Below are 60,948 nucleotides of genomic sequence, written 5' to 3' on the forward strand. Positions count from 1 at the left end.
AAATATTCAAATATTCTGAAACTCGTGCATGACTAGGACTGACATATTTACGTTTAGTTTTCTAGCAGTTTTATTCTTGCTAGTAAAGGTAATTCGTTAGAAACCCCTAAGTGCAGTTTCTCCTCTGTGTCTTGTTTAACTTTTCGTATTATCGAAATTCACAGATTTGACCAAGGAACCGGAGCACGGCCGTCTTCGCCAGGATTCCGGCCATCCCAATAATCTGGCTCTCGGCCCCTAGTCTCAGGCACAGAGGTCGAAGAGACGGGCTTTCCCTGCACCGCCCTGTTTAGATGCAGCCTCTTCGTCCCGGCAGCCCTCCGGGATTCCCAGTGTCCACCGGAGCGAGGGGAGGTGGGGGGCTGCAGCCCAGAACTCAGCTTCGCGGACCTCCCCAAACTCCCGCCTCTCCAGGATTAAGGGAGTAAATCCCAGACGCCAAAGACCAGGTCAAGGACAAGTTCTCCCCCGCCCTACTCCCCCCTCCTGGGCGGGGATTCACCTCCCTTCCCGGATGAAAGGTACTAAAGAGCCGGCGGGGGGCCGCGGCGGGCCCTAGGCCCTTGATGTTCCGGTTGAACAGGTGCTGGTGAAAAGGAGGCGGACCCAGCGGAAGAGTCTGCCAGGGGACATTGCGCCGAAGGGGGGGCGGGCTCCTCCACCCCCAGTCCCCCTGCCCGTCTTCCACCCCCTCTCTGTTTGCCCCTCCCCCGCAGGAAGCGTTCCCGGCTGCGAGGACTTTGAAGTGCCGTTGAAGCCCCCAGGACTGCCTTCTCCTCAACGCCACCCGACCTCCCGCTGGGGGGTGGAGGGCGGGTGACCTTTAGTGTCCACGGGCGTCGCCCCGCTTGGGAAGTTTTTGGGAGTCAGATCTCACCCCCTCTTGTCCACACCGGTCTTAGGAAGAAGGCTTTGGGCCGACGCCCCTCACTTCTCCCCCAGACTCAATTACGGGGACTTGAGTCCTCTGGAGTGCTGCGTGTGAGTTACGTTGGGTGTCTGTGTGCGTGCCTAGAGGTCAAGTGTAACTGGTGCTCGTGAGCGCCCCGTGGTTGCCGGTCTCTAACTTTCGTGGGTCTCTAAGCGCGCCCGCGGGGCTAGAGCGGAGGTTCGCGTCTCTGGGAGGGTCAGTGGTGTGACTGAGGCTGGCAGTGAGCTCGTGTCCGTGGGTGCCTCGGTGTGTTTCTGGGGCTCCGAGTCTCTGTGCGGGTGTGTGTGTCGGTGAACCCGACAGGAAGCTCCCCGAGGGCAGGAATATGTTTTGCTCTCTACTGGATTTCGATCCCTGCAGCTGACACCGGGCGTTTAATAAATATCTTTTGAATGAATAAATGTCCGCGTGCGAGAGGGTCTACCCTCCAGAGTGTCCTCCGAGGAAAAGGCCCGAGAGCGCCCATCCAAAAAGACCCCCAGACACAGTAGTGGGGGGGCGAACGGCCCGCGTCTCTCCCGTTCCTCCTAGCGCCCCTAACCCAGGTGTCCATACCCAAGTTTCCCTGGGGCTGAAGAACCCACCAAGAGACGAAGATTTGGGCGCAGGGGGCTGGAGACTCGGGAACCCCGGACCCGAGACGGGAGGGCGGGCAGAGGGAGGGCTCGGGAGCGACGACCCAGAGCCGTAAAACGAAAAAGAAAGCAGGCAAAGCGGCACGGAGCGAAAGAGCGAAAAGCTCCCTACCAAGCCAGGCTTTGTTCCCTGAACCTAAGACTTTACACGGCGCCGGGCGCGCCGGGAGCGAGCGAGCGGAGGCGCGCGGCCATGGCTGCCGCGGCCGGGCAGGGGGGGCGGGGGGGCGGCGCGTGAGCGGGCGGCGCGGGGCGGCGCGGGGCGGGCGGGCGCCCGCGATGTGCCACTCGGCGCCTCCCCCGCCGGGCCCGGGCTGCGCGGCGGCGGGGCGGCCCTAGGAGCCGGGCGAGCGGCGCGGAGGGGGCGAGCCCAGCGCGCGAGTCTCATTGTTGTGGGGGGGGGCCCGTCGGGGCATGAGGGCGAGAGCACGGCGGGGGGGGCGGCCAGACAGAGCGAGCGAGGAGGAGGAGGAGGAGGACGCGGAGGAGGAGGAAGGAGGAGGCAAAGAAAAGAAGCGGCGGCGGCGGAGGAAGAGGAGGAGGGGGCGAGGAGGCGCGCGGCCCCCCCGCTCCCTCCCTCCCCCCTGACCCCCGACCCCCGCCGGCCGGCCCCCAGCCCCAGCCCCGGAGGGAGCTCATGGGAGTATGAAGGAGATGGTAGGAGGCTGCTGCGTATGTTCGGACGAGAGGGGCTGGGCCGAGAACCCGCTGGTCTACTGCGATGGGCACGCGTGCAGCGTGGCCGTCCACCAAGGTACGGGGGTGGCCCGCGGGGGGCGGCGGGACCCCGGGGGCGGCGTGCGCGGGGCGCCCCCGGCCGCGCCCTCCGGAGACCTCCCGGGGTCGCGCGCCCCTCCCCCACCCCACCTGAAGGGAAGGGAGGCGTGGGGAGGTTCCCCCCGCCCGGTCCTGGAAGACCGGGTCAGGCATTGTTTTCTTGCCTATTGTTCCAGTTCCGCGCCCCCCACCCCAAGTTGAGGGAGTTTGGGGAGAGTCTAGGAAGCAATGAGTGAACTCCCCGAGCCCCACAGCGCCGGTGTCGGGGCTGCCCGGGAAATGTTTACCTGCGAGGTGTCCCCTCCCTCCCGCGCCGGGTTATTTTGGTCCCAGCTCCGGGAGGAAGAGGTCAAGGGGGGGCGTCATCCCCCCTCGCTTCCGGATACTGGGAGGAGCGGACTTGGCAAGGGAAGAGAAGGGTCCCAGGGGAGAAGGGACTCCTAAAATCCGCCAGGGAAGAGCTGAGGTTGGGAGAGAGGTTGTGCAGGGGGCCGGAATCGAGAAGAGGGAGGCTTGGAGTTTCCCCCAGCAGCACATGGTTCGGGAGTTAACTCCTTGAGGAATCTTGCCGAGGGCGCAGGCTGGCATCTCCCGCCTGCCTAGCACAGGCAGCCGGGCCCCCTCTTCCTGGGACAACCCTGAATGTTGTGGCCGGGGGCTCTTCCCGCCACGCTCCTCTCGGTTCCCAGCACTGCACCTGCCCTCGGCCTTGACTTTTCACCTGATTCTGTGATACTCAGAGGTAGAAATGAGGTCCCTAGACCCCCTACTTCTCCACCTCGTCCCTCACTGGCCCTTTAAGAAATCCCCCCGCCCACAACAACAAAACGTGTTTCACGGTCGTGACTGTTGTCCCCTCTGGTTTTCTCTATTCTTAATTCTGATGGCTGGTCCGCTTGGAAGCAAGTCCAGAAAGGGCGTGGGGGGAGGATCTTCTGGAAGTTTAAGGTCAAAGACTCAGACTTCCCGCCCTGTTTGGAGTAGTTGCTTGTGTGGCTGAAGGCTGGTGGTGTGTGGTCAGGCAGGACTGCTGTTGAGTGTGTGACCCCCAGACTGGGGTGCAGCCCCCACTGCTGGAACTGGCTCTAGTCCTTTGCAGTCACTGCCTTCCCCCAGTTACCCTGGGAAAAAGCCACTGGCTGACAGCTTTGCTCAGAGACTGCCCTCCCCACCCTCAGCTTGCTATGGCATCGTTCAGGTGCCAACGGGACCCTGGTTCTGCCGGAAATGTGAATCTCAGGAGCGAGCAGCCAGGGTGGTGAGTTCCACACTATCCCCTTCCACTCCCTGGGCCCCTCCCACACACCTGAGCGGCTAGGGTTGAGCTCGGGGACTCTGAGGCTGAGGCTGGGTGGGACTTAGCTCTGCCGCACAGACTTCCTGTTTCCTGCACACCTATCTCCAGCCCCATCTCTGCCTCACACTCATCCCTCCCTCTGCCCCACCTCAGGCATGGGGCTTTGGTTTTTTTCTGTTTCAACTGTTTTATTATGGGAAGTTTCTTACTCGTTGAAAAATAGTGGGAAAACTAATGAATCTCACGTCCCTTCCTCATCTTCAACAGTCCAACTCACAGCCAATTCTGTTTCCACTGTAGCCCCACTGATCCCCCTAGAGCTTAGCATTTCAGGCTGGGACCCCTTGAATGTATTCAGGGAGGGCCCAGCTCAGCAGATCCCCCAACCCCTGTGCACCCTTGCATTGGCAGAGGTGTGAGCTGTGCCCACACAAAGATGGGGCATTGAAGAGGACTGATAATGGAGGTGAGGCGGGCTCATCTGCTGAGGTCAGCAAGGGCTCCTGAGCAGGGTCTGGGAAGGCAGGAGTGGACTGGGTTGGGGGCTCGTTGGTCCCGGGCTCGTGCTGGAATCTGATGGGAAGGCTGTGGAGGAGGGGACAGTCTGCAGTGTGGGGTCATGAGGGGTGGGGTCTCCAGCTTGCCATCCAGAGCTGAGGCCACCCCCACACTGCCCCAGGCTGGGCACATGTGGTGTGTGCCCTCTACATCCCTGAGGTGCAGTTTGCCAACGTGCTTACCATGGAGCCCATCGTGCTGCAGTACGTGCCTCATGATCGCTTCAACAAGGTCAGCGGCCCCCCACCTTGTCGCCTATGGGTTCCCTCCCATCTATGGGTTCCTCCAGCGCTTCCTTCATCTAGTGTAATTTGATTCTGTCCAACCAGCACTGTCAGGAAACTTGGGAGGTGGGTTGGTACCTACTAGTGAACCACCCTTCTGTGGACAGACACACTCGTGCCCTGGCACTCAGGTGAAATAATAGGCTCCCCTGCAGTAGTTCTGCCAGAGGGTAGACCTTCACAGGTAGTTCATTCATTTGTTCGCTGGCACACTCTGTTCTGTGCTGATCAGACACAGAAGACAGGTGTGGTGCCCGCTCAGTGGAACACAAGTTCTTGGATGCGAAGATTGTAAATATCAGTAAAGAAGCAAATAAAGTAAACACAATTTGTGATAAGTGCTGTGGGGAAAATAAGACACTAAAATAAAGACCTGGTGGGGGCTTACTTTAAACCAGATGGTCAAGGAAGGAGACCTTTAGGCTGAGACCTGGGGCATGAGAAGGAGCCAGCCTCAGGATGGTGAGGGCCCCCAGGTTCCAGGCAGAAGAAAGCTTAGCCAGAGGCGCAGAGGCGACACAAGCTCCCCAGTGAGCAAGACAGACACCAGCCTTGGCCTTTCAGAGCTCACCATCCACGGACTGTGCCATCCAGCATAGTAGCCGCTGGCTACAGGTGGCTACATAAATTAATCAAAATTAAATACAGGCTGGGCGAGGTGGCCCATGCCTGTAATTCCAGCACTTTGGGAGGCTGAGGTGGGTGGATCACCTGAGGTCAGGAGTTTGGGAACAGCCTGGCCAACATGATGAGACCCTGTCTCTAGAAAAATGCAAAAATTAGCTGGCCATGGTGGTGGGCACCTGTAGTCCCAGCTACTCAGGAGGTTGAGGCAGGAGAATCCCTTGAACCCGGGAGGTGTAGGAGGTCGCAGTAAGCTGAGATGGTACCACTGCACTCCAGCTTGGGCAACAGAGGGAGACTGTCTCAAAACAAAACAAAACAAAACACAATTTAGAATCTAGTTCCTCAGTCACACTAGCCATAGTTCAAGTGCTAATAGCTCATGTGACTGATAGCAGTTGTCTTGGACAGTGCAGACCGCAGAGTTTTTTCATCATTGCAGAAAGTTCTGTTGGAGCCGGGCGCGGTGGCTCACGCCTGTAATCCCAGCACTTTGGGAGGCCAAGGCGGGTGGATCACCTGAGGTCAGGAGTTCGAGAACAGCCTGGCCAACACAATGAAACCGCATTTCCACTAAAAATACAAAATCAGCCATGCGTGGTGGCAGGCGCCATGCTACTCAGGAGGGTACTCAGCTACTCAGGAGACTGAGACAGGAGAATCGCTTGAACCCCAGAGGCAGAGGTTGCAGTGAGCAAGATTGCACCACTGCACTCCAGCCTGGGCGACAGAGCAAGACTTCATCTCAAAAAAAAAAAAAAAAGTTCTATTGGATAGCACTGAGCTAAGATTGTAGGGAGAAAATGGAATGGGGGGTAGCCTAGGGACCATCAGTAGGACAGGGGCTCCCTGGAGGAGGGGACAATTGTGCCCTGTCCTGCAGACCTGTTACATCTGCGAGGAGCAGGGCCGGGAGAGCAAGGCAGCCTCGGGAGCCTGCATGACCTGTAACCGCCATGGATGTCGACAAGCTTTCCACGTCACCTGGTGAGACCCCCTTCCCACTCCCCCACCTCGATCCCCCCAGGGTTGTCCCGAATGGCCACTGATGGGGCTCATCCTAGCTGCTGTCTCTGTTGGTGGCGGCAGTGCTTTCTTTGGATGGTTTTTGCTTCACCTCAGCAGGGGTCCAGGAGTGGGGGAGGAAGGTGGCTTGTCTGATCTGTGGCCACAACCGTCTCAGGCTGACCTCTCTGGTTAGTGCCCAGATGGCAGGCCTGCTGTGTGAGGAGGAAGTGCTGGAGGTGGACAACGTCAAATACTGCGGCTACTGCAAATACCATTTCAGCAAGATGGTGAGTCCCGCTGTCAGCTTGCGAGGGCTCAGCCAGTCATGGTTAGATGGTTAGATGGTTAGAGGGCATGGGCTCTGGGCCAGGCCAGTGCCTGGTGCTGGGAGGACAGAGGGAAAGAACCCGGTCCCTGCCTGAGAGGAGCTCTTCATTTGATGAGGAATAAAGTACAGCTTCAGGGGTGTGGGTCAGAGCTGGACCGGCAGTCTGTCCCAGAAGACAGAGCTCAGACCCTGCCTGTCGCAGTCTGGGAGGCTTCAAGGAAGGGGTAGCATTTAAGCTGAGTGGAGGTGGAAATCAAAATAAGAGCCAACGTTTGTGTGGGAGGCAACATTTACTATGCCTCTGCCTCAGGATGAAGTTCTTCCCGTGTGATGTTTTGTGTGGTCCCCCCACCAGCCCTAAGAACTAGGTATGCTATATTTTCTCCATTTTACAGATGAGTAAACTAAGGCTCACTAAGGTTATATAACTTAACCTCACAGCGGGTAGATGGGATTTAAAATGGGCAGACTGATTTGAAAACTCCTTGGGAGACTGCCAAACAGAGAAATGAGTCCCAGGCAGAGGGACTGGTGTGGACAGAGAGTCCTGAGAGGAGGAAGGGCAGGGGTAAGTGGCAGGAGAACGGGGTGTTCGGTGGGGAAGAGGCAGGAGATAAGGTAAGAAAGCAGGGCCCAAGCTGGACTTGTCTCCAGGTACACCCCAGGCTTCAGGGGCCCAGGGAGAGGCTGGAAAGGGTGGCACTGTGTTCATAGAGAGACTTTGTCCCAGAAGCTGTGAGGTGTTCTGGAGCAGTTGGCGGCAGCTTGGATCTACCCCCTAGCCACAGGCTTGTAGGACTTGTAAGCAGGAGAGTAACATGATCAGATTTGTTTTTTAGGAAGATTACCCTGGCAGCCGCTGTGAGGCTGGATCAGAAGGGCTGAGGCTGGTGGCTGGGAGACAGCTGCAAGAAGGGGGATGGAGGGGTAAGGCTGGATGCTAGAACCATTTCTAGGGAGACTTGCCTAATCATGGGAGTAGCTGAGAAGCAGGAGTCGGGGTGACATTTAGGATCTAGGCTCTAGACACCGAGTGAATGGAGCTTGAATACCTGGGGGTACCATGAACAAGGGGTGCAGCTGGCTTCTGTAGGGGGAACACATGTCCTGATTTGCTCCAGATAGTCCCAGTTCATACCTGCTGCCCTCATGTAATTATGAATAGTTCCCCTCTTTCATCTTTGAAAGTGTCCAGGTTTGGGTCATAAGTTATATGGTCACCTTGGTTTCAGGGTTTGATGATAACTTAGAATGAGGTAAGTGAGCTTGGTTTGGTTTGCAGGAGGCGCCACGTGGAGACATTCAGATTTGGTGGGTGTCAGACTCCTGGTCAGGGTTTAATGGCAGCCCCAGGCTTATAAGGCAGGGGCTGGAATCCCAGGGTCCACAAGGATAGGTCAGGTGGGCCACGAAAGAGGGGGCCTTGCAGGGTGTGAGGCTCTGCGGGTAGGAGCGGTGTCCAACTCGGGGGAGCTGCCGGTCGACACGGCCTGAAATTAGCCCCTGGATTTGGCAGTTGGGAGGTAGCTGGTGACCTAAGAGGGAGCAGCTCCAGGCCTGGGGAGGGTGAAGCCTTCAGGCTGGGTCTGTCGTGAGAGAATGGGGAGGCAGGCGCTGGAAGGTGAGGCAGCATGAGGGTGGTTTGGGTTGTGTTGACATTTACTTCCCCCTTTCTTCAAGTTCAGGGCAGCATATCCTTAGGGACAGGAGGAACCACTGTGTTTGGTGGAGGGGAGAGGCCAGGAAAAAGGAGAAGGGAGTGATAGCTGAGCCAAGCATCTGGAGGGAGGATTGGATGTGGAGTGCAGGGGAGCAGTGACTCCCCACGAGAGATCCCTGCATGTCCTCTGCTCTGGGGAAGGAGGTGGAAACGGGCCGAGGCTCAGTCAGCCAAGAGGGCACCAGGGAAAGAGTGAAAGACCCGGGCCCAGTCTCACCTCCACCTGGGCTCACGGGGGCCAAGATGCGTCCTTGCCTCTTTTGGGCCTCAGTGGTTGACACTGCACTTCGGACGAGCTGGCTGGGACATGCTAGGACTTTCAGGCTGGAGAACACCCTTCTGCTGAGCAGAGCATCATAGAGGACATGAGGTCCTCTTAGTGATGGACAGGGCACTGGGACTGACCCCCAGGATCAGGATCCTCTAACCTTCTGGAAGCATTCCCTAAGCCCATGCAAGGAGGGTCTGCAATTCCTCTCAAATCTCTCCCCCAGAAGACATCCCGGCACAGCAGCGGGGGAGGCGGAGGAGGCTCTGGAGGAGGAGGAGGAGGTGGCAGCAGCAGCAGCAGCATGGGGGGAGGTGGCAGTGGCTTCATCTCTGGCAGGAGAAGCAGGTCAACCTCACCATCTACACAGCAGGAGAAGCACCCCACCCACCATGAGAGGGGCCAGAAGAAGGTAGAACCGCCCCCCCAACCCTGGTTGTCACTCCCACAGGGGAACTCAGAGACTCACAAACATGGCTCAGGAAGACATCATGACTGGGCATGGTGGCTCACTCCTGTAATTCCAGCACTTTGGGAGGCTGAGGTGGGTGGAACACCTGAGGTCAGGAGTTTGAGACCAGCTTGGCCAACATGGAGAAACCCTGTCTTTATTAAAAATACAAAAAAGATTAGCTGGCATTGTGGTGATCATCTGTAATCCCAGCTACTTGGGAGGCTGAGGCAAGAGAATTGCTTAAACCTGGGAGTTGGAGGTTGCAGTGAGCTGACATTATGCCACTGCACTCCAGCCTGGGGGACAGAGTGGGACTCTGTCTCAAAAAAAAAAAAAAAAAAAGAAGCCATTAGGAGGTGCCCCCAAGGTCTCTGCCCTGCCCTCTTCCTTCCTCTGAGGCCACTGAGGGCAGGAGGGGGCTGATGAAGTGAAACAGGAGAGGGGGGCCTAGAGGGTGAGGTGGGAGCTTGACTTCTCTGTGACTGTGTTAGTGGTTCCTCTGGGTCCTCCCCATGACATCACAGTGTCCCCCAAGCCCCAGACACGTGGCTCTGCACGTTGCACACGTCTCTGTGGTCCAGCCATGTGCCACCTAGTATGTAAGTGCTCATGCCAGCGTTCCCTTGAGCCACACAGCACAGCATGCCCTGCTCTTGTCCCTCTGTGCAGCTGTGTCCCAGGTGGACACCCTTGCAGGTGTGTGCACCCGCGCATGGTGCTCTGTGGCACTGGCGTGATAATGGGACAGGCTATTTTTAGCCAGTGCGGGGGTCGGGGGGAGCCTTTGGCTCTCATTAAAACTTGCCTGAGTTGCTCCTGCCCCACCCATTCCCCATCCTTCCTCGGAGGGAGATAATGCCCACAGAACCCCATCCCTGAGAGGGGCTCAGCTCCTCACACCCACACACCATGTATATCCTCGCCCAGACCACCCCCCAGCACAATATCTGGTCACCTCTCCCTCTCCAGAGTCGAAAGGACAAAGAACGCCTTAAACAGAAGCACAAGAAGCGGCCTGAGTCGCCCCCCAGCATCCTCACCCCGCCTGTGGTCCCCACTGCTGACAAGGTACTGCTGCCCACGCTCAGGAGGGATGGTGTGTGGGTCTGGGGCAGCAGGCGACGGGCAAGAGGTTGGGGAGCTAGAGACCTGGACGCCCTCCCCACAGCTTCAGGTTAATGCCACTCCCCTCCCACCCGACACCCTGTATTCCTTCTTCCAGCCTAGAAGGGGCCACCAATCACTGGCCAACCATGGGATTTGGGGTTTGGGGTGCTGGCTGCCACATGTTCCCATCTGCCTCTGTACAGACAGAGGGCCTTGGCCCTGGGCCATTGTCTGCAGAATGGAGACAGAGCACTCAGGGCTGTTCTCCAAGTTCTAGGGCCCACGTCTCCAGAGTTAGGTAGAGGACATCCCCCACCCCCATCAGGAGGACACCTAAAGCTTGTCACCCAACCCAGATCCCACTCCATGCTGGTTAGAGGGGCTGAAAGTTCCAACCAAGGCGGCATGGGGGTCAGGCCCCTGGACAGTACCCCAAAACTCCCACTCATCCCACCCTTCCCAGCAGGGCATCACATGTCAGGCCTGCCTCCAGAAATGGGCAACATCTGGATGAGCCATGGCAGGGCCTACCCTAGGCCAGGGAATGACTCATCCAAGCTGGAGCAACCCTCCGGCTCCCTGCAGCCTGCCCTCCCCATGGGAAGAGAACCAGGGAGGATGGGGGGAGCTGGAAAAACTGCTTCCTCCTGTCACCATTAGTGCCCATTCACCTCCACCCCACGTCAAACAGTGGGCAGAGCTCTGGGCACCTTAGCAGGAGGCTCAGGTATCAGGTTTCCAGGGTGATGTTGCTGTGGCAACTGCCCCAGTAAACCTCTCCCCTCCCTGCTTCCCTTGGCTCACCTGGAGAGCTTGTCATTCATGGTCTCTGACCTTTCCAGGGGCCTGTAGGCAGGTGGCAAGAAATGGCCAGGGATCTGGGAGTTTCTCCAGTAACTGGATGTGATGTCCCTTGGACATGCCAGAGAACTCTGCCCATCCCCCTCTACTCACCCCAGCAGTTCAGCTACCCTTCCCCCCAGCCCCTCTTTCCCTGCTCTCAGAACCACATCTGGCTCCCTTCAGAACTCCAGCTGTTGAAAAGAACAAAGAGGAAGACAGAGACCAGGACTCCGCCCAGGAGGGGCAGTGCAGGATAGCTGTCGTTTCTGTCCAGTCTCCCTTCAGCATTAGTCTGTTCAGCACCAGTAACTGAATATCTGGTCATCGCTACCAGGAGGAAAAGGGCCATCCCTGGCAACAGCCTGAAGCCCAAACTCACAGCATGCCAGACTATGTTCTACAACCAGGAGATGGAAGGACATGTGGAGATTAGTTCATTAATACTCAAAATAATCTAATGAAGTTGGTAATTTATGAACCCCATTTAATACATGAAGATCATGGGGCACAGAGAGGTTAAATATTTGCCTAAAAGCACACAGCGAGTAAAGTGGTAGAGTTGAGATTCAAATGCAGTCTGGGTGAAGGCTTGTGCTCTTCACCAGCCCACAGCCCTGTCTCTGCACTTGCTGCCATGGAACACCTCATCACTTATTGACTTCAGACCATGTATCTGGCATCACGCTGATTCTCATTCACCACATACTCTTAGTACTCCCCATAAGGACACTGATGCTCATGGAGGTTGAGACATTGCACAGTATAACATGGAGGTGAGGCCAGGTGCAGTGGCTCATTCCTGTAATCCCAGCACTTTGGGAAGCCAAGGCAGGTGGATGACCTGAGGTCAGGAGTTCGAGATCAGCCTGGCCAACATGGTGAAACCCTATCTCTACTAAAAATACAAAAAATTAGCCAGGTGTGATGGCCGGTACCTTTGACCCCGCTACTTGGGAGGCTGAGGCAGGAGAATCGCTAGAACCGGGGAGGTGGAGGTTACAGTGAGCCAAGATTGCACCACTGCACTCCAGCTTGGGCAACGAGAGTGAAACTCTCTCTCAAAAAATAAATATTAAAAAAGTAGGTGGTGAAGGGCAGAGCCCCCCAGGCTCATGCCCTGCCCTGCCCTGCCCGACTCCAGAGCCCATGCTCCTTCAATTGCCACCCTGCTGCTCTCCTTGGTTTCTGGTGCCTCAGACACAGGACAGAATATTTCAGTGCAGAATGGCAGCTGTTGACATGTGGTCATGTGTGCACAGGGCTCTGGAAGCAAGGGGACAGAGTGCCTTGTTGTACCTGAGGTATTTAGGGAGGCTTCAGGGAAGAGGGACTTCTAAGCTGGATTTTAAAGGACGAGAAATTTCCCAGGAAGAGTAAGGATAGGCTCTCCTGGCAGATGCTTAGTGTGTGCAATCTCAGGTCGTCTAGGAAGACCATGGGTGGTCAGAGAATGGGTGGGAGACCAGGAGGCTGAAGTTTGGGGTGGCAGCCGGAGGGCTCCAGGATGGCATCAGAGAAACCCATTCTCCTGTGGGTCCTCTTCTCTGCCCCCCACTGCTAGCATAGGTCCAGCCCTCTCACGCAGCCTAAGTATTCAATGAATTAATGGACCAATGAGTAAATCAGTTGACTCTGGGACTGTTGTCATCTCTCCCTCACCCTCCATCTTCCCACCTGGGGTGAAGGACAGACACCTTTTTGGGTTCAGTGAATTCCCCTCTGCCTCACACCCAGGAGTTCCACAGCTGCCTCCCCATATCCCTGGTCTAGGAGCTCCCAGCCACTCCCTGCCCAGAAGTCCTTCATGTAGCTAGCTGTGGGGTCTCCCAGTTGAGCCAGATCCTTTGCCCTCCTGCTTCACTCCCATGCCAGGATCAGCACGGCCCAGGCAGCTGGTATCGAGCCTTCTCTTTTCCTCTCCTTCAGGTCTCCTCCTCGGCCTCCTCTTCCTCCCACCACGAGGCCAGCACGCAGGAGACCTCTGAGAGCAGCAGGGACTCAAAGGGGAAAAAGTCTTCCAGCCATAGCCTGAGTCATAAGGGGAAGAAACTGAGCAGTGGGAAAGGTGTGAGCAGTTTTACCTCCGCCTCCTCCTCTTCCTCCTCCTCTTCCTCCTCCTCTGGGGGGCCCTTCCAGCCTGCAGGTGAGTGTGGGCATCCGGAAGGAGGCTGGGAGTGCAGTGGGGACAGCCTTCTGTCCTGAGCTTTTCTGGCGAGGGACTTTGCATTATTGGTTTGCATCTCATTTACTTCTACATGGTTCCATGTACATCTACATGTACATATCTACATGTATATTATCCATGTACATATCTACAAGGATAAAGATGGGGGATCCCCACCAAGTCACTCCTCTCCAAACCTGCCCCTCAGTCCTTCCTTCTTGAGCCAGAACTCTCCTCCTCTCCCCATCAGGGGCTGCCCCGCCTACCCCATAACAGTATTCTTATCCCTTGCATTTGTGCTGCAAGGTGCCATTTTGCCAGCACCCTCATTAACATTATCTCCTATAATCCCTACAGTCATCTGGTGAGGCCAGTGGGGTGCGAGTTACTCTCCCCCATTTTATTACAGGTGGGAAAGCTGGAGGGGTCGGGGTACTCATCCCAGGACACAGACAGTGGCAGAACTGGGACAGGAAACCCAAGTGTTCCCATTCCTGGACCAGAGCTCTCTCCCGCCAGTACACGCGGGAGTGGGAGGGAGTGAGAGGACCCGGGTTCCAGCTGTAACCCTGTTTTCTGTCTGTGCAGTCTCGTCCCTGCAGAGCTCCCCTGAATTTTCTGCATTCCCCAAGCTGGAACAGCCAGAGGAGGACAAGTACCCCAAGCCCACAGCCCCCGCCGCTTCAGCCCCGCCTTCTCCCTCAGCCCCGGAGCCCCCCAAGGCTGACCTTTTTGAGCAGAAGGTGGTTTTCTCTGGCTTTGGGCCCATCATGCGCTTCTCCACCACCACCTCCAGCTCAGGCCGGACCCGGGCGCCCTCCCCTGGGGACTATAAGTCTCCACACGTCACGGGGTCTGGGGCCTCAGCAGGCACCCACAAGCGGATGCCCACACTGAGTGCCACCCCTGTGCCTGCTGAGGAGACCCCTGAGACAGGCCTGAAGGAGAAGAAGCACAAAGCCAGCAAGAGGAGCCGCCATGGGCCAGGCCGTCCCAAGGGCAGCCGAAACAAGGAGGGCACTGGGGGCCTGGCTACCCCGTCCTTGCCCAGTGCCCAGCTGGCTGGCTTTACCGCCACTGCTGCCTCACCCTTCTCCGGAGGCTCCCTGGTCAGTTCTGGCCTGGGAGGTCTGGCCTCCCGAACCTTTGGGCCTTCTGGGAGCTTGCCCAGCCTGAGCCTGGAGTCCCCCTTGCTAGGGGCAGGTTAGTGACCCCTGGGGATGGACGGCATTTCAGGGCCCAGCCAGTCTAGTGAGGAACAGAGCTTACACATGCACTTAGAAGGAAATGGGATGGATACCACTCCAAAAGCTAGAGTAAGGAGGTGACAGTCACCTCCAGGACATCCCCCTATGCATGGCTGGAGTGGAAAGGATTGGGGGCAGATTGCCAGCAGGTTTTACCAAGTTTTGGGCAGGAGATTAGAAAAGCTAGGAGTTCCCCAGCCCCAGGCAGGGCAGTTTAACAAGCAGGCACAGCAAACAGATGTCACCCAGGCAAAAAGTGACATCTTTGCAGCAAGAGGGTTAGACTAGGGTGTGTAGTCAGATCCTGGGGAGCACTCTAGCTGGGGAGGGGCTGTCGCAGCCACCTGGCTGAGGAGGAATCAGGGGTGGAGGTAATTGTGTGCTTCCCTCTGTCCTTGTGCCTGCAGGCATCTACACCAGTAATAAGGACCCCATCTCCCACACTGGCGGGATGCTGCGGGCTGTCTGCAGCACCCCCCTCTCCTCCAGCCTGCTAGGGCCCCCAGGGACCTCGGCCCTGCCCCGCCTCAGCCGATCCCCGTTCACCAGCACCCTCCCCAACTCCTCTGCTTCTATCTCCACCACTCAGGTGAGACCTGACTCCTGGGCTCTTCCTTCCCCGGGCAGGTTGGGGACAGACTGGCAGAGGACTCCAGCCTTCCATGGGAATTGGAGCAACTGGGCTTTTGCCACCAGACCTCCTTCTGGGCTCTGGTCCACTCTGCTCCCCAGCACACCTGGCCCCCTGTACCCCAGTACACACAGTTGTGCCTAGATTCAAGACTAACGGCCAGGCTGCATTCTGCCTCCCTCCCTCAGGTGTTTTCTCTGGCTGGCTCTACCTTTAGCCTCCCTTCCACCCACGTCTTTGGAACCCCCATGGGTGCCGTTAACCCCCTCCTCCCCCAAGCCGAGAGCAGCCACACAGGTATGTGAATCTCTGACCCCCCACCTCCCGTTCCCAAAGGTCTAATACCCATCACTTGCATGTGACCCCAAAAAGGATGGGAGAGCTTTCTGGCTGCCCTCTCCCTCTGGCCATTGCCCTCCCCGCAAAAACAAACAGGCTGGGTGAGGTGGCTCATGCCTGTAATCCCAGCACTTTGGGAGGTGGGCGGATCACCTGAGATCAGGAGTTGGAGACCAGCCTGGCCAACATGGTGAAACCCCGTCTGTCTCTACTAAAAATACAAAAATTAGCTGGGCATGGTGGTGGGCGCCTGTAATCCCAGCTACTCAGGAGGCTGAGGCAGTAGAATTGCTTGAACCCGAAAGGCGGAGGTTGCAGTGAGCCGAGATCCCAGCATTGCACTCCAGCCTGGGTGACAAGACTCTGTCTCAAAACAAACAAAACCCTTGCGCAGTGGCTGCCATCTATAATCCCAGCTACTTAGGAGACTAGCCTGGGCAGCATAGGGAGAATCTGTCTCTTAAAAAAAAAAAAAAATCCACACGCAGTAAACCAGAGTACACTTTCACTTTAAAACCCAATGAGAAGGCAGGGCAGGGCAGTTACTGCTCCATCTCACAGAAGAAAAAGGCAGAGATGGAAGACTCGCTCAAGGCAGGGAATGGCAGAGCCAAAACTCAGATTCTGGTCTCCCGACTCCAATCCCAGTGCTTTCACTGGTGTAGTGTAGCCTCCCCGTTGGCCTATTGGTGTGTCCCTGGGATCAGCACTTACGAAGGGCCCAACCTCTCCGGGTATTTAGGAGTTAAAGGGGCGGGACACAAGCGCCCCGCCCTCTCCCTGGAGAGTCAGCCTAGCCCCAGAGAGCTGATTGGTGCAGGGAGACCACCTGTCAGGCTGGGAGGCAGGGCTTATAGCCACGCTCCCGGCTCAGGTAAGCCTTCTTAAAGGGGACAAATAGGATTCCACGTTTTAGAACGGTAGAGTAGGGTGATATATTTGTTAAAACTCAGATCAGGATTCTGTGGCCCAAGGAAGAGTTTTTGCCTCCTAATTAGGGATCTGATTAAAGCAAAAAGTCATACAGAGCTAATTATGATAATAGCTGCAGTGATTAAGGGCTTGCTACATGCCAGCTAAACTCTTCAGCTAAACACATTTATTATCTTCTTTTAATAATAACAGTCACTTGAGAGAGGCTGGTTAGGAAGGAGCCCAGGGTCACACAAGTTGGTGTCAGGTTTAAGTTTAATCCAGGTCTGTCTTGACCATAAATTTCTATAACTCCGAAGATCCCAGGAAAGGAATTGGGTGGCGGATCTGAAAGAAGCCAGTGGAGCCTTCAGCCTAGAGGGGGAAAAGAGAGCAGACGCCCGGGGTTTGCCTCCCAGGGGCAAGGTTTCCAAGCCAGGGCCCTCAGCGCTGGCCTTGAACTGCCAATCTGGGGTTGGAAATTCTTGGGGAAGATGATCTGCGGTGAGGTCCCAATCCCAGACCCACCTCGGGGGCGCGGACCCTGGGGCAGCGAGCACTCCTCCTCTCTGATCCCAGTCTTCCCTTCTTCCAAGAGCCAGACCTGGAGGACTGCAGCTTCCGGTGTCGGGGGACCTCCCCCCAGGAGAGTCTGTCTTCCATGTGAGGGAAGGGGCGGCCTGGAGGAGGGGCAGGGGGCTGGAGGGACATCCGAGGGAGGAGGGGCAGAGAGGAGGGCGCGGGCTGGAACCCCTCGGGGGTACGGGGGAAGGGACGGAGGAGCCTGGAGTGGTCAGGTCAGCTGAGTCCAGGTTCCCTCTGGCCGCAGGTCCCCCATCAGCAGCCTCCCCGCACTCTTCGACCAGACAGCCTCTGCACCCTGCGGGGGCGGCCAGTTAGACCCGGCGGCCCCAGGGACGACTAACATGGAGCAGCTGCTGGAGAAGCAGGGCGACGGGGAAGCCGGCGTCAACAGTGAGGAGGGGTGGCACCGGTTGGAACGCCTGTCCTAGGGCCCCAAATGTCACCTTTCTCCCCGAGGTCCCCAGGCTTTAAGGTTCCGCCCCTAGGCCCTGCCCCAGCCTTGATTCTGCCACCCCGGGCCTCACCTCTCATCCCAGCCGGGCCACGCTACCGGTCCTGGCCAGTGTGTGCCCCACCTTTGGCCCTCTTGGCCTCCGGGCCCCGACCTTACCAAACCGCAGTTTCCGCCCTTCTTTCCTGATCCCTGTGGCCTCGACCTCAGCCTCAGTCTTCACCCCTTGTCCTCACACCCGTGGCTCCCCAGGCCCCGCCTTTCTCCTCAGAGCTCACCTGTGCCTTTCCTTAGGCTGCCGCCTCCTTTTTGAGGGCTGAGCCCTGACTCCCTTCCAGGCCCCGCCCCTGCCCCGCCCCTCCTCGCCCCGGCCTCAGGTTCCTCGCTGTCTCCGCAGTCGTGGAGATGCTGAAAGCGCTGCACGCGCTGCAGAAGGAAAACCAGCGGCTGCAAGAGCAGATCCTGAGCCTGACGGCCAAGAAGGAGCGGCTGCAGATTCTCAACGTGCAGCTCTCTGTGCCCTTCCCTGCCCTGCCTGCTGCCCTGCCTACCGCCAACGGCCCTGTCTCTGGGCCCTATGGCCTGCCTCCCCAAGGTAAGAGGATCCCACCCAGCCCGGGAGAGAGGGCCCTGCCATGCAGTTTCGGACTGGTCTTCACTGCAGCCGGTGATATCCCTCCCGCAGCAGGCAGCAGCGACTCCTTGAGCACCAGCAAGAGCCCTCCGGGAAAGAGCAGCCTCGGCCTGGACAACTCGCTGTCCACTTCTTCTGAGGTGGGCACTGCGAGGAGTGGGGCAGGAAGAAGGGGGAAACTCAAGGCTCTTCTGGTCCCATCTCTACCCTGCAGCAATTGGCGGCTGGGCAGTGAAGTGATTGGCTGAGCAATCGATTGATCCATTCATTCCTCCCTTAATCAAGTAATATTTATGAGGTGCCCACTTAGTGCCAGGCTAAGCAATCAGTGAGCAAAACTGGCACAGTGCTGCTTCTGAGATAGGCTACCTCAAGCAAAGGAGGAGTAATTACCAACTGGGAGACATGTTAGGGTGGAGAGAAATTGAGAGCTGTGAGAGGGAGGACGGGGGAAGGCTGCTTCTGTGGATAGCAAGTGGTTAGGGAGGGCTTCTTGGAGAGTATTTGTGAAGGGTTTATTATAGCGCCTCACGCAAAATAATCCTGTGTAATTGGTGGTGGTTGGAATAGCAGTTGCTATTGTTGTGTTGTGGTTATTATTGGAATCCAACAAACTGGGTTCTTGTTCTCTCTCTGCCATTTATTAACTGTGTGACTTGGGCAGTAATCATCATCATCATAACCAGCATTAATTGCACACTTGCCCTTTGTCATGCCCTGTGCTGAGATTTTTTAAAGCATTCACTTAGTCTTCATCGTAAGCGTATGGAATAGGTACTACTGTTAACCCCCAGCTTATGAATGAGTAAACTAAGATAGGTTGAACCCAAGGTCACCCACGCCATTGAATCGTGGACATAGAATTTGAACCTGAGGCTTTCACCTCGGCTGTAGTTCTTTTGCCTGCAGAGTTATTTAACCTGTGCAGAATCTATAGCTTTACCCATAAATTGAGAATAGCAAGATAGCACAGGTCAAGCCTTCAGCCCAGGATCTGGTTCACTAGATGGTCACCACCATCATCATTGTCCATTATTAAATGAGGATGTCCATTATTAAATGGGCATCCAGGAGAGGGTCAGGAAACAAGATTTGTGAAGACAGTTTGGATTCTTAGCTCTCATCCCCGGACCTTGCTTCTTCCAGGGTGCCTGGGGGTGAAGTGGGGGTTGCTGTGCTCTGTGAGAATGCTGGTGGGTGCTGGGCCAGGGGCCAGAAAGCTCATGCTGGCCCTCTGACCCCTCCCTTCCCCTCCCTCCCCAGGACCCACACTCAGGCTGCCCGAGCCGCAGCAGCTCGTCGCTGTCCTTCCACAGCACGCCCCCACCGCTGCCCCTGCTCCAGCAGAGCCCTGCCACTCTGCCCCTGGCCCTGCCTGGGGCCCCTGCCCCACTCCCACCCCAGCCGCAGAACGGGTTGGGCCGGGCACCAGGGGCAGCGGGGCTGGGGGCCATGCCCATGGCTGAGGGGCTGTTGGGGGGGCTGGCAGGCAGTGGGGGCCTTCCCCTCAATGGGCTCCTTGGGGGGTTGAATGGGGCCGCTGCCCCCAACCCTGCAAGCTTGAGCCAGGCTGGCGGGGCCCCCACGCTGCAGCTGCCAGGCTGTCTCAACAGGTGAGGGAGAGCTCAGCCCTGGGAAAGGGAACCGGGTGGGGGGCTGGCTCTGGTAAGGGAGGGATGCTCCCCACAACACCCACAATCCCTAAAAGGAAAAATGGCCTCTGGTCTCACAGGTTATATAATCCTAGTCACCTCTTGGCTTCTAGGGACTCCACAGACTGTTAGACATGAGTGTCCTCTGGACGGTAGCTCCCCGGGGACCAAAGAGTTGTTTACTTCCTGTTCTTTACTCCAGGATTTCCTTCCGGGACAGTTCTTCCAAATCAGACCTGTATCCCTCCCGCTGCACCCTCTGAGCACAGTGCTCTAAGATCACACATCCCTGCCTTGCTTCCCTGGGGTCTGATGGAGTCTGGGGACTTGGGAGTGGGAGCAGGAGTGTTTCCCTGGCCCTCCGCCATGATCTGTGTGTTGTCCCCCAACCCCATCCCCACCTCAGCCTTACAGAGCAGCAGAGACACCTCTTTCAGCAGCAAGAGCAGCAGCTCCAGCAACTCCAGCAGCTCCTGGCCTCCCCGCAGCTGACCCCGGTAATGCTCCTCTCTTCCCTGCCTCAGGTGCCCCTTGGTCTGCCTGGAAGGGCTCATCTCAGAGGATCTGGGCCAGCTGGGAGAGGGCAGGAGCAGAGAGAAGGAGGGGAAGCTCCAGGCTGGGCCAGTGGGACTGGGGCTGGGCCCTGTGGGGCATCCATGGGAGGTAAGGGGATAAGATCATGCCCAGGGTCCCCTGGGCATTGAGGAAGGCCTGCTGTAATACCCAGGTCACATCCTGCTGAGAGACTCTGGAGGCCAGCAAGTCCTTAGTCCTGAGCATTTCAGTCCCAGCCCCAAGGACGTTCAGGGGAAACTCCAGGGTCTAAGTGGCTGCACAGATGACGCCACTCAACCAGAGCAGCTTCTTTGGTTTATCTCATGTCATGTCAGCTGAAACTACCTTTGGAGAAAAGTTTTACTTTTTTTTTTTTTTTTTTTTTTTGAGACTGAGTCTCACTCTGTTGCCCAGGCTGGAGTGCAATGGCATGATCTTGGCTCACGGCAACCTCCGCCTCCTGGGTTCAAGTGATTCTCCTGCCTCAGCCTCCCGAGCAGCTGGGATTACAGGCACCTGCCACTACGCCTGGCTAATTTTTGTATTTTTTTTTATTAGATGCATTCATCTTACTATAATTTCCTTGAACACATTTAATAATTTTTGTATTTTTAGTAGAGATAGCATTTCGCCAGGTTGGTCAGGCTGGTCTTGAACTCCCAACCTCAGGTGGTCTGCCTGCCTTGGCCTCCCAAAGTGCTGGAATTCCCGGCATGAGCCACCATGCTCGGCAAATTGAAAACTATCGACCTAGTCAATAGTTTTGGCGAAACCCCGTCTCTACTAAAAATACAAAAATTAGATGTGTGGTGGCAGGAGCCTAATCCACCTACTCGGGAGGCTGAGGCATCAGAATTGCTTGAGCCTGGGAGGTAGAGGTTGCAGTGAGCCAAGATCGTACCATTGTACCCCGGCCTGGATGACAGAGCAAGACTCAGTCTCAAAAAAAGAAAACTATTAGCCTATTGTTTTTAAACTTGGAGGTGTCTGTGGTTGTCTTGGCAGCTGAGGGGTGAATCAGTGGGCAGGGCCAGAGGTGTTAAATACCCTGCTCTTGGCGGGCAGCGCCCCAGCTGGCAAACACCAATAGCGTGCAACCATTTTCTTGTCTAGATGGGGAGACCGAGGCTGAGTACCTTGACTGTCTTACAGGCCTCTTGGCTCCTGGTTCCAGTGTGATGGGGTGGGGGCCCGGCCAAGCAGGGCAGGCAGCAGCAGGGAAGAGACCCCTGGGACTGTTGCCCAACAAGCAGTCTGGCCTCCTTGCAGGAACACCAGACTGTTGTCTACCAGATGATCCAGCAGATCCAGCAGAAACGGGAGCTGCAGCGCCTGCAGATGGCCGGGGGCTCCCAGCTGCCCATGGCGAGCCTGCTGGCAGGAAGCTCCACCCCGCTGCTGTCTGCGGGCACCCCTGGCCTGCTGCCCACGGCGTCTGCTCCACCCCTGCTGCCCGCCGGAGCCCTAGTGGCTCCCTCACTTGGCAACAACACAAGTCTCATGGCCGCAGCAGCTGCAGCTGCAGCAGTGGCAGCCGCAGGCGGACCTCCAGTCCTCACTGCCCAGACCAACCCCTTCCTCAGCCTGTCGGGGGCAGATGGCAGTGGCGGTGGCCCCAAAGGAGGGGTGAGTAAGGGGCCTGGGGCCTTCCTGTCTCCCCTCTGAGGGCTAGACAGAGATGGATTGTCAGAAGGCTTATCATCAGGTGCCTCAGCAGGGGAAAAGAAACAATCCCTAGGTCAGTAAAGTGCCCTGCCTCAGAACCCAGGGCCTCTACTGGCACATGGGTGCCCTCCTGGAGAGCCAAGAAAGATCCAGTCTAAGCATGGGCTAAGAGGAAAACGACCAATGAGAAAACAGCCTTCCTCTGGGAGGACCAATCAGAAAAGGCCATTTTGTTTCTGAGCTGACCAATTAGAAAATGATGACCCTCTGGATAGGCCAATGTCAGAAAGGCCCTCCCTCCTCCTCCTGAAGGCACAAGCCTTGACTGGCACATACCCATGCAACCCGGCGCTCCTCTGCAGGGTGGTTTTCACAGCCCTGCGCGTCGGCCCTTGTGCGCACTCCTCAGAGCACAGGCCAGAGGCTTCCACTGGCCTGGCTTCAGCAGCACCCCACAGCAGCTTTCTTGTTCCAGGAAGCTGTTCTCATCTGGGGGTTAGACCTGACACTTCCCACACGCCCTGCCTCCCTCCCTCTCTTTCCAGACCGCTGACAAAGGAGCCTCAGCCAACCAGGAAAAAGGCTAAATCCACCCTCACCCCTCCTGACCCCCTAAGTGGAGGGAGCAGATCCTGGCCTGAGGGGTCCTACCCTGGAGCAGGCACCTGCGCCCAGACCCTGGAGAGCCCCGACCCAGTGCTGAGGTCCAGGGAGTGTGGCGAGCTCCTGGTGCCGAGGACTGGGACTGGAGGGGAGCCCCTTCCATCTGGCCCCCTTCCCTTTCTGCACTGTCCGCTTTGTGAGGCTCAGAGAAAGGACAGTCCACAAGCCCACCTAGGAGCTCCACTCCCAGCAGATGTTTTGGGGGTCCCTGAGAGCAAAGTGGGCCATGGCCGAAGTAGGGGTTCGTTGGACCTGTCACATGAAATGGATCAGCACTTGAATGGGGAGAAGTGGAGCAAGAGGCCCTGGGCCTGTCCCCGAGGGGAAATCTTTTACGGAAGAAGGGCTGGACCCACTTTACCTGCAGTTTCTTCCCAGCTTGGGCAGATGGCAGAAGGGACCCCTTGGACTTTTTCTTGCCATCCCTCCCTCCCAGCGCAGGGGCACAAGCTGAGCTTGTAAAAGCCCACGGATGGCGGGGGCTGGAGAAGGGGCAGAACAGCATCACACTCAGCCCTCAACCTCTTGGGGCCCAGGTGATGAGGAGGAGAGGGCAGGTTCGGGGAGGCACCGGCCTTGCTTGGTGCCCCGCCCTTTGTTTGCACTATTGGACTTAGGAGTGCCGAGGGTGGGGAGATGGAGCTGCCTGACTCTGTGTGTGTGTGAGAGAGAGAGAGAGTGTGTGTGTGTGTGTGTGTGTGTCTGCCTGCCTGCCTGCCTCTCTCCCCCTGGACCCGGGGCAGCCAAGAGCAGGGATAGGTGCAGTGGTCAGTGAAGCAGCACCAGAGAGGGGAGCTCCCAGCTCTTATTTGCACGCTCCCCACCTCACCAACTTTCGTCCCTCTCTGGGGCATGAATGCTTAACAAAAACCAGAGCAGTACTCCAATATTGGAGAGTCCCTGGGGACTTGGGCTTTGAATCAGGGTAATATCCTGCCTTCCCTCCCCTGACCCCATATGGTCTCAGGGCCCCCTTAGGGCCCCCTACCCCACTGATAGCTTGGTCCTTCCCTGGCACAAGGGGAGCCCCAGGGCTTGGCGGGGGGAGCTAAGGGGGGAAAATGCCACTGCTTTTAGCAAAAGCCTCCCTCCCAGAATTAGCCAGCCTGCCTCCTGCACCCTACCCCCACCAACCAGGGGAGCCACTAAGCTGAGCTAACAACTGTCCCTCACCCACCAGCTATTTCCCAGGGTGTCGTGGGCACTTCTCACCTTAAAAGAGTCTCCGCCTGCCCTGGCCTTTGGCACAGAAGCTGAATGGACAGTCAGGAGAGAGGCGAGAGGCAAGGCGAAGCCTGTGTCCTTCGGTTGCACTGGGGTTGGAGCCCGGGGTAGGCGCTTCCCGCTTCCTCAGGCTCCCGCCTTGTCAGTCTCTTTGCATGTGTGGATTTCTCTGTGTGTGTTTCCGTTTGGGTTTTTGTTGTTGGGTTTTTTTTTTTTTTTTAATAAAAGAAGATGTGTATATTTTTGGCAACGACAGAAACGTAGTGCAGATATATTTTTGCCTGTGCTGCTCAGTTGTTTTTTTTCTGATACTGAAAATAATATTAATATTCCTGTTGATAAGACTTTGTAAGATGTTAGGGAGCTGATAATGGAGGGGGTGGGAATCCTTCAGAGGCAATTTCTTAGGCACTTGCAAAGGGCTTGGGGGAGGGGGAGGCAGTTGTGATGACCTCAGAAATACTTTCTATTAATGCTAAATATGTTAGAAAGAAATGTTAGAATTCAGCATTTTATTCATTTTAATCTATTAAGCTCTATAACTCCCTGCCCCAAACCACTGAAAAGAAAAGTAAACTTCAGGCTGGGTGTGGTGGCTCATGCCTGTAATCCCAGCACTTTGGGAGGCTGAGGTGGGTGGATCACCTGAGGTCAGGAGTTTGAGACCAGCCTGGCCAACATGGTGAAACCTCATCTCTACTAAAAATACAAAAATTAGCCAGGTGTGATGATGCACGCCTGTAATCTCAGCTACTTGGGAGGCTGAGGCACAAGAATTGCTTGAACCTCGGAGGCTGAGGTTGCAGTGAACCGAGATTGCAGTGAGCCAAGATTGTGCCACTGTACTCCAGCCTGGGCAACAGAGTGAGATTCTGTCTCAAAAAAAAAAGAAAAGTAACTTTCATAGATCCTTAGAAAAGTTGCTCTTTCACAACCACACCCTTGCCCAAGGCTGGCCCACTTAGAGCAAGACTTAACTTCTCTCTGGATGGGAAGGGAAGGGAAGTACATCTACTCCAAGGTTGCCGTGTTGAAGAGTGAGAGGTCCAAGCGATTCTGTGCACCGAAACCAAGACCCCCCACCCCCGCTCAGAACACTTCCCTCCATCAACCCAACCCAAAACCTGGGGTTCTAGCCTCCAAGTGTCTGTTCTCCAGCTTTCCCCAGCCGCTTGCATTCTCCAGGCTGGACTACTGTGGCGGGTCAGTTAGATTTGGAGACAGGGCCCAGGTTGGGTATGAATTGGTACGCCCCTCTTCTTTCCCCCAGTCTCCCAGGAGAGAAGTGGCATTTCCTTCTTTTGAGGGAGCTTCAATGGGAAAGGTCTCAAAAGCTTCAGGAGGAGCAGGATGCCAGCCCAGGGGCATGGCGGTAACCACCTCACCCTTTTGTAACCTCAGTCCCTTTTTCAAGAGTGAATTTGGATGGTGGAAGGGGTGGGAAGAGACCCAGATTTGTAGATCTCTTTGTCTAGGGGAGGGGAAGGATGTGGTTTGCAGAGCGGAAGAAGAGTTTGAAAACGCATGAGAGTGGTGTTCCCACCCTGGTGAGGATGTGTGAGTGGGGAGCATGCAGTCGGGTGTTCCCACCCTCAGCGAGGATGTGTGAGTGTGGAGCATGCAGTGTCAGGTGTTCCCACCCTCGGTGAGGACGTGTGAGTGGGTGTACATATGGAGGCAGTGCCTGCTGTGGGGTCACAACTGGTGCATGACAGCGCTGAAAGGACCTGTCTTTAGGGATCATTTCAGCCAGCTCTTCCCATCACAGATGACAGCTCCAAGCCTAGAAGAGGCATGGGGCTCAGTGGCAGGGCCAGGACCAGCCCTCAGGTCTGGCCTCCTGCCCCACAGCATGGTCTCCACAGGGCTGGCTGGCTGTCCATGTGTGTGTGACACTGGGTGCGAGTGTGGGGCTGTGCCCGGGTGGGGGGTGTCTGTGTGGCCCTGTTTTAGTTCAGAGCTGGTGGATCCTCTCCGTGGACAGTGACACTTTAAGGATTGTCTGGGTTTGTTTTTCCTATTTGTGGGTTTTCCCCCTCAGGCTCCTGGGTCTGCTGCTGCCTCACGTGTCCTGACCTTGAGGCTGATGAGGGGATTCCTGCCCATTCCCTTCATACTGAGTTCTAGGGAGGTGCTTGCCCTAGACTCTTAGGAAGGGTCTAGAGAAATGAGAGGAGCCCAAGCCAGGGGCCAGCTCCGAGAAAGGGCAACCTCCACACTTCTTTCCCAGATTGAAAATGCAGACAGGTTTCCAAAGGCACAGGTGCCCCTGCTAGCATCTTCCTTGGTGTGCCGCGGGCCAGTTAGGGATAGGCAGCTTGCACCCAGTTCTCTTTTATCTCAACTTATTTTCCTGGGGAGAGGTGCCTATGAGTGAGGTAACTTCAACTGGGAATTCTGAGGAAGGTGGGCAAAGTGGTCTCGGCTCTCTGCCGCTGCGTCGACCCAGATTGAGAGTGTGATTAGCTCCTGACCACTTTGTCTTGATCTACTGAAAACTTGGGAACCGAGGGGTACCCTCATTACCCTTTGTTCACTTTCTCCAGCTCCACTTGGGACTTGGGTGGTGGGACTGGAGACCCCACCCTGCTCCCGTCCCTCCCCCTTTCCATCCCAGCCTGTTTCCGTGTTGCAGACCCTTCCAAGGGAGCAGGGAGGGGAAGCCACAGATTGCAAACCCAGGGGCTCCTTTTTCATTCTTTCTAAAACCTTGATATCCTCAGCCCAAAGGCGATGCCCCTCTGCCACCTCCAAGCCTGGAATTGTGCATAACCCGGATCTTGTATCTTTGTATAACGGATGTTATTTGTACGAAGGGCCGTTCGTAAACAGCACTTGTTCTTTTAATAAAAGAATGTTTTGCAAAAAAAAAAAAAAAAAAAAAAAACCAAAGAGCCCCTGTGTGGTCTGGCTTTATGGAAGGGGACAGGAGGTGGGTGCCAACTGCGGGAGGGTGGGAGGGCGTGGGCTGCGACCCTTCTGTCGGCACTTACAGAGGCAGTGCGTGCCCAGACGCGAACGCTCAGCACGCCCGGACCCGCCCCACACGGTGCATCAGTCCGTGGGCCCCGACCCGAGGTGACGCCACGCCCGCGTGCTCGCTCCCAGAAGCGCGACCGAAACTCGGCCGGGGATAGCAGCTCCCGGGAAGGTCCTGCGCGCTCGAGGGGTGGCCCAGGCGCCAAGGCTGCGCCCTTGGCGTTCCGCGGCCAGGCCCGCCCGGCAGGGGGCGCTGGGACCGACCGCTCACGCCCCGGCTTCCGGACCCGCGGGCCCCTGGCCTCCGCCCTCGCAGAACCCCGTGGCGTATTACGCAGCCTGACTGGACGGGGACAGGGGGCGGGGAGGTGACCCGGCGTGGGCGAAGCCGGCGGGCGGGCTCGGCGCTGGAGCCAGCTATGCGTGGCGTGGGGGCGATCCTGCGGTGCGCTGCGCGCGGCGCCCGGGTGAGCATCCCCGCCCCCGCCCCGAACTCCACCCAGGCCTCCACCCGGGCCCCTGCCAGTCCGCACTCCGGCTCCGACCCCGGCCGAGCGCCCCCGAGCCCCCAGCCTGCCCCGCCGGTGCCTGGCTGGCCTCAGCTCACAGGCTTTTCCCGAGCGCCAGTGGCTGCCAGAACCTCCCCAGCAAGCACCTTCTCTTGCGACCCCTTTTTCTTACCCTCTTGTTTCTCCCTAGCCCCTTTAGCCCGGTCACCTCCCTCCTAGATGGCCTCCCGCCTCCTTCCCTTTCCACTCATTTTATTTTTCTGTTTCCAAACCACTGTCTCCTGATGCTTGCGTACCTTGCAGGACCTGAACACGCGGCGGGACGTCTCTTCCTGGCTGGTAAGTACCCCCAGCCTCCCCTCCTCCTCGCACAAGACCTCCAGGCATAGAGATCTAAAGGCAGAGACCAAGGAATAGAGCTAGGAAGGGTACAGCCCTATTCCTCCAAACTCCAGGCACCTGGAGTTAGCCAGTGGCTCTCGGGGAGGTGGGGTGGAGCACAGGGCACGGAGCGGGGCGCCAATCTTCTGTGCTGAGGATAGCAGCACCTGATGAACCAAGCCCCAGTGTGGGTGGCCCTGCCATAGGCTGACAGGATCCCTGCCCACCCTAGCACCAGGTGGGCACCAGAGTTTGAGGGCAGGCAGCTGGACCTTGAAACCTGAGTGCCTGAAACCTGGCTTTGAAATCACTTCCCAATCCAAAGCTCACGGTCCTCATGGTGTCCTGGGGAAAGGTCTTGCTGAGTGGAGTCATATCAGCCTCCGGTGAAGGAAACCTGCCGCCCACAAAGGCCAGTGGGAAACCGGGAAGGGTCGCAGGCAGGAAGATGCTTCCAGGGCTTGAGCTAACCCTGAGCCCCTGATCTTCCCTGGCCACAGGCCCGGTGGTTCCCCAGAACCCCAGCCAGGTCCGTGGTGGCCCTGAAGACACCCATCAAGGTGGAGCTGGTGGCAGGGAAAACCTACAGATGGTGTGTGTGTGGCCGCAGCAAGAAGCAGGTGAGACCCCTGCCTGCCTTCCTACTAATACTCCTGGCTGGGCGTTCCCACCCAGGACGGTCTTATTCTTCCCACGAGTGTCTGAGGGACACCGAGGGGGCTTGGGGATAAAAGGCCAGTGCCCCCAGCAGCCTTAAGCTCACTGCATCTACCCCTTGCAATGAAGCCAGAGAGACACTTGGTCCAACAGCCAGCCGGGTGCAGCCGGGCTTCCGGTGGGCTCTTCTGGGGGCTGTTTGCTTCTCAGAGGTGCACTGCATGGCGGAGCCCACGAGGCTGTCTCCCGTCTCCTTCGTTCTTCCAGGAAGCATCTGGGCCATAGGTTCCCAGGCCTTGAACCCTGACATTGGGAAGGGATTCTGCCCAGGTTCTCCTGCCTCTAAAGCCTTCCAGCCTTCCCCCGTGCCCCTCTCCGCTCTTCTTCCAGAAAACTCATCCTTCTCAGTTTATGGGACTTCCTGGCCGCCTGTCACAGCTTGCTGTCTTCTAAGCTTCGTTGCCTGTCCCCACCTGCTTCCCCTTCTTCCCAGGAGCCTTTCGTCTCAGCAGGAACCGACCCATATTGTTCGCCTCCCTGGCCCCTTTCCTTCCTGAGAGAGCTCAGACCTGTGTTCCTTCAAGCTATGTGGCATGGTGTCAGCAGCCCAGGGTCCTGGGTCCCACTTAGGTCTACACACCTCTGCCTCAAGCCCTCTAAGACAAGCTTCTGCTTTCTGTTTGCACACTTCTCTCACCTCTCCTCCCATCCCACCCCGACTCCAATGTCAATAGGCCTTGGTTCAGCTAGGCAAGGTGGCCCACACCTGTTATCCCAGCACTTAGGGAAGCCAAGGCAGGAGGATCTTTCCAGCCCAGGAGTTCAAGAACAGCCTGGACAACAAAGTTGAGACTTCATTTCTACAAATGCCTCTACCCCCACCAAAAAATAGCATGGCAGTGCACCTGTGTTCCCAGCCACAATGGAGGCTAAGAAAGGAGGACTGCTTGAGCCCGGAAGGTTGAGGCTACAGTGAGCTGTGTTTGCACCACTGCACTCCAGCCTGGGCAACAGAGCAAGACCCTTTCAGAAAAAAAAAAAAAAAGCGTTGGCACCACCAGTTCTGCCTCTAACTAGTAAGGCATGTCATCTCTCTGGGCCTGTTTCCATTACCCAGTCTCTGCCTGAGCGGCTTCTGGGATGGGGAGGGCACTCCGGTGCCAGGCAGCCAGTTAGCTACGGGGCATCCCCTCCTCCCTGTAACCTTTACTCCCTGTCACATGCCCAGTTGTTCCATGGAGCCAACAAGGAGACTCAGAGCCATTCACACACACACACCCCCCCCCCAACACCTATTAATGTCTTGGCCCTCTGGTTGCCTCAGATACTAATGCTATAAACACTGTACATACTTACCAGACACTTACTACAGGCAAAGTGCACCATGATCATTATTTTATTTCCTCATCCAACTCAGCTTCTATCACCCCACATTACAGAACAGAGGTCACTCAGCGAGTCCCGGCAGTCTCGCTCCGGAGCCTGTACCCTAACCACTGTCCCCACTCCCCCTGAGCTCCCAAAGCCTGCCCCAACCTGCCCCAGCAGGTGAGGTCAGGTCTTCGACTCCCATCTTTCACCCACCAGCCCTTCTGTGACGGCTCCCACTTCTTCCAACGCACTGGCCTATCTCCACTCAAGTTCAAGGCCCAAGAGACGCGTACTATGGCACTCTGTACCTGCAAGGCCACCCAGAGGCCCCCGTACTGCGATGGCACCCACAGGAGTGAGCGTGTGCAGAAGGCAGAGGTGGGCTCCCCACTCTGAAGGGGCTGTCTAGTCACAGGTGGGCTCGGCTCCAGGCCTGTGACAGGCACCCCTTCTGTGGGGAAGAAAACAGGTGCTGAACCCAAGACCTGGTACCAATGTCTGGCTCACGAAGGAAGAATTGTTCCTTATAACGTGAAGGTCTCCAGTCTGGGGTTGGCGGGAGTGTGCCCTGGGTCAATGTTTGCTGACAGAGAAGACGGTATAAAGAAGCCTGCCCAACCAGATTGGTCCTGTGGTCACTGGTATGAGGCTCACGTGCTGCCTCCTGCTCCAGATTTTAACCTGTGTGTGGCTGGGGGCACCTGAGCAGCCACAGGAGAGGGCAGTTCATTCATTCCATATGGGGTCCCCAAGCCAGGCTGAACCCAGAGACAAGGCACCTTTCCCGTCTTCCCTCTACCCCAAATAACTACAGGCTCCAGAAAGTATGCAGCATTTATTACAAAGCCAAGAGATACAGATGCCCCAGGGCAGAGGAGGGCACAGTCACAGGACCTCAGACACAGGACAAGGCGCAAACACAGTCAAGCCCACTGGGGCTTCCAACCCCACACACCTAGGCTGGGATGGAATCTCAAGTCCTGACTCCTGCTGCCTCCCAGATCTATGCACACTTGAGGAACTCTCAGTGGGCAGGACCTGCCGGCTCTGTCCCTAGGCAGTGGTCCGCTGCCCTCTGGGGCTGGGGTGGGGCCAGAGCTTACAGGTTTCTGTTTTCTTGTGCTTTTAGACGCAGTTGCTCTGTCCTGACCAGGTGACCGGGGCCTCAGCTGGGGGTGGAGGGGCCACTGGAGGGCTGTGTGCCTTTGGCAAAGTCTGGGGTCTGTGCTTGTGTGGGGTTAACCCACCCCCGCCTCCGCTCTATGCCCCGAGTGACACTCCACCACCAGTCCTGCTAGTGAGGGGTCCCGGGTGCGGGCAGGGGTGGTGGGGGTGAAGCACTTCACAATGCTAACGCCACAGTGGAATTCCAGGGCTGAGACCTCTCGAGGCCTGAATCTTCTTTTCCACAAGATAAATGATGCAAAGGCCACACACACAGGAGAGAAAAAAAAAAAGAGGCAGAACTATCTATTCTTTGCACAAAGTTTCCACTGCAAGAGGAGGAGGTGAGGGAGGTGCCACCCCCACCCCATACTTGCTCCTCAGACCCAGGGATAAACTGCGTTTGTAAAAGGCACTGTTCTTAGCAATTTCTGGACATTCGACAATGTGGGGGCGGCCACTGGTCAGAGGCAGGACAGCAGCCAAGATGGGGCAAGAAACGGGGGGAGAGGAACAGTTCTAACTGGCTCCTATAGACAGTCAGAATTGTGCCTAGGACTTTGGGGCTGAAGGGGCCCCCAACACCCCATCTGCCTTGGGAACAGCGAGGACAGCACAGAGCTTGACTGAACCTCCAGTGGCCTGTCCAGTTCATCTCTAGGCACCCCCCCCAAGAAGAGCAGAGCAAATTACACAAGACCCCCCAAAAAATGAACAACGTTCCCCACACATACACACACACACATAAAGTTTGTTTCCTGTGGCATTTAAATTAATCTGGTTGGTCCATAGAAAATAAGTATGTATATTTGGTTTTTCCTATGTACATATATATATAGATTTATTTATAAAACCCGTCCCCCACCCCCAAGGTGGGAGGAGCTGTGGAAAGTAGAAGAGGTGGAAAAAAGGGCCCAGAAAAAGTGGAGGGAGTGGAGAGGCTTGGCTGGAAGGAGGGAGAGAGGGTCCCTGGCCTCAAGTTAAGGGGGGCACGGGAGCGCCGTTGACAGTCATCTTGCGCCCCCTGCTGGTGGAGGATGGTGTCTGCAGGCAGTTCGAGGTACCCCCGTTGGCAGCTGTGGTGGCCCCACTGGCTGCAGAAGGGGGAGTGGGGGAGGTAGGGTGGGTGGCTGGAGGCCCATGGGAGCTGGGAGAGCCATGGGATGGGGTGGCTGGGCTGGGCAGGGAGGAGGAGGTGGCTGGTAGGGTGGCAGGACTGGGAGCCTTGTCGCTGACTGACTCACACTCGGACGCCCCGCTGGTGTTGGTGCCCTCGGAAGGGGTGGGCACCGTGGCTAGGGTGAGCCGCTTGCAGGCCGGCTGGACACGGTACTTGAGGGGGAGAGGCCCGTTCTGTGGGAAGAGGGAGGAGGAAAGAGACAGGGAAGGGGACGGTGTCAGGAGAGGCCAACTAGAAGGCCACCAGCTCCACCCCAGTGTCCAAACAAGAAAAAAGGGACAGGACAGGACCTCAGGAGAGAGACAAGGACACAGGGCACAACCCAGAGCGGCAAAAGGTCTAAGAGGAGAGACTTGGTCAGAGAGGAAGAGAGGAGAGAGGGAGGCCAAAATGTGGCAGCCACCAGCACCTATTTATGCCCCTAAATCAGGGGACACCATCTGCCCAAGGAGTCTTGTCTCCTGAGTGGAAACTCATCACAAGAGACGGCCCTGAGGCTGACCTGCTGTGGCAAGCCACCCTGGACGCGCAGCTCATGGGACAAGGGATGGACTGTCTCTGGTTAAGAGGAGGGCAGCCCATGTGGCCGCAGACCAAGGCCAGACCCCGCGGGGTTCTGTTCCCTGCCTGCCCACCCGCTGGCTCACCCGCCGCCAGGGGTAGATGTAGGCGATGTCCATGAGGGTGTAGTATTCCTTCAGCGGCTCGTCCTCATATAGAACTTCCACCTGGAGGAGGGAAGTGGAGGACACCATGACCCTGGCCAGGCTCAGGGCTCCAGGCTGGAAATGTGGGGACTGGGAGTTGAGGCCATGGGAAGGGTGGATTTGCAGATGGTCCTTCATTCCTTGGGGGTTTCACTGTGGATCTGACTTCCCTGTCGGAGCTGTTCCAACGTAACTCCTGACCACCAGGCAGGAAGGGGTCCAGAGACCATTTCCTTCTTGGTAGCAGCCTGGCCCCACCATGCACACAGCTGTCTGGGTCTCCTATCTCTAGCAGGTCTCCCAAGGAGTTGAAAGGGCTCAGGGGGATCTTCTGGAACTCTGCCTCTCACCCCCAGCTACAAAATGGAACCACCCAGGAAGCTTTTAAAAACACCAATGCAGCCAGACACAGTGGCTCATGCCTGTAATGCACTTTGGGAGGCCAAGGTGGGAGGATCACCTAAGGTCGGGAGTTCGAGACCAGCCTGACCAACATGGAGAAACCTTGTCTCTACTAAAAAAAAAAAAAAAAAAAAAAATTAGTCATGGTGGTGCATGCCTGTAATCCCAGCTACTCGGGAAGCTGAGGCAGGAGAATCATTTGAACCCAGAAGGCGATGTTACGACGAGCCGAGATTGTACCATTGCACTCTGCAGCCTGGGCAACAAGAGTAAAACTTCATCTCAAAAAGAAAAAAAAAAAAAGAAAAACACACACCAATGCCTGGCTGGGTACAGTGGCTCACGCCTGTACTCCCAAAGCTTTGGGAGGCCAAGGGGGGTGGATCGCCTGAGGTCAGGAGTTTGAGACCAGCCTGGCCAACATGGTGAAACCTCGTCTCTACTGAAAATATAAAAATCAGCCTGGTGTGGTGGCGCATGCCTGTAATCCCAGCTACTCTGGAGGCTGAGGCACAAGAACTGCTTGAACTTGGGAGCTGGAGGTTTGCAGTCAGCCAAGATACAACACCACTGCATTCCAGCCTGGGTGGCAGAGCAAGACACTGTCTCAAAAAAGAAAGAAAGAAATATGGAATCTAGGCTGGGCGCAATGGCTCACACCTGTAATCCCAGCACTTTGGAAGGCTAAGGTGGGTGGATCACCTGAGGTCAGGAGTTCGAGACCAGCCTGGCCAAAAAAACCCCATCTCTACTAAAAATACAAAAATTAGCTGGGCATGGTGGTGCATGCTTGTGATCCCAGCTACTCGGGCAGCTGAGGCATGAGAATCGCCTGAATATGAGAGGCAGGGGTTGTAGTGAGTAGATATTGCAAAACTCCTGCCTAGGCAACAGATCAAGATTCCATCTGGAAAAAAAAAGAAAAAAGAAATATGGTATCTAGGGCTGGGAGTGGTGGCTCACACCTGTAATCCCAGCACTTTGGGAAGCTAAGACGGGCGAATCACCTGAGGTTTGGAATTCGAGACCAGCCTGGTCAAATGGTGAAACCCTGTCTCTACTAAAAATACACAAATTAGCTAAGTGTGGTGTTGCACATCTCCAATCCCAGCTTCTCAGGAGGCTGAGGCAGGAGAATCGCTAGAACCCGGGAGGCGGAGGTTGCAGTGAGCCAAGATTACTCTACTGCACTCCAGCCTGATGACACAGCAAGAAAAAGAAAAAAAAGAAAAGAAAAGTGGAATCTACTAAAAAGGAAAAGAAATATGGAATCTACTGAATCAGAATCTGCATTTTAACAAGATCTCCAGGGTACACACAGACATTCAAGCTTGAAAAGCCATGTTCTAGAGCTCCACTGGAATTCAGACTAGCCTTCCCCCAGGCAACTGGCCCCAGACGAGGCCCCGTGTTCCACACTCACCCCTGTCGAAGTTCCAGTGTGCAAGCACGTACACATACATGCCACCTTGGTCCCATGCACCACTGCACACGGAGGCTGCCCCCACCCTAATCTCGGTTTCAACCACCCTTCTATTTTTTTTTTTTTAAGGTTGCTTTTTTAAACCCTTAGAACCACCCTTCTATTAACACGTGGGCTCAGTTAGCCAGGCGAGCCCTGGATGACACCTAAGCCAGCCCTGAACAACACCTGGGGTGCACAGACTGTCAGACACACCCATACACGACATTCATTTTTTGAAAGGCCCAGGGACCCACCTTGTACTTGCTGGGAACATCCATCTTGTTGCGGAGAAACTTGGCAAGGTGCATGACGGTCATGGCTGCCGGGCACCGAAGGAAGCGCACCCCTGTCTGCTGGGACACAGGCACTCATGGTATGGGGTCCAGCCCAGGCCACGCCCTCCCAGCCCACATTCCAGTCCTGGGCAGACCCCAGTACTCACTTTCTCTTTGTCCCCATCCCCATTCTCTAGAGGGCCCTTCTTCTCATCCCGCTCCCTGGGGGCAGAGAAAGAACAAAGCTAGGAAGACCCAGGAGGAGGATCCCTCAATGCGCCCATCCAGAGGCCCCCAGGTGGGAGAAGGGGTAACCCAGCCTAGGAGCCCAAAAGGGGTCAGCCTGGGCCAGACTTGCCTGGCCCCTTCGTAGAACTCAATGGAGAGGCTGACAATCTCATCATCGCTCAGAGCCCCCTTCTCCTGTTCCAAGACCTCGCCTCGGTCCTCGTTGGAGCCGTTGGGGACTGCAGAAGGACAGAAATCTCAGGTAGGCGGAGGATGGAGGAAGGGAGCCCGCCAAGGACACAGGGATCATGAACTCAGCCAGGTGAGCCCGGCCACCAGGGGAGGCAGGCGTGGAGGAGGTCAGAGGGTGAGTGGTGGTAGCACTGCACACCTGCGTGGTCCCAGGCACGCCCGTGCACACACAGATGGATGCGAGCACACTCACCCTCCGTCAGGGGGTACGCCGCATAGAAGTCCCGCCGCCGTTTCATCTCATCTGGAAGAAGGCAGCAGGATGAGGACAGGGCCATGGGTTGGGAAATGGGGTCGGTGGGCGGGAGGAGGAATGGTGTGCAGATACCTTTAAAAAGCCCAGGGACCAATTTGTAGACAATGTCTTGGAGGGTTTTGTCAGACCTGGGGACAAACAGACAGGGCTTATCAGCCACATGCTCTCCAGAGAACTCCTCTGATCTCACCCTGCTCTCCCGGCCTGGGACCCCTCTTCCCACCCCCTTCCTGAGACCCGGCGCCCAGGCACTGGGGTCCCTGTGGGTCTGGTCTTTGCCACTCTGGTATGTCAGCCTGTGACAAGCCAGATGTGACCCCAAGGGAAGGAAGTGGCCCAGGTCCACGCCTCGTGCTTTTCCCACACCTGCTGCCTTGATGAAGGAAGTATGGAGGGCAGAAGGGATGGGGGAGGTTGACCCAGGGGGTCGCGTGGGCAGGAGGTGCCAGCCATGCCCACCTGATGCTCAGCAGCGGCCGGGTCTTATGCACCTGCACATCACACATGGGGCAGTATTTGTTGGTCTCCAGGTAGCGCACGATGCAGGTTTTGCAGACTTGGGGTTGTGGAGACAGAGAGGAGAGTCAGAGCCGCCTTCTGACCCCAGGACCAGCTTCCCTGCCCTCTGCTCTGACCCAGCTATCCTTTCTCCTCCACCTGTCCCTGCTCTGAGGCCCAATGTGGCAATTTGTATTTTGCACATGCAGCGCCTATCCCTGGGCATCGTGGAGAGAAGCTGGACAGGCCAGTGTCATGTAAAATGCAGAAGAGCAGCCCGAGTTCCCAGCCCCCCAATGGAGGAGAAGTCAAGAGCCAGCCTGTTAGAGGTGCCTCTGGGTCTCACCCGCTTGCTGCCAAGCCCCCAGTGCAGATGGGGTGTCTGCATAAAATTTCAGCATTTCAAGAAAGAACTGAGATTTCAGAGGCAATGAACTGAGCTGACACCCTGCACCTGGTCACCCCTGCCAGGTAGGCCCCTGTGACCTGAGGATTCCTGGCAGACACCTGGACACGTTTGCTCTTCAGGGCAAGCTCTTTCCTCAGGCCGTGCCCACCCTGAGCAGCTCCCCTCCCGCCAACTCACAGGAATGCAGGCACTCCACAATAGTGGTGGCGTCAATGAAGTATCCCCCGCAGAGGGCACACATGAGGTGGGGATTCAGCTCTGTGATTTTGATCCGTGTAGTCCGATGCATGATTCCGGGGTTGGGGGTGGGGGGACTGGGGAGCGTTGCCCTGGGAAACGGAAGTGGGATCAGAAACTCAGAGTGTTGGCAGCCCCTCCCACGCGTCATCCACACCTTCCAGCCCATCTCTCCCTGAACCCAAGGCCCTTCTCTGCCTTCAGGGTGGGCTGGGGCCGTACATTTGGCTGGTTTTTTCTGGCCCCTTATGAGTGTTTATTAGGTTCCGGGCTCTGGAGATTCACACAGCCTTGAGCAACAAGGTCAGCTCTCTCTGAGGAGCAGGAGGAAAGACTGAAGTTAGGCCACAGTACGTACTGCCCAACTCCCCAGAGAATATAACGAGGCAGGAAAATAGGAGAGAAGAAGATTTTTAAAACTCTCCAGGCCGGGTGCAGTGGCTCACGCCTGTAATCCCAGCACTGTGGGAAGCCGAGGTGGGTGGATCATGAGGTCAAGAGATGGAGACCATCCTGGCCAACATGGTGAAACCCCGTCACTACTAAAAATACAAAAATTAGCTGGGCACGGTGGCTCGTGCCTGTAGTCCCAGCTAGTACCAGACTGAGGCAGGAGAATCGCTTGAACCTGGGAAGCAGAGGTTGCAATGAGCTGAGATCGTGCGCTGCACTCCAGCCTGGCACCTGGTGACAGAACAGGACTCTGTCTAAAAAAAAAAAAAAAAAAAAAAAAATTCAGGCGGGGCGCGGTGGCTCACACCTATAATCCCAGCACTTTGGGAGGCCGAGGTAGGTGGATCACGAGGTCAAGAGATCGAGACCAGCCTGATCAACAAGGTGAAACCCCGTCCCTACTAAAAATACAAAAATTAGCTGGGCATGATGGTGCGCGCCTGTAGTCCCAGCTACTCCGGAGGCTGAGACAGGAGAATTGCTTGAACCCAGGAGGCAGAGGTTGCGGTGAGCCAAGATCGTGCCATTGCACTCCAGTCTGGGTAACAACAGCAAAACTCCGTCTCAAAAAAAAAAAAAAAAAAAAACTCTCCAATCAGCCAGGTGCAGCGGCTAATGCCTGTAATCTCGACACTTTGGGAGGCCAAGGTGGGAGATCACCTGGGGTCCAGAGTTTGAGACCAGCCTGACCAGCATGGAGAAACCCCATCTCTACTAAAAACACAAAATATCAGCCAGGCATGGTGGTGCATGCTTGTAATCCCAGCTGCTCGGGAGGCTGAGGCAGGAGAATTGCTTGAACCTGGGAGGCAGAGGTGTGGTGAGCCAAGATTGCACCACTGCACTCCAGCCTGGGCAACGAGAAACAGCAAAACTCTCTCAAAAACCAAAAAAAACCCAGAAAAACCTCTCTCCAATCCCAGGCTGGGTGCAGTGGATCATGTCTATAATCCTGGCATTTCAGGAGGCTGTGGCAGGAGAAACCTGCTGGCTCAAGTGATCCCTTGAGCCTGGGAGGCTGAAGCTGCAGTGAGCTGGGATTATGCCGCCGCACTCAAGCCTGGGCAATAGAGCAAGGCTCTGTCTAAAAAAGGAAAACAAAACGAAACTCCCCAATCCCAATCCACAGTCACGGACTCGGTCCACATTTAAAGCATACTAGGTACTAGGAGGAAATTTAGATAAAGAAGCCACTGCCTGAACTTCAAGGAATAGAAGAGAATAAATAAGCGATCCTCACTCCCTCAACCCTCCATCCGTGCAGGGCCTCAGACCTGCTCTTTCCACTACATCCCACCCTCCTTTCTGCTCCATCCATTCACTCCTCCAGGCTTCCCTGGAAACACCAAGGGCACACAGGCTACCACCCTTGGTTAGAAGGCCACAGCCGTCACTTGTGCTTCCGGCTCTGCATCCAGCCTAGGCCTTGGGGTACCTCCCTCCTAAGTCTGCCAGACCTAGGCTGCCCCTAGGACATCCATCATACACTAACCATTTGGTTTCCAGGCCTGGGACTCAGGCAGGGAACATGCCCGAAGCTGGGAATGTGCAGCTCCAGCCCTAGCCCTGGACTCAAAGAGTTTAGGCAAAAAGGCTACACCCCTGTCACAGGAGTCCCTCCCACTGCCCCTGATGGAGAGCCCCTGTGTGAGTGCTGCCTGCCCACAGCACACACGTGGTCCAGGACTCCCTCCCCAAACCCCAGCTGCTTTCATGCACCCGCAGGAATTCTCCCCACGTGGTCCCTGTTACCCTCCCACTGTCTCCAGCCCCAGTGAAGCCTCTGCCACCTGTTCACAGGCTGTCCAGTGACAAACCACAGGCTCTCACAGATGCCTGCCAAAGCTGGGCAGAAAGTGTCTGTCCCCAGCCCGCCGGGACACCAGCCAGGCGGGGCAGGGTCTGAAGAGGTCAAAGTCCAGCTTTGGATTGGCCGCTGTGCTTCCTTCTTGGTAAAAGAAATCAAACCTGCACCTGGAAGGGACAGCCCCTCCCTTCTCTTTCCCAGACTAAAAGCCCAGGGGTGGGGCTTGGGAGGGTGGCCAAGCCCCAACAGCTCCTTTACAACATACTCACACCCTTCTGTCCTTTCCAGAAAGACTTCTAAAGCCACCACACTGGGTTTTCTAGGACAAGAAATTCACAGCCGGGATCAGCAGTTTCTATAGAGACCCCAGGATGAGTCTGGCCAGGACCCAGACAGCCAACAGAGTCTCAGGGAACCTAGCCAGAGACTGAAAGAGATGCAGAGACACAAAGGCCACATGTGGGAGAGACAGCAAGTTGCAGGGCAGACAGGGGAACAAGCCAGTCCCACAGCAAGCCCAGAGACAGGGCGGAGAGGCGGCGGCCCCCAGGATCTGAGAAGGGAAAGGGGTTCCCACCCCACACACGGTGGCCTCGGCCAGCCCTCCCTGCATGGGTCCCCCTTTTGCAATTACGCAGAAGGCTGCTGGCTACTCCACTGTTTGGTCGTTTCCATAGTAACCCTGTCTCTGGCAAGATGCCCAAATATTATTACAACCATCCAGAGGAGAGAATAATCCAAGTAGCTGTCTCTCTGAGCGTGTGTAATATCCATCGTGTGTACGTGCCGTCTGGGCCTCCAAAAGTACTTCCTGTGACTGCCTGTCCATCACGTGTGTGTCCAGATGCATCTATGTGTGTGTGCATGCACTGCCACCAACAAACACGCTGGGCTCTGATAACACCTGGGGTCCCTATTGCTGGGTAAATCGCATGCCCTCATCTCTCCCACTCACCCTCTTATACACATGCACGGTACACACACATACACATAAACACGTAGGCTCTGCACACTTCACACTGCCCTGAGCCACCTCATTCACACATCCGCTGTGTTTTCAAAACAGACACTTGCTCTTTTTTTTTTTTTTTTTTAAAGACAATCTTGCTCTGTTGCCCAGGCTGGAGGGCAGTGATGTGATCTCAGCTCACTGCAGCCTCCACCTCCCGGGTTCCAGTGATTCTTGTGCCTCAACCTCCTGAGTAGCTGGGATTACAGGCACCTGCCATCACACCTGGCTAATTTTTGTATTTTTTTTTTTTTAAGTAGAAATGGGGTTTTGCCATGTCAGCCAGGCTGATCTTGAATTCCTGGCCTCAAGTGATCTGCCTGTCTCGGCCTCCTAAAGTGTTGGGATTACAGGTGTGAGCCACCACACCCAGCCGACAGTTGCTATTAAGGACCCCACAGCCAGGAGCCCCACACTGCAAATGGCTGTGCCCCTTACCCAATCACTTCCCTGTACATTTCTGAGAATTCAGCCCGAGCCTATCCCTTGGGCCTCTGTCTAGACACGAGGCCCAAGGTGGTGCTGATTGAATGAAACGCTGTTCCTTCTCCAGTTCCCCTTGCCAGCCAGGCTTGGTGGCTCACCCCTGTAATATCAGCACTTTGTGAGGCCCAGGCGGGTGGATTACAAGGTCAGGAGTTTGAGACTAGCCTGATCAACATGGTGAAACCCCGTCTCTACTAAAAATAAAATATTAGCCATGCATGGTGGTGGGCACCTGTAATCCCAACTACTCAGGAGGCTGAGGCAGGAGAATCTCTTGAACCTTGGAGGCAGAGGTTGCAGTGAGCTGAGATCACCCCACTGCACTCCAGCCTGGGCGACAGAGCAAGACTTTGTCTTGGAAAAAAAAAAAAAATAAGCCTCCTGTCTCACTCCCTGCTCCCTGCCACCCCATCCCCACGGGTTCTGACTGTTACCTCTGGGGCTGAGGGTGGGGAGAAGCACTGATTGGCTCCTCACCTGATTGCCATGGTTACCTGCAGGGCCCCGCCAGCAGGTGCCAAGAGTAATGTAAACAGGAGCTCTGTCTCACTAGAGCACCCTCTCCCAGGCTCCCCATCCCAGGAGGCGCCAGGCCCTGCATTCCTGACATCCAGTTCCTCCCCGCTGCACTGGCTGGTGTGCTTTGGGAAGGCAAGGGAAAAGGGGTGATGGTGGCTGACAATCCAGTTGTCATGACTTTGAAGAGGCTGAGATGGGAAGAACTCGAGGGAGAAACAGTGAGAGACACAGATTCCAAGAAACAGAAGGGAGAGGCCCAGCGCCATTGGAAATGGTCTCTGTAGAGCTCGGGGACTTTAAAACTTCAGTCCCAACTGTGCCCCCAGTGACTCGAGCACTGTCTCCACCTCTAACACCATTCTCCCAGCCATTGTCTTTGCAAGGGCGGTCCACGTTCTGGGCCCTGGAGCCCCGGGTCTGGCTCTAGCTACTGTGGCAGGAAGGGAACCTGCTCAGCACTCAGCATCCAACCCCAAACCCTCCTTGCCATTCAAGCCTAGCACTTGTCTTTCCCAATCCTTAAAGACCCCCGCGAAGAAATCAACCCCCATATATCTATTTTGGAGTCTCACTCTGTCTCATAGGCTGGAGTGAAGTGGCGTGATCTCTGCTCACTGCAACCTCCGCCTCCTGGATTCAAGCCATTCTCCTGCCTCAACCTCCTGAATAGCTGGGACTACAGGCATATGCCACCACACCCAGGTAACGTTCATATTTTTTAGTAGAGACACGGTTTCACCATGTTGGCTAGGCTGGTTTCGAACTCCTGGCCTCAAGTGATACACTCACCTCAGCCTCCCAAAGTGCTGGGATTGCAGGTAGAGTAAGCCACTGTGCTGGGCCCCATCTCTCTATTTTAACCAGTGTCTTTCTGGAAGCCACCCTGCAATTTAGGCGTCTCTCACTTCTTCATGGTCCCCTGTGGAAACAGTGGGTCTTCCAGCCCCAAGACCCCTGTGTCCTCTGATGCCGCAGCCCTCTCTGCTCTGCCTGCCTCCAAATGAAATCAGCCCCACTCCCTCACTAGAAAGTCTCCATGTCTTGGGGAAAGTCACTCAGGGTCACATCCAGATGTCTAGAACTGCAGAGGTGAAAGAGATCTTAGAAAGCACTTTGTCACCCAATGCAGTGGCTCACACCTGTAATCCCAGCACTTTGGGAGGCAGAGGCAGGGGGATCACGAGGTCAGGAGATCGAGACCATCCTGGCCAACATGGTGAAACCCCATCTCTACTAAATATACAAAAAACTAGCTGGGCAGGGTGGCACATGCCTGTAGTCCCAGCTATTGGGAGGCTGAGGCAGGAGCATCGCTTGAACCAGGGAGGCGGAGGTTGCAGTGAGCTGAGATCGCACCATTGCACTCTAGCCTGGGCAACAGAGCCAGACTCCATCTCAAAAAAAAAAAAAAGATGAGCACACTCAGAGAGAAGTGATTTGTCTTAAGCTCACACAGCAAAGCTGTGGCAGTCCTGTGACAAGAAATTGCCTGACTCCCACCTCAGTGCTTTTAACACCCTGGCACCCAGCCAGGCTCCTCACATGTAAAGCAATAATGCCTGGCTCCATCCCAGCAGGTGGGAGGGTAGCTCCCTGGAGTGGCGGGAAAACCACTCAGTGGGCCACCGTCTGGGAGGGAGTCAGTCCAGCCAAACATGACCATCAGGATGGCCTCCTGCCTTGACGAAGGAAGAGGAGGCAGTGTTAATCGCTTTTCCCCTTTCCATGGTACACACGGGGAAACAGGATGCCGGGAAGCACGGCATCAAGACTCAGACCCTGGGTTCTCCAATTCTGTTCCTCTCCCAGCTTCGTGGGTCCAACTGTGCAATCCTCTTGTATTTGTGTTTGGGGCCATGAGGGTCTGCCCAGGCACACTGTGAACCTCCCAACTTTCCTCGATCCTGGACAATGGCACAAAGATCTACTCCCCTGTCCCCACCATGCATTGAAAAGGGCCTTCAGCCTCCTGAAGCTGGGCTTACTCAGCCCTCCCTCCCTCTCCCACCTTTCAGCTCCCTAAGATCAAACAAAGGCAAACCCCAAAATTTACAATTGCCAGATACACACACATACAGCCAGACACACCCCCCTCCACCTCTCACTCACCACACAAGGCCAGATAGACACAACAGGACACTACACACACAATCACAGCCAGACCAGAGCCAGGCCCACCTTACCAGATGCAGAAGCTGCCCCTATCCACTCTGCACACGGCCTGACATCCCTGCCTGGAACCAGATCTGCAAACACACACTAACCTTTTGTACGCCCCTGGTCCACCCAGGGTAAATGAAACATAAGTCTTCCAGCAACAAAGGCAGTTCAGCTTCCAAGTCTGCTCTAGGGACCAGAGGCTGAGAGCTGCGGTGGGCATCTGACCCGCACAAAGCTGTACCCTCTTCCAATCCAGGCTCTCCATTCCCATGGCAACAGCTCCATCAACCAACATCTCCCAGGCAAGGCCAGGGACAGCAGAGAGTACCCCTTCCTGCCCAACCCCCAAGACTTCAACTTGAACCCTACCCAGCTACACAAGGTCTGGATCCTGGGGTCGGTTTCCTGCTTCATTCCAAAGCCAGTTCTAAAGCCTCAATCCCCCACCCCCCAACCAGGGGAGCCCCTGGGGAAACCTTCCCACCAAAAAGCTGCAACAGAGCTGGCTTTATGCTCCAAGTAATAATACCTCAGACCAGAGTGGTGAGGGTGGTTTCAGGAACAGAAACTGCCAGGGGTCCCAGAGGAGGAGGCATCAGAAGAGAGTGGGGAGGGGACAACCAGGAGACCACACTCTGGGGAGACTGAGGCAGCATGGGGGACACTGAGGGACAAAGACCTCGGGGAAGCGCTGGGTAACATTTCCACAATATTCATTGGTAAATTCACCGGCCTCTAGGCCGCCTCCTCCCACCTCAAGCCAACAGGAGCGATTACGGGCAGACAGGGGCAGTGGGGGAGGGCGAGGGGCATGGCCGGGACCACCGTGGAAACAGGACAGGCAGGGGGTGTCTGCTTGCCCGGGGGTCCCATGCCCTCAGAGCTAGCAGCAGGAGGGTGTGCGGAGGGTGGGGTGGCCGGGCACCCAAGGGGAAAGGGGGCCACTTCATCAGATCCCCTTGCATCCGCTGGCCATGGGAAATACTGCGATAGATTTCCCTCCATCCCCATTCTACCCCCTCAGCCCGAGCTTCCCCGGGAGCCCAGGTCCAAGGATCAGGGACCCCAGTTACCGGGTGGCCGCTTCCACCTTCCCTAGAGCCAAACTTTCGGCGGGGCCCCAGGAGGGGTGTTCCGGAGGGAGGCTCTGCTGAGGTGGTTCAGGGAGGGGGCGGGGCGCCGGCGCCGGGACGGGGAGCGGGGACCGGCTGGGGGAGGTGCTGGAGAGGACCGGGACCCCGGCGGCGAAGGGCGCCCTCCCCCGGCCTCGCGGCCGCCTCAAAGCACAACCCCTTCTGCTGGCCCCAAGTCCCCGCGCGTCCGCAACGCCCCAGTACCCACGGGGGAGCGACCCCTGGCCAGACGGAAAGGGGGCAGATCGGGCATAGCCGGGATGGCTTTGGCTCGTGGGGAGCGGCGACCCAACCCAGCGTGCACCCCGCAAACCCTCCCGGCTGCTCGGGACCTTCCCCCTCGCTACCTTGGAACAGGGTCTGCCCAGGGGCTGCTGCACAAAGAGGTGGTGGTCGAGGGAGACGCCAAATCGTTAAGAGGGGGAACCCGTTTCGGCCATCTTGGAAGAGGAAAGGGAAAAAGGGACAGAAAAAAGGGAGAAAGAAAGGCGTACGGGGCGAGCTGGACTGGGGGCTGGCGGGACGCGGGGGGTGAGAGGGCAGGATCGGCTCAGAGCCTCCCCCTCTCACCGGGGCTTGCAGAGAAGGGCCGGCCCCCATCCCAATCCCCAGAGGGTTACCGGGCAGGAGAGGAAAAGGAAGGGGGAGTCGCTCCGCTTACCTGTGTTCGGGGTCCGGTGGGTCTCGGGGAGGGGGGGATGGGAGGGAGGGAGGGAAGGGAGGGGAGGGGGGCCGCAGCCGTGTCGCTCGCCCCGGCGGCGGGAGGGGAGAAACCTACGGTAAGAAAGGAGTTAGTGAAAGCGGCTTGGGGTGGGAGGGAGAGAGGGGAGGGGAGGGTCCGTGGGGGGAGGGGAGGGACCGGAGTTGGGGGGGGAGACAAAATGGCTTTTTTCCTCCAGACAAGACTAGGTCCCGCCCACTACTCACCCACGTGACTTCATTCCTTCAGGATGCTGGCTGAGAGGGGAAGAGGAGGGGGAGGCTGGCACTGCCGCTCCCCGCCACCGGGTGCCGGGTCCCCAGCATGGACGAGACCTCTCCCTTCCCACGCGGCCGCCCCGACCCCAGAGGATGGGTTCTCTTCTGTTACCTTCCGCACTTAGCCCCTCCCCTCAAAATATGCGTTCCCCTCACTGACCCTGTGATGCCCACCCCTAGCCCGGGATCCTGGAAAATGGTGAAATGAGGACTGGGGTGAAAGGTGGCCCGCGGGCCTCCACGCCCGGCCTAGACCAAAGGGCGCGGGGCTCCCGCGGGGGACGAAACGCCTTCAGCCACGCGTCCGGGCGATTTTCATTCACTCCAAGTGACACTCCCTTAAAATTAATAACTGCATCTGGGAGGGCGAGCGTGTCCTCCCCGCTCCCCTTGGCCGCAGGGGCGCTGACCGTGAAAAGCGGCGCACAGGGATCCAGCCTGGGCCCCTGACAGGGAGAAATCGCGAGAGGGGAGTGGAGGTGCGGGGTGAGGCCGGGGTGTGGGGGGGTGCCTCGCCGCGGGGAGCTGTGCAGGCGGCTGCGCCTAGGCGTGCTCGGGCAGAGAAGAAAGGAGGCTCACTGAGGACGGGAATTCAGGCTCCGGGCCTGGGACACAATAACCCGGCCAACGGCGAGAGGCCACACTGGTCTAGGAAACAAGGCGCCAGGCTGGAAGGTGGGCCCGCTCCTTTTCTCCGGCCTGGCGCGGATTTCGCATTTTTCGCTCGCACCCTGCGCTGCGCGCTGCCTGTGCGCCTCCCTCGGCGCGCGGGCGGGAGAGTCGGGCGAGCGCCAAGACGGCGGGGCCCGCTGACTCCCACCGGCGCCCCCGCTCCACCCGGCACTCGGGCTCGGGTCCCCAGTGGCTCCAACCGGGGAGAGAGAACGAAGAGGGAGGCTTGGAAATGCCGGGAGGAGCGGTGAGGCCGGTGCCGGGGAAGCGAATCGATACCGCATTACTGGACGCCCGTGGGCCTCATGAGGACGGTCGAATCGCTCATTCGTTATTCACGATTTATTAGGGATGGCGGCCGCGTCTGTCCCTCCAGAAAGCTCAATTATCCATCGGGCCAGCAGCGCCATGAAGCGCACTGACGGTGGGAGGCTCGAGTTAGAAATTAGGAAAGGAATCTTCGCCCGGTTTGGGAGCGCCTGTCTCCTCTTCTCTCGTTGCTCGCAGCCAAGGCAGCCCCGGAGCTGGGGGCCCCAGGTGAATGTTTTTGCCCTCTGGCCGGCGATCAGGAGACCTGCGCACGTTAGCCGCCGAGTGACCCTAGCTTGAGCCTGCAGCCACACCGGCGGGATGGGGGCGGGGAGGAAGAGGAAGGGCGGAGAGATTTCCTTCTAGAGGGAGTGGTTGGAGAACCGGCGGGAGAAGGGCCAAGGGAAGATCCGGTCATCTGCTCCCGAGTCTGCACCCGGAAAGGCGAGTTCACCGGCCCCGGAGGAAAGGGGACACGCCCACTGTTCCCAGGGCAAATGTGTCGCCGGCATCCTGGACTCTGCCAGGCAAGACGCACATTCACTACGCTCTGCCGGGAGGGGAGCGCAGCAGAGCTGCCCCTCTTTGGCTGCAAGACCCTGAGCAAGAGAAACCCGTAGGGGCTTTGCAGAGACCTGAATCCCACCCACCAACCACACGGGCACCTACGGGCTGCCCCTCGGGGCAGGATCAGCCAGCGGGAAGGGGGTTGAGGTTCCTCTGCGGCCTGGTGGCTGCCCGAGGGGCCGCCGGAGTCCATCCACTTATTCCTCAGTTGTTAAGCGCCCGGCAGGAGCAAACCGCTAGAAAGGAGTATGCTAAGACCCCATTACCCACTAAATCTCCAGTTTCATCTTTTGCGTCCTGCATGACCAGGCCTTTCTGGTTTCTCAGGAGAACCTTCTGACCCAACTCTTCCCACATCGGAAGAGTTTCCTAGTCTTTGTTCCATACTGGCCGACATAGAAGCAACTGTCACGTGTCAATGTCAAATACTGCGCTAGGCACTGGGCATTCAAGGCACAGGAACCCGGCTTTTGCGCCGAGCGCTCACAGACCAGTGGGTGCAAATCCTGAGGGACACACAGCTTGTCCCTTTAGCGACCACCACTTCTTTTGTGAGCTCCCGCTAAGGGTAGGTAAGTACTTGGGAGGGTTCCAGAAGAGGCCTCCTTTGAGCCGAATCTGCAGAGACCAAGTGTCTACGAAAACTGCTTAAGAGTGCTTTGCACAAGGAGGCTGAGGCAGGAGAATTGCCTGAACCCAGGAGGTGGAGGTTGCGGTGAGCCGAGATCGCGCCATTGCACTCCTGCCTGGGTAACAAGAGCGAAACTTCGTCTCAGGGGGAAAAAAAAAAAGAGTGCTTTGCACATTCTCATCCACAAAGGTCGAGGCTCCCACTGCGCCCAGGAATGCGCCTCGGCAGACATTAGGCGCCCCTTGATTTTGTGTTTGCATCTCACCCGGTCCGCTAGCTGACAATGGCATAGAAGAGTCAGTGTCTGTCACAGGCTAGAGGCTCGCAGAGGATAGGAACGCGGGAAATCTAGGCAATTACTTCCCGCACATACGAAGAACTATTGCGAAGTTAAGATCCCTTTAAAAACGGTGACGAGGCGGGAGAGGGCAGCTCCTCTCGTGCTTTCAGGAACGTCTTTACCTGTGTTCTTTACACCTTTTATCTCCCCCAAACAAGGTCATTGGTCTGTTTCTGCTTCTATTTCTCCATTCTCCTCCCCATCTCTCTGTATTTCCAAGGGAAAAAATTGTGTTGCTTTAATTCTAATGCTTCTCATATTAAATGCGTCTCTTTCCCCTCTCCTCATTGTCTTGAGGTCTTCCCCATTCACCCTGCTTAGTTCTCTTGTCTTGTCCCTTCCTTATCACAACTGTGTTCTCCCTTTCTCACCTTTCTCTTAATACCTGTTTCTCTCTCTCTCTTTCTCTTCCAAATGTAGTGTTTAGAGACTGTAACATCGATTGAGCCACACAATAGAAAACTGTCCAACCTCCACTGTAAATTAATTCTTAATCCTACGAAAAATGCTTCCTGAAACGTGTTGCATGCACAGTGAGACAAAAACCTCTGTAGGCGCAGTCGGGGATGTGGAGGGAAGTGCTGGATAAATTATCCCATTATTGACTGAGCAGCAGTGAATTTTCAAGAAGAGTGATTCTCTTAGAAAAAGTATTGTCGCTACCATTTTAAATGCAAAATTTGGATTTTGAGTAACAGACTTACACGTTTTTGTCTTCCGCGGGAAAAAAATAAAGACAAAAAAAGTCACAGCGTCCCTGGGTGGGCTCGAACCACCAACCTTTCGGTTAACAGCCGAACGCGCTAACCGATTGCGCCACAGAGACCGCGACGACTGCTAGTGTAGTGGAGAGCCGAGTCAATGGGAGCGAGCCTGGACGGCGCAGACGCCGTAAGAGATTCCGCCATCAGGCGAAAGAAGTGGAACCCAGGGGAGAAAAGTAAGGATCCTGATGGGAGAGGAGGGCGACGGGGCTTGGGAAGAGAGGACGCGGGACGTGCACGCTCTTCCTCCACTGGCTTTGCGAGAGGTCGACTCTGGCTATCCTCAGGTTCTACCTCAAACGTGGAAAGGTCCAGAACGTCCCTTTTTAGGGTTCTGGGACTCTTGATCACTCTTCTTGAAAATTCACCTGAGATTGAGGTTACGTGAAGTCAGACCGCAGGAGGTCCCCCAAATCAGAACAGCCTTTGGCTTCCAAACTCTCCTTTACAGCTGAACCCCTGCAGCCGCAGAATATCCGCGACGCCTTCCCCTTCCCACTTTGCATCATTAAATTTCCATTTAATGGGTGCCTCCTATATACCAGGCACTGTCCTGGGCCAGTGAATATTTAGAGCCTAACCAAGTGCCTGATACATAGTAAGCGTAAGGATTTCTGAAGTGAATAAATACGCTAGCACAACTAATACGACCAACTCAAACATCACGTTGATAAGCGTCACGATGCCCCTTCAGCTGAGGCCGAAGCCCCCTACGGCCAGTTTCACCGGCCCACGTGTGTGCAGGCTCCGCCTCCAGTCCCGGCGGTCTGGAGTCCAGGTCCGCCGAGATCCCACTATGCACCGTGTCACAAGGCTCTTCTGCACCCACAGTGACTTTTCACTTCCGCTTTTCCCGCCTCCGTTTTGGCTTTGCAACCAAACTACCTATACTGGTGACCGACAGCGAAGTAAGGCCAGTAGAAAGCCCAGATGGCCAGGAAGAGTCCGCCCACCAGCCAATGGAGAGACGGCAGCGAGAGCGGTTGTGCACTCAAGGATAGACCCCGTTTACTGGAATTGCTCCGGCGATCGAGGGGTCTTAGTATACAACAATCATGGTGAGATGGGGAGTGAAGCAAAGGGACACGGGGAAGGATTGAGAAGCGGAGGGAGTCGGGAGAGGTTTGGGGACGACAAGGGCCTAGGGTCAATGGAAGGAAGCGGTTTCAGTTCGAGTATAGCAGACCCCGGTGAGGACCAAGAGGATGAGTGCGGCTCCTCGCCGTCACATAGTGCTCATCCCACCTGAAAAACCAGGGGTCCAAGCTCTGGAAAGGAGAACGAGGCGTACGGGAGCCTCCGCATCAGGGGCTGGGCTGTGGCAGCGTTTGACCCCCGGCCGCACTGAGCCCTCGGTTCTGTTTGTCCTAGTCTATTATGTCCTATAACGGAGGGGCCGTTATGGCCATGAAGGGGAAGAATTGTGTGGCCATCGCTGCAGACAGGCGCTTCGGGATCCAGGCCCAGATGGTGACCACGGACTTCCAGAAGATCTTTCCCATGGGTGACCGGCTGTACATCGGTCTGGCCGGGCTCGCCACTGACGTCCAGACAGTGTAAGTGTCAAGGGTCCCCGCCCAGGCCTCTTCTGGGACCATCCGCCCCCGGCGTCTCCACCAGCCTAGTGAGTCTGAGTCTTGGCCGCACACCATAGCGATACAGAGATGTATCCTAACCAACTTTTACCAGCATTTACTCTGTGCCAAGCTCTGTGGAAAGCACCTTACACACATGGACTTAATCCTCTTCCTGAGGATTCTATGTTGCCATCCCATTTTGCAGATGAGGAAACTGAGGGTCTCAGAAAGTGTCTTGCTCAAGATGCAAAGTCAATGAGTGTCAGCCAAGATTCTCACCCAAGTCTCTCCAAGGCCAAAGTCAACGCTCAGTCCCTAAAGAACTTCAGGTCAACTTCAAGCAGTCATACAGAAAGATAACCAACCTATGATGAGTTGGTGCAGTTTGCCAGTGGTTATGTGATTCGAGAGAAGGGAGAGTCGGGGAGATGAAACTACAGTGATGGTTAGGATGTGAGGGTCATGGTCCTCATGGAGTAGTAGTGGTGAGAAAAGAAAGGAAGGGTTGGGTGCAGTGGCTCACACCTGTAATCCCAGCACTTTGGGACGCTGACATGGGTGGATCACCTGATGTTAGGAGTTCGAGAACAGCCTGGCCAACATGGCAAAACCCCACCTACACTAAAAATGTAAAATTATCCAGGCATGGTGGCATGTTCCTGTAATCCCAGCTACTTGGGAGGCTGAGGCATGAGAATCCCCTTGAACCCGGGAGGCAGAGGTTGCAGTGAGCCAAGATGGAGCCACTGCACTCCAGCCTGGATAACAGAGTGAGACTCTGTCTCAAAAAAAAAAAAAAAGTCCCTTTCTTTTTCTCTCTCTCTCTCTCTCTCTTTTCTTTTTTTGAGATGGAGTTTGTTGCCCAGGCTGGAGTGCAAATTTTGTAGTAAGGGGAGAAGAGAAGCCAGAGAAGAGAAGAATAAGAGAGGAAAAGAATGGTGATGGGTTTTCAGGAGGGAATACATGGTCACGGGCAGGTGCTGCAGGGTACTGGTGGCCTGAGGAGTGGCAGTTCCTGGACACATTTCCTAGAAGGTGGAGAGACTAGCTCACAAGTGTGGGTGGATGCTGGTCAGAAAATATTCTCATTTCAGCTGGCTGTGGTGGCTCAGGCCTGTAATCCTAGCACTTTGGGAGGCCAAGGGGAGCAGATCTCTTGAGGTGAGGAGTTTGAGATCAGCCTGGCCAACATGGTAAAACCCATCTCTTTTTTTTTTTTTTTTTTTGAGACGGAGTTTCGCTCTTGTTACCCAGGCTGGAGTGCATTGGCGCGATCTCGGCTCACCACAACCTCCGCCTCCTGGGTTCAGGCAATTCTCCTGCCTCAGCCTCCTAAGTAGCTGGGATTGCAGGCATGTGCCACCATGCCCAGCTAATTTTTTGTATTTTTAGTAGAGACGGGGTTTCACCATGTTGACCAGGATGGTCTCGATCTCTTGACCTCGTGATCCACCTGCCTCGGCTTCCCAAAGTGCTGGGATTACAAGCTTGAGCCACTGTGCCCGGCCGGTAAAACCCATCTCTACTAAAAATACAAAAATTAGGCCGGGCGCGGTGGCTCATGCCTATAATCCTAGCACTTTGGGAGGCCAAGGTGGGTGGATCACCTGAGGTCAGGAGTTCAAGACCAGCCAGGCCATCAGGGTGAAACCCCTCTTTAAAAAAAAATAATAAGGCCAGGCTCGGTGGCTCACGCCTATAATCCTAGCACTTTGGGAGTCTGAGGCAGGTGGATCACGAGGTCAAGAGATCGAGACCAGTCTGGTCAACAAGGTAAAACCCCGTCTCTACTAAAAATACAAAAATTAGCTGAGCATGGTCGTGTGCGCCTGTAGTCCCAGCTACTCAGGAGGCTGAAGCAGGAGAATTGCTTGAACCCAGGAGGCGGAGGTTGCGGTGAGCCGAGATCATGCCATTACACTCCAGCCTGGGTAACAAGGGTGAAACTCCGTCTCAAAAAAACAAAAAAAAAAATACAAAAATTAGCCAGCCGTGGTGGCACATGCCTATAATCCCAGCTGCTCAGCAGGCTGAGTCTGGAGAATTGCTTGAACCTGAGAGATGGAGGTTGCAGTGAGCCAACAGACTGCACTCTAGCCTAGGCAACAGAGTGACACTCCATCTCAAAAAAAAAACATGTTCTCATTTCTCTTAAAGCTTCCTGAGTCTCAAGAACATAAAACTTACTGAGACCTTGCCCAGACTGCCCTTTTTTTCCTGTCCTGGTGGAATCAGGCTCCTGTCAGTGTGAAGTCTCCTGTGACCCTTTCCCTCTCCAGTCCCTGTTGTTCTCACACCATTTCGTTTTCTGCAGACGGCTTTTCTCATTGCGTTTGCTTGCTTGTGGGCAATAACTGTTCCTTTCACTAGGTCTCGGTTTCCTTACCTTAGAAGATGAAGCTCAAGTCATTTTTTTTTCAGATGGAGTCTAGCTCTGTCACCCAGGCTGGAGTGCAGTGGCTTATTGTAAACCTCTGCCTCCCGGGTTCAAGCGGTTCTCCTGCCCCAGCCTCCCAAGTAGCTGGGATTACAGGCGCCTGCCACCACACCCAACTAATTTTTGTATTTTTAGTGGAGACGGGGCTTCACTGTGTTGGCCAGGCTGGTCTCAAAGTCCTGACCTAGTGATCCACCTGCCTCGTCTTCCCAAAGTGTTGGGATTACAGGCACCCGGCCCGCTCAAGTCCTTTCTAGGGCTCTTTGCTCTGGGGTCCTGAGACTCCTTGCTTTGCCCCTAGCAGGTGTGGCATTGGTCTGCTTTGTGCAGATGCCTATCCTGGGGCTCTGAGATGGCACTGGCAAGTTGTGGCCTTTTCTTCTTTTTTCACCAGAGCTACCAAGTGGCCTTTTTTCTTTTTCTTTTTTTTTTTTTTAAGATGGAGTATCATTCTGTCATCCAAGTGGAGTGCAATGGTGCCATCTCGGCTCACTTCAACCTCCCCCTCCCAGGTTCAAGCAATTCTCCTGCCTCAGCCTCTGGAGTAGCTGGGGTTACAGGCGTGTGCCACCATGCCTGGCTAAATTGTATTTTTAGTAGAGATGGGGTTTCATCATGTTGATCAGGCTGGTCTCGATCTCCTGACCTCATGATTTGCCCACCTTGGACTCCCAAAGTGCTGGGATTACAGGCGTGAGCCACCACACCTGGCTATAAGTGGCCATTTTTCTAAAAAATCTTTCAAGTCTGTTAGCACATAGCACAGCAGTTGCTGCTGCCTTTTTTTTTTTTTTTTTTTTTATTAAAAAGATGGGGTTTCACCATGATGGCCAGGCTGGTCTTGAACTCTTGACCTCAGGTGATCCACCCACCTTGGCCTCCCAAAGTGCGAGGATTACAGGCGTGAGCCACCATGACCGGCCACCTTTTTTTTTTTTTTTAGTTACCCAGGCTGGTGACATAATCTTAACTCACTGCAACCTCCACCTCCAGGGCTCAAGTAATCCTCCCACCTCAGCCTTTCAAGTAGCTGAGACTACAGGTGTGGGCTACCATGCCCAGTTAATTTTTGTTTTTTTGTTGTTTCATTTTTGAGATGGAGTCTTACTCCGTCATCCAGGCTGGAGTGCAGTGGTACGATCTCCACTCACTGCAACATCCACCTCCTAGGTTCAAGCAATTCTCCTGCCTCAGCCTCCCAAATAGGTGGGATTACAGGCACCCACCACCACACCTGGCTAATTTTTGTATTTTTAGTAGAGATGGGGTTTCCCCATGATGGCCAGGCTGATCTCAAACTCCTGACCTCAGGTGATCCACCTGCTTCAGCCTCCCAAAGTGCTGAGATTACAGGCGCGAGTCACCACGCCCAGCAGTTTTTCTATTTCTTTTTTTTTTTTGGTAAGAAACAAGGTTTCACTATGTTGCTCAGGCTCAGCTTGAACTCCTGAGTGCAATGATCCTCCTGCCTCAGTCTCCCAAAGTGCTGGGATTACAGGTATGATCCACCCCACTCAGCCAAAAACTTTTTAATGTGGAACACTTTACAAATTTGTGTGTCATCCTTATGCTAGCCTCCTCTGTATTATTCTAATTTTGGTATGCATGCTGCCAAAGTGAGCACTGGTTGCTACTTCCTAACACACGTGAGACTTTGCAGTTTTCCCTTGGCAGGGACTGAGATGTTCCCTGATCTCAACAGGGTAGACACGCAGGAATATTAAATAATGACTTACTAACTCACTTTTCTCCTACCACAGTGCCCAGCGCCTCAAGTTCCGTCTGAACCTGTATGAATTGAAGGAAGGTCGGCAGATCAAACCTTATACCCTCATGAGCATGGTGGCCAACCTCCTGTATGAGAAACGGTGAGTGCAAGTATAGCCAGCACTAGCGAATGCAGACAGCTTTGAATGTAGCCTGGAGTGGGCACTGAGGAAGGGGGTTCTCCTTGTTTTCCCATCTCTTATTTTCAGGACAAAATCCTTATTTTGGGTGTGTTTTCTGTGGGCCTGACAACCAAATAGGAAAGAAAGGACTTATGTTTGAAAAAGGCAAGGAATGCACATAGCAGATAATTTTGCTTCTAAGCGAAAAAATTGTTCCTACCAGAGTGTTCTGGGGTCTCCCAGACAGGAGCCACCCTTTCTCCAGAGCTATTCTATCAATGCCAGCCTCTCAGGAATAGCAGGGAACCTAGGAATCGGGTGTTCATCTTGGTCAGTTCTCTTTGAGGACTTCACGGTGAGGAAGAAGGGGCCTAACTATAGAATTCAGTGCAGAAAGCAGGGATGGAATTGAAAGGAGACCCTGTGGGTGCTTTCTACTCTGGGCAGATCTAGAGGTGGCCAGAATACCAATTGAGCTCTCTTTTTCTATTTTTCTAGATGCAGTCTTGCTCTGTCACTCAGGCTGGAGTGCAATGGCGAGAGCTCAGCTCACTACAACCTCTGCCTCTTAGTTTCAAGCAATTCTCTTTCCTCAGCCTTTTGAGTAGCTCGGATTATAGGTGCCTGCCACCACAGCCTGCTGATTTTTGTATTTTTAGTAGAGACGGGGTTTCGTCGTGCTGGTCAGGCTGGTCTGAAGCTTTTGACCTCAAGTGATCCACCCAACCTCAGCCTCCCAAAGTGCTGGTACAGGCGAGAGTGGCTGCACCCAGCCAACGGAAAAAAAAAGTTTATAATATCCAGGATTATCTGGATAAGAATCTTAAAACCAAATACTATAACATAGTTCAGGGCCTGTGTTTGAACTTCCAATTATGCTGATGCCCAGTTACCATCTGAAGTAATTTATTGCAGTGTTTCAGACAGAGGTACGCGGATGGTGTCTCTAGGGTCCAGATTTTATAAAGGGTCTGAACATTGCTCAAGTTTGGAGATCAGTGCCTTCAGCCTGTCCTGCCAGAAAAATCAGTGATTTCAGATGGCCTCATAGAGGAAGCTCCCAGAATAGTAGCTAAGAATCCAGAATTTTCCAGGTCACCTAATGTATTTTTATTCTTTTCAATAAACATATTTTTATTTTATTATTATTATCTTTTTGAGATGGAGTCTCACTCTGTCACCCAGGCTGGATTATGGTGGCGCGATCATGACTCACTGCAATCTTTGTGTCCTTGGCTCCAGCAATCCTCCCACCCTAGCCTCCTGAGTAACTGGGACCATAGGTGCATGTCACCATGCCTGGCTAATTTTTAAATGTTTTTGTAGAGAGAGGGGTCTCACGCTGCTGCCCAGGTTGATCTTGAATGCCTTGGCTCAAGCAATCCTCCAGGGTTGGCCTCCCTAACCATGCTTGAGATTACAAATGTGAGCCACCATGTCTGGCCTAAAATGTTATTTTTGGCCCACACCTGTAAACCCAGCAGTTTGGGAGGCTGAGGTGGGTGGATCATGAGATCAAGTGATCAAGACCAGCCTGGCCAACATGGTGAAACCCCATCTCTACAAAAAAACACAAAAATTAGCTGAGCGTGGTGGCGTGTACTTGTAATCCCAGCTACTTGGGAGGCTGAGCCAGGAGAATCACTTAAACCCAGGAGGCCGAGGTTGCAGTGAGCCAAGGATTGCCCCATTGCACTATAGCCAGGGAGACAGAGCCAGCCTGCATCTCAACAAGAAGAAGTAATTTTCATGGTGGCTCGTGCTTGTAATCTCAATGTGTGTGTGTGTGTGTGTGTGTGTGTGTGTGTGTGTGTGTGTGTGTGTGTTTAGAGCTATAACTGAAGATCATGCCCTTGGAAATGACTGCCATCCAATATGACATATGGATAATGTCTCTTTACTGACTTTCTACTGAGGATATTGGCCATTTGTTATTTGGCATTTTATACAGATACTTCTTACCTTATAACCTGTTCTAAGCTTAAAATATTGTTTGTTTGTTTGTTTGTTTTTAAGACAGGGTTTCACCATGTTGGCCAGGCTGGTCTTGAACTCCTAACCTCAAGTGATCCACCCGCCTCGGCCTCCCAAAGTGCTGAGATTACAGGCGTGAGCCACCACGCCCGGCCAGTATTGTATGTTGAAATGGGTATTTTGTAGACATGATAGGATGCAAAAACACAAAACACAATATCCACAAATTGCTCACAGCATGGCAGTGTAAAGTATCCATTGTTTTTCTTCGTGATCGTGTGGCTGACTGGGAGCTTCGGCTCATTGCCACTGCCTGGCATCAGGAGAGGGTTTGGTACCACGTATTGCTAGCCTGGGAAAAGATCAAATTTCAAAGCATAGTTTCCACTGAATGCCTATTACTTTGCACCTTCATAAAGTTGAAAAATTTTAAGTTGAACCATCATAAGTCTGGGACCATCATCTTACATAAAGATCCCTAAGACTAATCTTCTTAAAGACCAGTGTCTAGAACAAGTTTCTAATGAGCTGCCGTTCCTTTTGGCAGACAATGAGAGTAACCCAGACACTAGTATCACTCTTTGCCTTGCCTGCTTGGGGGCTCAAAACAAAACTTTGTGTTCAGTCTGAGTAACTTGTATTATGTTTTAATGATTTAGTTTTATTTTTCAGTGTTTTTCCTATAAACTGCCTCAAATCTTTTCACTAAAGGAATAGAATATAAATGTACACATAGTGATGGTAGGTTCTTGGATGAGGAGAGGGAGGATTAGAAAAAAACAATTCTGAAAGAAAGAAGGAGAGGCTGTGCGTGGTGGCTCACGCCTGTAATCCCAACACTTTGGGAGGCCAAGGCAGGCGGATCATGAGGTCAAGAGAACAAGACCATTCTGGCCAACATGGTGACACCCCGTCTCTGCTAAAAATTCAAAAAATTAGCTGGGCATGATGGCAGGCACCTGTAGTCCCAGCTATTCAGGAGGCTGAGGCAGGAGAATCCCTTGAATCTGGGAGGTGGAGGTTGCAATAAGCTGAGATTGTGCCACTGCACTCCAGCCTGGCAACCGAGCAAGACTCTGTCTCAAAAAATTATATATATATAAAAAGAAAGGAGGAGGACAAGAGGGTCAGAGATGAGAAGGATAAAAAGGTAAGTGTCAGAGAGAAAAAGGTGAAAAGTCTTAGAATATTGCTAGCTGCAGGAGCTGGCGGCAGGGAAAAGTCATCCTCCCAAGCAGGTCCTCCATTTCCCCTCAGGTCTGGGGCAGGGCTTTGTCTGAATAGGCCTGAACAGGAAAGAGCGTTCTTGAGTTCTGGTTTCTCTCTCTGATGCTGGCCCCACAGGTTTGGCCCCTACTACACTGAGCCAGTCATTGCTGGGTTGGATCCGAAGACCTTTAAGCCCTTCATTTGCTCTCTAGACCTCATTGGCTGCCCCATGGTGACTGATGACTTTGTGGTCAGTGGCACCTGTGCTGAACAAATGTATGGAATGTGCGAGTCCCTCTGGGAGCCCAACATGGTACGTTGCTGGCATGGAGCGGGGCTGGGCTCTGAGGTACCCACCTTTGGTCATTAGGAGAAAACTGTGTTTATGTGGCGGGTGATGGGGAAGATGGGGAGGTGGGAGAGAAGGCCACAGCTGCTGCTCCTTCGAAGGATATCCAGAAATTCCATATGCCACGGCTAGCTGGCTCCAGAGGAGAGCATCTTCTGTTAGGAGACCACAGTTAGATATTTGCCACAGCAGTAAAAATTCCTTATGTTGGGTTTACAGTTTTCTTGCATCCATTCATTGAGCAAACGTTTAGCTCAGTGTAGAGTTAGAGGTGGCTCAACAGAATGGGCTTAGGAGCCACGTTGTCTGGGGATCCACCCACCACCTTAGTTGTTGATCTTGGGTAAGCCAGTTTACCCCTCCTCCTCTACTATCTTGACTGTAAAATGGGGATAATAAAGTCTATGTTAGAATCAGTCCTGAGGAAACCAAATGGTTAGATTAGAATAGGGCATGCACGCCTGGTTTGGCCCTGCGCGGTGGCTCATGCCTGTAATCCCAGCACTTTGGGAGGCTGAGGTGGGCAGATCACCTGAGGTTGGGAGTTTTGAGACCAGCCTGACCAGCATGGTAAAATCCTGTCTCTACTAAAAATACAAAATTAGCGTGGTGGCACGTGCCTGTAATCCTGGCTACTCAGGAGGCTGAGGCAGGAGAACTGCCCTAACCTGGGAGGCAGAGGTTGCAGTGGGCTGAGATCAAGCCACTGCACTCCAGCTTGGGAATAAGAGCGAAACTATGTCTCAAAAAAAAATATATATATATATATATATTGCTTGATGAGGAGGGTTGGCTGTCATTATTGAGTGCCTGCTTTGTCGAGCATTTGGGAAAGCAGGTACACTCTGCCTTCAAGTGCCCACTGCAATCCAGTGTAGCAAGACACACACTCAAATACCTGTTAGATTGCAGTTTGTTGAGAAGAGGAGGAAAGAAAGGGCCTGGTGGCAGAAGGAACAGCCTGTGCAAAGGTACAGGAGGGCCAGGTATGTTCAGTGACTGGAGAGAGCTGACATTGGCTGGAATGTGGGTAAAACAGGGGCAAACGATGCTGGAGATTGAGATGAGACTTCGAAAGGCATTGAATGCCTTACCAAGGAGTTTTAAGTCTGTCCTCTGCCGTAAGGAACCTAGAGAATTGGGAGCCTTTAGGTGGACGTGACAGGCTGTTACAGCCTGCAGGAGGCACTGAGGTCCTGGGCAAAGACTGTCAGTGGGGAAGCAGGAAGGCAGCTGTCAAGAGGACTTAGTCACTTAAAACAGAAGCAAAGGAGGTAGAGACACAGGCTGGCTGGGTTCTCCGGCTGGGCTAGCCAAGACAGAATGTAGGAGAAGGAACAGGTTTGGGGGAAATGGGTTTGTGGTTGGACAGGTTGGGTTTTGAGGTACCTGTTAGATATCAGGATCAGAGCCCATCAGGCAGCTGCTAAAGCACACTGGAGCCAAAGAGGGGTTCTTCTCTCTATTTTACAGAGGAGAAACTGAGGCTCAGTGAAGGGACATACTGTTCGCCCAATGGCACATTACTGATTAGTAAAAGGAATTCAGGGGTTGAAGTCTTCTTTCACTTTCCTTTACATAATTCAGCTTCCTTCCAAGGAAGGAGCTGAGAAAGGCTTCCCACGTCTTGGGAATCATCCCTTACTTCAGGCATGTCTTGGGGCCAGAGCTGGGAACCTTGAGCCTAGAAAAGAGAGTTAAGGGACCCCAGACCAAGTCGGGGCTAGAGGCTGTGGTTTGAAGAGGTCTTACTCTGTTGGCAGGATCCAGAACACCTGTTTGAAACCATCTCCCAAGCCATGCTGAATGCTGTGGACCGGGATGCAGTGTCGGGCATGGGAGTCATTGTCCACATCATGTGAGTATGGGCTGGGAGAAGTCGAGAAGCTCTACAGACACCCTGCCCCTCTCCCTTCTCCACAAGCACACCCCCCATTTTCCCAGCCCGCCGGTCAGGTGTGAGATAAGAAAGGTGCCTGTGGCCGTCATGGGTGAGCAGAAGTCTATGCCTGGCTGGTAGCTGGCAGCCTACCCAGCTTCCCCTGGCCTCTGTCAGGTGAGGCTCTGCGACCCATGCTCGCAAGAGACATTTCTTCCTTAACAATGTCCCGAAAGTCTCACGGTGGGGGTGAGCCACAGCAGAGCTCCTGCAGATGGATTAAAATTCTAGGGGGCTCCCATCCTCTCTCCAGCCCAGAGCTGTATGATGCTCTGAGCTCTGGAGACCAATTTCCAAGCTCCAGCCAGCTCCCCACGTGCCGTCCCTCTGTCCCCTCACTTGTTTGGGGCCATCACCAGGAACCTGATTGGATAGAGTAGGAAGTGTCCTCCCGGCTGCTTTCCTACATTGCAGGATAAGCATTTCGACCCCTTTGGAGGATAGCCTGCTTAATTACCGTGAAAACCAGAATTTACCCACCAAGGTTCTTTTATGTTCTTTGGGGTGACATACACCACACCTTCTCCTTCCTAAGTGGCTTGTTCTCTAGGCCTGGAGGAGTTCCTTCCCTTTGGAGAGCTGCATAGTCCGGCCCTGGATCATTTCCTGGGAAAGCCTCCCCAAGGTGGTTCCACCTGTGGAAAGACTGCCGAGGTGTCTGTCCCTGTCCCTCCTTCCTTACCACAGGCGGAGGAGATGAACTAACAGGAATGAAACTAGAGCAGGACACTTAAACCTAGAGGCAGTGGGCAGCCATTTGTTCTGCTCCCTTGCCCCAGGGCTTACAGGCTTGGTGCTGAGGGCCGGGTGAACTAGTCATAGTCACAGTTCAGATGGGTAGAGATGTTTTCTTGTGATTTTCTCCCTCTGCAGTGAGAAGGACAAAATCACCACCAGGACACTGAAGGCCCGAATGGACTAAGCCTGTTCCCAGAGCACGCATTTTTCTTTTTTTTAAAAAATAAAATAGTGTGTCTTTCACTCCTGCTTATCTTTGATGGTTTCCCACAGATCTCTGCCCCAGCTGGGCAGCTACAGCCAGCCACTCAGCATGTGTGGCCTGGCCCTCAGGCTTGCTTTCTGGCTCTCGCCCTACTCCATCGGTGCATGCCAGGGGGACAATCCACAGGTCACTTGCTGCATACTCCCTGTGTGCTAGTCCCCACACAAGTGCTTTACATGGTCTAGGATTTATCATGACTCAAGGTAGTTGAGATTAT

General features: G+C 55.1%; 4 protein-coding genes, 1 long non-coding RNA gene, 1 other non-coding gene and 1 pseudogene across 15 annotated transcripts; 4 read left to right on the forward strand and 3 right to left on the reverse strand.

The window, feature by feature from the left end:
• The first annotated feature begins 2,203 nt into the window (after positions 1-2,203).
• MLLT6 (MLLT6, PHD finger containing) lies at positions 2,204-26,448 on the forward strand. Of its 3 annotated transcripts, none has more exons than XM_035301425.3 (20): positions 2,204-2,320; positions 3,522-3,601; positions 4,052-4,106; positions 4,320-4,429; positions 5,990-6,093; positions 6,308-6,401; positions 8,657-8,842; positions 9,854-9,952; positions 12,761-12,977; positions 13,587-14,201; positions 14,653-14,834; positions 15,065-15,173; positions 16,724-16,790; positions 16,957-17,102; positions 17,561-17,758; positions 17,849-17,937; positions 19,061-19,410; positions 19,856-19,946; positions 21,274-21,630; positions 22,215-26,448. In XM_035301425.3, exons 1-20 carry the CDS (start codon positions 2,212-2,214, stop codon positions 22,254-22,256), a joined length of 3,300 nt encoding a protein of 1,099 aa, XP_035157316.1. In that variant the 5' UTR covers positions 2,204-2,211; the 3' UTR covers positions 22,257-26,448. The 3 variants fall into 3 exon arrangements, with proteins under 3 accessions (XP_035157316.1, XP_035157317.1, XP_035157318.1); XM_035301426.3 differs by having other exon boundaries at positions 8,660-8,842; XM_035301427.3 differs by lacking the exon at positions 19,061-19,410.
• LOC118153848 (uncharacterized) lies at positions 16,386-16,768 on the reverse strand. Its single transcript, XR_004743492.3, has 2 exons — positions 16,656-16,768; positions 16,386-16,502 (listed from the first exon to the last, which is right to left on the reverse strand). It is a non-coding gene; the product is annotated as an uncharacterized LOC118153848 (long non-coding RNA).
• A 442-nt stretch (positions 26,449-26,890) lies between the features above and the next one.
• Positions 26,891-30,073, forward strand: CISD3 (CDGSH iron sulfur domain 3). Its single transcript, XM_003733015.6, has 4 exons — positions 26,891-27,002; positions 27,348-27,383; positions 27,926-28,045; positions 29,670-30,073. Exons 1-4 carry the CDS (start codon positions 26,955-26,957, stop codon positions 29,847-29,849), a joined length of 384 nt encoding a protein of 127 aa, XP_003733063.1. The 5' UTR covers positions 26,891-26,954; the 3' UTR covers positions 29,850-30,073.
• Positions 30,074-30,273: 200 nt separating this feature from the next.
• PCGF2 (polycomb group ring finger 2) lies at positions 30,274-45,535 on the reverse strand. 7 transcript variants are annotated; one of them, XM_017972711.5, is made up of 11 exons: positions 45,021-45,535; positions 44,755-44,867; positions 36,467-36,618; positions 35,842-35,938; positions 35,455-35,510; positions 35,320-35,370; positions 35,005-35,113; positions 34,814-34,868; positions 34,626-34,721; positions 32,445-32,525; positions 30,274-31,970 (listed from the first exon to the last, which is right to left on the reverse strand). In XM_017972711.5, exons 3-11 carry the CDS (start codon positions 36,576-36,578, stop codon positions 31,593-31,595), a joined length of 1,035 nt encoding a protein of 344 aa, XP_017828200.4. In that variant the 5' UTR covers positions 36,579-36,618; positions 44,755-44,867; positions 45,021-45,535; the 3' UTR covers positions 30,274-31,592. The 7 variants fall into 7 exon arrangements, with proteins under 7 accessions (XP_017828200.4, XP_008995723.1, XP_008995724.1 ...); XM_008997475.6 differs by having other exon boundaries at positions 34,626-34,724; XM_008997476.5 differs by lacking the exon at positions 45,021-45,535 and adding an exon at positions 44,441-44,533 and having other exon boundaries at positions 44,755-44,895.
• A 95-nt stretch (positions 45,536-45,630) lies between these two features.
• On the forward strand, positions 45,631-46,809 carry LOC144582680 (uncharacterized; annotated as a pseudogene). Its single transcript, XR_013535913.1, has one exon. The product of XR_013535913.1 is annotated as an uncharacterized LOC144582680 (transcript).
• A 1,533-nt stretch (positions 46,810-48,342) lies between these two features.
• On the reverse strand, positions 48,343-48,416 carry TRNAN-GUU (transfer RNA asparagine (anticodon GUU)). The gene has a single exon. It is a non-coding gene; the product is annotated as a tRNA-Asn (tRNA).
• A 927-nt stretch (positions 48,417-49,343) lies between these two features.
• Positions 49,344-60,709, forward strand: PSMB3 (proteasome 20S subunit beta 3). Its single transcript, XM_035301432.2, has 6 exons — positions 49,344-49,412; positions 49,726-49,910; positions 54,129-54,236; positions 57,576-57,753; positions 59,553-59,647; positions 60,602-60,709. The coding sequence occupies exons 1-6, from the start codon at positions 49,410-49,412 to the stop codon at positions 60,648-60,650; spliced, it is 618 nt and encodes a 205-aa protein (XP_035157323.1). The 5' UTR covers positions 49,344-49,409; the 3' UTR covers positions 60,651-60,709.
• The last annotated feature ends 239 nt before the right edge of the window (positions 60,710-60,948 follow it).

This window comes from Callithrix jacchus, chromosome 5 (genome assembly GCF_049354715.1).
Source record: "Callithrix jacchus isolate 240 chromosome 5, calJac240_pri, whole genome shotgun sequence".
Taxonomy (NCBI): domain Eukaryota; kingdom Metazoa; phylum Chordata; class Mammalia; order Primates; family Cebidae; genus Callithrix; species Callithrix jacchus.

Bases quoted from the DNA above. Each gene is read 5' to 3' on its own strand.
- PSMB3 (XM_035301432.2), top strand. The intron at 54,237-57,575 runs GTGAGTGCAAGT...CTGGCCCCACAG, and splicing joins AACCTCCTGTATGAGAAACG to GTTTGGCCCCTACTACACTG. The intron at 59,648-60,601 runs GTGAGTATGGGC...CTCCCTCTGCAG, and splicing joins GGAGTCATTGTCCACATCAT to TGAGAAGGACAAAATCACCA.
- PCGF2 (XM_008997475.6), bottom strand. From the start codon at position 36,578: ATGCATCGGACTACACGGATCAAAATCACAGAGCTGAATCCCCACCTC. The intron at 35,371-35,454 runs GTATCTGCACAC...GCCTTCTTCCAG, and splicing joins GGTCCCTGGGCTTTTTAAAG to ATGAGATGAAACGGCGGCGG. The intron at 31,971-32,444 runs GTGAGCCAGCGG...CTCTTCCCACAG, and splicing joins ACATCTACCCCTGGCGGCGG to AACGGGCCTCTCCCCCTCAA.
- MLLT6 (XM_035301425.3), top strand. From the start codon at position 2,212: ATGAAGGAGATGGTAGGAGGCTGCTGCGTATGTTCGGACGAGAGGGGC. The intron at 9,953-12,760 runs GTACTGCTGCCC...CCTCTCCTTCAG, and splicing joins TGGTCCCCACTGCTGACAAG to GTCTCCTCCTCGGCCTCCTC. The intron at 12,978-13,586 runs GTGAGTGTGGGC...CTGTCTGTGCAG, and splicing joins GGGGCCCTTCCAGCCTGCAG to TCTCGTCCCTGCAGAGCTCC.
- CISD3 (XM_003733015.6), top strand. From the start codon at position 26,955: ATGCGTGGCGTGGGGGCGATCCTGCGGTGCGCTGCGCGCGGCGCCCGG. The intron at 27,003-27,347 runs GTGAGCATCCCC...CGTACCTTGCAG, and splicing joins GCGCTGCGCGCGGCGCCCGG to GACCTGAACACGCGGCGGGA. The intron at 28,046-29,669 runs GTGAGACCCCTG...TTCACCCACCAG, and splicing joins GTGGCCGCAGCAAGAAGCAG to CCCTTCTGTGACGGCTCCCA.